Genomic DNA, 71,183 nt, shown 5'->3' with positions numbered 1-71,183 from the left:
CTGCAGGTACAGTGCCTGTGCCCTGCCTCTGGTAGGGGAGAGAACAGGGTCCTAACAATAACTCCTGCAGGGCAACGAAGTAACATTTTTATTTATATAGCTATATAAAGATGTATATAATTTTTTTTTAAATCATCACTGATGTTTTTCAGGGAATCTAAATGTACAACCGAAGGCTTAGCTGCAAAATTTAACACAGAACTTTGACAAAAATATGGGCTATTTTGGGGTATGAAGATATGCTATGGATAAAAAGAAAAGGAAACTTAAAAAATAAAGTTGGATTATTGTGCCTCTTGCCTGTCAGGATATATTGGTCCTGGCGGAAACTCTGGTCCTTCTTGTACTGCAGTTGATGAACAGGGATTTTCCAGACCAGAAAAATCTCTCCACCCATCCTCACCCAAATGTGCACGAGAACCACAGAGAAAGAATTGCAGAGCTTAAGTGCAGATGACTTCCACTGCATTGCCAGCATTGCATGGATACCTACATTCATCCATTACTGACATACCTTACCTTCATACTTCAAGATCTGCAATGTAACCATCCTCAGAAAAAAAGTAGAAATAAAAAAAAATCATTGTAATACAGAAATTACTGACACCTTTCTAGGAAAGGGAAGCTAATTGAGGCAAAAATAGGGGCTATATCCATATAAACAGTGAGGCATTTAATTCCCACTGCTTTCTCTGTGTGGAGTTACAAAGCTGATTACCTTCAAAGAAGAGAACAGCCTGTTCATGATCATGCTGTTGGATCAGGAAAAAACAAAATCACCGGACAACAGGGCAGTAAGAATTTGACAGCACCCTCAGAGTGAGTCCCACTCTTCTCCATGGGGAGACAGGCTTCTCACCAGATGGGTCATCTCTTTCACGCTTAATTGGTTTAAAAAGTAGGAAGTTTAACCATGTAAAAACTAATGGCAAGTTGTTCTTGCCTGCCCAGTTTATTATGAATCAAGAACGAGAGGGGCAGATTTTAGATACTGAAAGTATAAGGAACAATCGCACTAAGTGGCACTACTGTTCACAACAGAATAGGTAGATGCATTCAAAGATAATAGCAATGCCCATTACGTTTCAAGTTACATCTCAGGGAAATTTGGCTCACTTTTCATTGGACACACAGATGTGAATTTTAGCTACTTTCAGCAATCAGAAAACTATCCTGTATACACCTGAACTACTTAGTTTTCTATTGCCATAGAAGGTGTCTGTGCCTTGGCGTGAAAAAAGCGTGCAAATCGGAGTATGAGAGCAATCAGTAGAATTTATTTCAGTGAAAGAATCAGAAAGTAGACGCATAGATTCATTCCCAGAAATAAACCACATGCTGCTTAAGACTGAGTCCAACAGTGGGAACCAATTCTATCCCATACCCATGCAAGGCACATGGGTCTTACTAATTTGATTACCATGTACACATAAAGTTCAAAGAAAAAAAAAAGGCCAAATACTTCCTTAACCATAAAGGATGCAGTCTTTCAGACTGTGGCTTCAAGATGTGTTTTAGTGAGCATTAAAAAAATCCAAGTATGAATGAGTGCTTTTGTACAGCTTATGGGAAGGAGGTTGTAAAAGGACTAATAAAACAAAATCTTCCGCTCTTCCTATTCCCCATACCAGAGCCTGTTTGTTAGCAGTAACAACGTGTGACATGTCACACGGGGCTCCAGACATCTGACACTGAATCACTGATAAAATCGTAACATGGAAAAAGGGCTGTCCAAGTCCCTCCACAATAGCCAGGCTCTGGGAGTCAGCAATGCCCGCCTTACTCCAGTATCTCCATTAAGTGCCTCCCACCACCGTTATCAGAACCAGAAGTGAAAAGGTATCAGGAAAGGAAAGATATTTTTGCACAGTGCTCTTCCACTGGATAGGGTTCATGTCTGACTTCCATTGTCCAGCTCAGCAGCAACAGGAGTGCTTTCTGATTCTTTTTCTCACTGAAATAAATTCTACTGATTGCTCTCATACTCCGATTTGCATGCTTTTTTCACGCCAAGGCACAGACACCTTGTGTGGCAAGAGAAAACTAAGTAGTTCAGGTGTATACAGGATAGTTTTCCGATTGCTGTTAGTAGCTAAAATTCAAGTCTGTGTGTCCGATGAAGAGAGAGCCAAATTTCCCTGTTGCTGAGTGAGGAGAGCGCGCGTGTGCGAGGGCGTGCATAAGGACCTCAGCCAGCCATGAAGGCTGCTCATAACGGCATGCACTCAAGGAGCAAGTCAAAAGGCAAACATTCAAGCCTGCCTTAACATATTCATATCATTTAGTTTTCCTTAGCATCACCTCCCTTCTCTCCCTGCCCTCAACTAAGGGCAAGATGATCTAGGAGCCGGCCCGTAATCTCCCTCCACACCATTCTCTTCTTGGACTCGGGGAAGCACATGGCAGAAGGAGAGCACCAGGAGAGCTCATCGCTTGTGGCTCTGTATTTACAAAACAAAAGACAACCATATACAGACAAGAAATCATAATTAGCAGATACTGTTTCAGTCTTACTCCTCCTTTATTCATTACTGTCTTCAAAAACACCCCTTCCTCCCCCAAAATAAACCCCTCCTTGAAACAACAGGATGGACACATCAGCTTGCATGTTCTTACAACCTGACAAAACATATTAAGTGATGACATCTAATTCATCATTCTCAAGATTCCTCACTTGTTGTGTCTATCAGAATTTCTTTAGAGACCTGAAATTCCAAAAAAGGAATCCAGCACTTGCTAAGAGTACCGTCCTAGCCATAAAGCATTAGGGCCCTTAAATAAAACCTGAGAATTCTACGTGAACTGATGATAGGAACAGATCATTAGTATTAAAAATGCAAATACAGAGGATCTACCATCCTCCTGCACCAACAATATTTCTGGTGAGCCAGGCTAAGTAAACCCAGCCCAGTATTTATGTATTCAACATCAAGAAAAAGGCATATTAAGGACAGAATTAGTTAGGAATATGACAATGATGCTGCCATTACCCTGCAAACAAGCATCACTCATCCAGGAAATTAAGAGATTAGATAAAAAGAAACCCAACTAAACTGAAATAAGAAACATATAGTTAGGGAGTTCAGAAAGTCTTAATGTTGCTGTATAGTGAGGACAGACTGGGACTAAGGCATCTGAGTGTATTTTTTAAAGCTTTTTAAAGCTGATTCCACCTCTCTGAATTCATTGGATGAGCAATCACGAGCATTCATTCATTTCATCAGGCTTCTTTTTTTTTTTCTTTTCTCCCCTTCAGGAAGTTCCCATTTCAAAATGACAACATGGAAACGGAGCGAGGAGCACCAGCTGGGGCTCCTGCACAAGATTTCTGGCCTTCTGGAGGAGCAGAGTGCCAAACAGCAGAGCACTATTTTAAGGGCAGAGCTACTGGAGAAGCATAAGACAACCAGTGGTCCCCAGTCCTCTGAAAAGGCTTGCACCTATTTTGCACAACTAGAGCCTCACAAAGCATTCCCTTCCACTCACAGGTTTGGCTTTTAATTTGCAGTAGAAGAACTGGCTTGGGGCTTTTTTTTTTTTTTTTTAAAGTGAGAACACGTACAAAGAAATGATATGAAGATCCTACTTTTGAGTCCTGCCAGCACCAAGTTTCTGGTGTTCTCTGTGGTTCTCCCTCTTTCCCACCAGCAGGCAAGGTTTCAGTGGTACGTGGGACATTTCAAGCAGAAATACGCAAGCCACTCAACCATTAAGTCATTTAACCTTTAAAGACTAAAGCTAAGTGACACAGTTAATCCACCAGTGAAAGTCTATGTGCGCCCTGTCTCCCCCGTAGGAGCAGCATTTCAGCCAGTGAAGTGCTTGCCTGCAAATTATCTGCAAAAGACTGGTAATAAGTTGTATTATCTCTGATATCACGGTGGACCTATTAAGAACTTTTAGCCTGGCTGTACTCCATATGTAACATTAAATAAAGCCATTGTTAAAAACTTGGCTTAATTATTAGCTGATTTCTTCATATAGATGAAGGCAAAAGATTTCAATTATTTTTAATTATATGGAAAGTTCCAAGTGTCTGGTTTATTCCATTGAGATAATTCAGAACTCAGTAAAACCCACAAACGCTTAATTCTTTAAAAGACAGTTTTTAATTAATTTAAACTCAGGCTAATTAAGAGATTTGAAGATTGCAAAAATCTAGTCCATTTTCAAAAGACAAGCCTTTACATCTGCAGAAAATAGGCTCTATTTTCTGTTCAGATTAAAGATTCAGCCCCTACTTTAAGTGCAAAAACCTCTTTAGCCTTAACAGTGGAATTACAGCTGACAGCAGGCAATAGAAGTGCTCTGTTGGTTTGGGCTCTAAGCTACAAACTGTCTCTTGAGAATACCCAAGTCCGCTGCTCCCACTTGGATGAAAATCTAGGCACTGGAGACAGAAACAAGAGCTTTAGCCGGAGCCTTTGGTGGTAACAGCCTTGGCTTAATCCCCCTCACCTACCAAACACTTACCTGTATGTGCAGCACTGTATAAAGGGGGAAACCAATGCCCAGCTCTGACAGCCACCTTGCAACAAAATAAGGGAACTATTTGCTAGGTACCCCCCAGAAACACTAGCTTCAGTGGATAACTTCAAAAAGGAGAGATAAATATTTTACTTTAAGGTTGTAGCCAATGAAAATAAGGCTTGTGGCTGTGCTATAGATCTCTCCACGCCCACAGTTACTTTTATCCTCACCGATCAATTCCAACGACATCTGGCAAAGGGAAAGTGATCCTTCAGTGGACTCTGAAGCCAACATGGGCAGAAGTTGTTTTTCTCATATTCTGAACACCAGAGCCTGGGCCAACTAGCACCTCTCTAATTTCCAAGCCAGCATCACAATGTGCTATTTCCACCACAGTGGAACAACCTCCCCAGGGACATGGTAGGGCCCCCATCACTGGAGGGTTTCAAGATGCAATTGGACAGGGTGCTTGATAATACCATCTAGACTCTCTTTCCCACAAAAGGTTGGACCAGATGATCTTTCGAGGTCCCTTCCAAGCCTGGGCTGTTCTGTGATCACTAGGGGCACACTGGTGAGGTCACTTACATAGAGCAAAAGAAGGGCTTAAGGAGGACAAAGGACCCGATCCCACAGTGCATAAGTTTTGCTGCTTTCAGTACGCACTGCTTTAAATGCATGAAAGTCATTAAGTCCTTGACTGGCATGAACAAAGTTGGATTTTCAGCATGACACCTTCACACAGCTGCTGGCAATGAGCTTCCTTCATATACAAATATAGTTAATGTATACAGTGATTGTTGGCTTGATTTCTCCATTTAGAGTGAGTAATGCATATAGCCATAGTAACCAGCTCCTGCCACTGAATCTTCCTTCTCTTCTAAAGTCAATCTATTTATGCATGGATCTGAAGAGGAGATTACATTTCTCCTGGATGGAACAGTAGGTGAGGGAGACCTGGCTCCACAGTTCTGCCACACGCTGCAGAAGTGACATGGAGTGACCTTGGCTGTTGTTCTGTAAGTGGTTTTCCAGCATGTCACATGCATCTGTTACCCACTTATCGACCCACTTGTGTCTATATAAACCAGCCAATATGCTCTTTGCTAAACAGGGTTATTAAAAACGCAACATTAATGTGCAGTAGTATCTCCAAACAAGTTTCTCAGTCAAGGTATTAATAGTTTAAGACATTGGAAAACCATTTTCAATGAGTTCATGGAGTTTCACAGCAAACTACGTTTGTAGCTAGCATTCATATTAGCATTTTGTCTGCCTAAATGATCTTGAATCTGAGGACATTTAGCTTTTAATGTTTTAAAGATACAAGCATGCCAGCACCTTTAACACAAGATAACAAAATCCAATTTCACTTGCCTAGATCAGCCTTTGTAAGTGTTGCTACCTGAGTGCTGAAATCAGGTCCCAGATCTGATCTAAACTTTATCCTTTTCTAAATGGGTAAAAATAAATGCATCCTGTCTTGCCCTTTATGGGGACAAAAACATTGCAAAGAAGGAAGGACATGTATACTGTGAAGAACTGAGATGAGCAGCAAAGATTACCCCAAAAGGACATGCAGCAAGTACTACTTTAGTTGTTGAGCCCTTTATAATAAATAAGGGTGTTTATATATAAAATTAATGATTCAGATGGTAGCTTAGACTACAGACCTGTTCCTGGAAGAAGGAAAAATCCTGCCTCCTTCCCAGAAAGCACTAAAGAGATTACAGAGACCTTTACATCGAGGAATAATATGTAGAGACTAAGAAAAAGCTCAAAGCTATTGTGATATTTTTAATTATTACACAGTACCTTACTGAATGAAAGGGAAGCTGGCCATGTACATGAACTGTGGAAAGCAACTTATTTTAGACAGCGATAGAACAGGTTTGACCTAAATTGCTGAGCTTAACTTTACTTTGGGCTATGCACAAGTGCAGAAGTTACCAGAACCCAGCTGGCATCAGTAGCCCACTGAACCCCTTAGGTTATCCCTAAGTTGTGAGGCATCACTGTAACTATCCAACAAAAAATTACCAGTTTGTATCAGTGGTATGAATGGTCATTGTTTAGTATTTCAGCCCAGCAGAGTTCTCATCCAAGCACACGACCTTGTTAGATTTGCCTGGGACTGACGATGTTTAATGAGTCTGGGAGAAATCCAGGAAAATGTTATCACTGAACAACAGACAAAGACTAATGCCAGACTTCAGCTAGCTGATTTAAAATTTTTATCACACTTCAACATTGCAAAGAATGGAAAATACTCCCCAAAGATTAGTGCCACTCCTCCTATCTCTCCTCTAATTGCTTTCCACCTCAAGTTATGAGAAATGGAAGAATTTTGGGGAGGTGATGGTGGAAGGGACACTCCAGTTTCTGTGATGCAAGCCATGCCACACTTTTTAGCTTTTGGGGCAAGAGACACTCCTATGTCCTGCCTCTCCATGGCTGCACTGTAATATTTTAATTGCACACATCACACCTGATAGCAAAATTCTTACAGAACGTAAACTTTCCCTCTTACTGACATAAAACACCAGTTTTATCTCAGAGTATTAAGAAGAGATAGAGGAGATGCAACTGAGCGAGCATCACCTTCCTATCAAACAGTGACATCATCTCCTGGAGAGCTTCTGTACCTCAGGACTGGCACTGCCTGGGCTCAGCCAAAAGGCTTTTCACCCTCTAGCAATGGTCATTTGGTCCTTGTGCGCAGACTTTGTAAGCTAACAAAACTGTATCGGCAGTTTAGGTCTAGCTTCTATCCTTTCTTCTCACCAACTCATGAATAAACATGACAGTTTATCATTAGGCCTTGAGTAGTTAGATTTATAATAAACAAGGCTTGGGAGCAGAAGGGAAAGGGGGAAGGAAAAATGTCATTTGAGTACTCCAGGCTTCAGAAATAGAACTAAAACTGGAGGCTGTGCGACTTCACTTCAGCACCTGCATGCGTAAGCACTCTGCTTCCAGTGATGTGATTAGATGCTATTTTTCCCCTGGGGGCTCTGCCTCATTCTGCATGAGATAGGCCTGCGTGGGGAAGAAGGCAAAGTCAGGTGGTGAAGGAGACACTGCTGTCTGCACGTCCCTTTTCACTCTGTTGCAGAAGCTGCCTTCTGTATGAGTCAGGAGTGGGAAAAGAAAGATAAGTTTAAGATTCAAGTAATTGCTTGCTGCATTAGAATGCCAGGAGGCTTCACCACAAAGTACCTGTGTGATGGCAAGCAAGCCATTTACACCAACCTTTAGTCTGGCAACCACCATAACTGGTTTTATTTTCTATGCAACTGGGTTGAAATCCCCTCTTTTGCATAGAAATGCTGAGTGGAAGTGCATGAAGGTACTGCGTGCCAAGGCTGCAGCCAAAGCCACCAAGAACCATTTTTTTGAGCTATAGAAAGCCTATCTCTGCATACATGTATAGTGTTATGGACTAATAAATGGAGGCTTTCAACTTTTTACATAAGGAGCCCCAAATTAGCAGTTTACCCTAATTTGCATCTTGATTCTCTGTTGGTAACATGAAGGTAATTGTATATAGATGCCATAAGTACCATACAGAAATGAACGAGTGAGAAAGGGGCTGCACATTAGATATTTTACCTCCATCTGTTTAATAGCTATATATTGGCAAAGGTTCTTCACGCATACACAAGTGTTTGAGCACAGTCTAAGAAGCAGCATGTGTTTGAGCAGTTACAAACTGTAGCTATGTTCTGCTCACAGAGGAGAGGCAGGAGCAACCTCTATTCTGGCACTCCACAGAGTCAAGTAGCCTGTTACCTCTCCGGGGGGAAAACAGTCACCGTGGAGGGCAGCATGCATCAGCCAGCCCAAAGATTGCACTCTCTAAGCACAGGATGCCTAAAAATATACAGCATGTCAAACCACAGGCATTAAACAGGTGAGTAAGTGGCAACAGCCTCATGCAGACAGGATGCTGTTCCCCAGCGTATTAACACTCCCGGGCCCCCAATAAAAACGGACTTCTGCTCTTGCCAGTGAAAGGCATAAAGGCATTCACTTGGTCTTTGCATAACACAAGCAAGGCAACAGCACAATACCTTGAAGCATATTCTGAGGAGCTTTTCGGTGTTGAAGCAAACCGTTAAACTGATACTGAAACGAACACAATAACTCTCCAAGATTTCCTGCTGCCTTAGAAAGCCACAACAAAGAAGTTATATTCAGGATGAGGTGAATCAATACAAGAAAATTAAAGGCTTCTTTTAAAACCGAGATTCACTTCCAATTGCTAGATACATGATAAAAATAAATCAAAGATATTTTTCTAAGCTTTATCCTCAAGAGGTAAAAAGAGAAGCAATTAAGGTACTTGATATGACACATAAGCAAGCAGAAATGGCTCCTGATCATGGCCCTCACCCTCCAACCAAGATTAAACAAAATATATTGTAACTGAGCAACACTAGTTTTTTTTTTCCCCCTGGGGCTTATCATAAGCCTCTGGATTTTTAAATTACAATAGCCTTATATTTCCTTCAAAGGTTATAGGACATTCTGGCTGTACTATAAAACACAACTGAAATGCAACACTTGCGTATCAATAAGCAAATAATACACCCAGATAGATTATTCTGAAGTAAAACTGAGCCAAAACAACAGCTGCTTACTTACAAAATTAGTTTTTAATAACTTAAAATGCAAAACACTAAAACACATTGATAGCTTATTACTCTGAAGAAAAATTTAATATAGTATTTGTTCTCTTGTGTAAAGGCTTAACTACGTATGGGGAAATCAAGGGCTAGCCGTCCCTGCTATGTGGGAGATCCCAGCAGTATGAGGTGCTTGTTTTCCATGCAGAGATGTACGTTGGCCCAAAGGAACAGGATCCTACAGAATTTAATCAGCACGTATTAAGTGTCAACCCACAGGCTGCCGTTAGAACAGAGACTCTGTATCACAAGCCAACCACATTAAAAGAAAACTGCAGTCAACTATTATACTACAGTAGCTTAGCCTAGGAAATCTGGGATTTTTCCACTCCTATCAATTTCTTTAGGATCTGGTGACACAATCCTCCCCTTTCCCTGCACTCTCTTTTCCTTATCCCAGAGCACAAGCAGTGCTGGGAACTTCCCACAGAAAAACCCCAAACCAAAACCAATTGCACTGGGCGTCTCCCTAGGCTCTCCATGTTGCAATGAGGAATGTGTAAGCCACCTTCATCACATTTCTCAAACACTGAAGAGTTCATTTCTGATGCAGAGCTTTAGAAGAAGATGTTTTAAAGTCCTGCAAGCAAGCAGTGCTTTCAGAGTCCATCTAAACAACAAGAGCTACAATGCCCACTCCTGAGTAACATATGTTGTCCTTGGTTTTGTCTCCCCTTTCTTGAGGGGAGGTTTGTATCTCACACACACACATAGTATGCTGTGTTCAGGAGTGGGATTGTGTACTGATTGAAAAGATACCTCAGATCATTCCCAAATATGCTTCAAGGTCCTTTGTACCTTCTTCCTTCCTGCCCCTATACACTAAGTAAAGTTTGTCATTACGTGCTTTCCTGAAGTTTGAACAAAGGCTCAGCTATTAGCTTAATAGCTTTGAATTCAGTTTTACAAATGTAACACTATGCATGTTTGATATGACTAGGTTGAACACTTCCTATTGCCATTAAGACGTCTTGCCTAGACTGTGGCCATTTTTGTCCATGCAGTCCATTTCTCAAGCTAGGCCAAAGCCTGCACTGCAAGACTAAAGTTCTGTGCCAGGTGAACCCAGATTTCATTCCTCCCAGCCGGGTGCCTTACCCCCAACACCAATTTTTTTTTTTTGTCTGTTTCCCCAGTCAACATTGAGAATTCATAAGGCTAAAGGAGAAAGTTGCTGCCCCACTAGCTTTGTGACATCGTTTTCCCTTTTTAGTGGTTTCTCCACAAACTTTCTCTTTAGAAGGGAATATACTGGCAGAAAGAACAATGCAGCATGCAGTGATGCTCTTACACGTTCCTCCTGAAAAGATGCGGTAGTGGGGTAAACACTACAAAAGTTTTAATAGAGATACACCAGTAGACTTGTGTATCTCCATTTCTAAAGACATCCTCAGTAAAAAAAAAAGATCTATTGTTATAAGCAAAGTGGCTGCAATGTTTGCTCAAAACCCAACAGTAATAGGTTAGAAAGACAGACTGTAAACACATCAATGGTAGCAACGTATCATATAAAGGCTCCCGTAATTCCTGAGCTTCCATTTTCAGACAAAAGCTAATGGCCGTAAAAAAACCCCAGCCAACCAAAAAACCCAACCCAAAACAAGTCCCACCTTCTGGACTCAAACTTGCATTTAGAAAGCCATGCAGGCATAAGAGGAGACATTGAGAGTTTCTAATCACATACACATGACACTAATGCTGAGCATTAAACACACGCATGGATCCAGGTGGCTCTTCTCACTAATCCCCCTTTACAAGAATCATTCACAACAAGACAAGATATTCCAGCTGACCACCAGCTCTTCAGCCAAGACCATCAGTTAATCCCAGGCCAAAGGGCAACATGTCAGAAGGGACACAAGGTCATCCCTTAGGAGGAGTTTAACATATTGCAACTATGAGAACCTCAGACACAGCAGATTCAAACAGAAGCTGGATATAAAAGTGGGAATCCTACTACCTTGTTATTTCTGTTCTGAAATGAATGCCTTCTTTGATAGAGGTACCTCTAATTTTTCCAGTAGCAACCAGAACAATCCAGACTGCCGTTCAGGAGGTGGGAAAGCACCTTGACCTGGTTGTCAAGCATGGTACAGGACTACCAGAATATTTACACACCAACTATACAGTTTTCAGTGTGGCATAATTCAGCCTAACTAGTTACCCTCGTTTCTATATACTCCTAGGAAAGTAGCTAATTTAGATTGGACTGGGGTAGAGACATGAATGCGTCACTGGGGATATAAAGCTAGCAGACTGTTCCCAATTTCATCATGCCGCAGAAGGGAAATTGGTGAGAAAGGGTTGGAAAGGAAGCCTGTTTCAGACAGTGAACAAATCTGAAGATTTCAAAAGTAACCAGATGGGAATGCATGGAAGAGTTTACTTATTTCACAAAAAATGCTTTCAACCTTGCAAAGTTGGTTTATATATAAGTACTTGCCTAAAAATACTCAATCTTTGGTTGCTATCAATAAACTCTAAGAAAAAGGAACAGAGAACCTCTCCTTACATCTTCACAAGAAAACTTAAACCAAACCTGTAAAGCTGGGTGTCACAGTTTCAGTGGAGTTTGTCCCATTTTTGACCTGCGCTTATTCCAGAAAAGGGCACTGCTAGAGAATTCCTGGAGAACATACCTCTGAATCAAGAAAATTGTAAGCATAAGCAAGACATAAATCCTGACCAGCAGTTAACACTTTTAGCACTGCTGAGTCTGTAGCATAAATGGTTTTTAGACTTTTTTTACTCAGAATTTTATATTTTGTTTACATCATCTCTAAATAAATCCTACTACTTACACTCAGTACTAAATACTTACTGAAAAATCTATCAAAGATCATACCAGCTGTTCATTATATTGCTTGTTTTAAACAGGCTTACTTACCAGCACTTACATTTAGGATCACTTCCTACAGCAAGGCCATGCTTTCAGTTTGTAAGGCTCAAAAGTCCTACCATTTGTACAGGAAGCTAACTTCATCCTGAAGTTAAGAAAATTCCAGCCAAAGTTTCACAAGCCTGGGAGGAAAGGGTTTTTTGCCTACATTAAGCTGAACATGCTAGCACAAATACTACAACATAGATATTTTGACCACACCAATAAAAAAAATGCTCCATCTTGTTTATAACAGGAATAAGTATAGGGTGAGGACAATGACAGCATGGGAATAGGTTCAGGAAAAGCTTCATATTCCATCTTCCATGCAGCCAGGGACAATCAAGTGCACTTAATTCAAAAGTCAGAGTTCAATTCCACAGCCTGTTTCATCTCAGAGGTGGGAAAGACTCCACTACTAGATCTAAAGAGTACACAAGAAAAGCTTCCTAATTTGAATACAAGACAGAGACTTAACCAGCAAAGAGCAAGTGGCAGGCACTGTCACTTGGAATCAGGGGTGAAAGAGAGGTGGAGAGATGCAGATGTAGGGGAAAGTGAAAGCCTAAAATAAACCACTAGCAGGGAAGTAGAAGAAGATCAAAGAACACAGAATCGAGACCAAAGAGAAGGGAGTGGTAAGATGAAGACAACATACAACAGATGCTGAATTGAAAAGCATCACCTCCAAACTGTTTAACATCTCATTATCCCAAAAAAGGACACAAAAAATGAACTAGAGAGCACAGAAAACACACTACAGAAAAAGAAATACTGTTTTTACAGCAGGATTGAAATAATATACAAAGCTATATAGAACCACATGCTGAATGGAAAACTTTCTCCAGATTATGTCAAATAAAAAGGCAGCTACTTTCAGATAAGAAGTATTAGAGTGCCTGATTGAGACGTGAGGTTGCTCTGAACTAAGACAGCTCAAGAGTCTCTGCACTTGTAAAACAGGCAATTGGCAACCTGACATAACACACAGATAATTAAAAATTGACTCTATTGAAGAGCTATTTGTTGTGCTGGTGCCAGCTACTCTCTGCACTAAATGAAGGAGCCTGTGGGGAAAGAAAAAAAGTCCAATAGCATATTGGATACAGTATGTAACAAGAATATTAAAACTGCACAGGGAACCTTATTACAGATCTGTTTTCAACACTGATAATATCAAGGTGCCTAAAAGCAAAACACCAGAACACAGCTATTTCTCTGCATGAATTAAATGTAAAGATCTACAGGTTTTTCTACAGTGAAGAGCACTATATGTTTTGAACGAAGTTTTTAAACAGGCATCAATTTGCTAGTTCCATTAGCCACTATTCAATTACCAATTGGAAAAACTCTGCCAGGAAAGAACACAGAAATGCTGTCAAAGTAGTTTGATGTGTCCATGCATTTATTTGCTATGCAACCCAACAGAGTTCAGCAACACTTGGCATAGAACAGCATACTGAAACAGCACATTTTTCCAGGGGGAAAAAAACAATGAATATTTATACACCATGCTTATTACTGTGGCTTCAATCATGTAAACTCCAAAGATTCATTTACCGTTTTCTGGGGACATGAACCTTATAACTGCATAACCTTACTCTGGTGAGCAGCTTGACTTTTTGCCCTCCCATTCCACCATTTGAAAACAAAGGCAGACCAGCATTTATCAGTTTGATTAGTAACACGCTTGACATTTCCTTGAATTTTTTTACATGAGCAGTTTCTGGCAGAAAGGGAGCAAAAAACATTTACTTACCGCTTCCTCATGACCAAGAAATTTAAATAGAAATGAACCCATGTCTGCAAATTTACTTTGACACTCAAATTTCTTTACCCATTAGACTGAAGTAGAAATTTATGGTTAATGAAGCTTTCTGTCCCAATTGAGTTTGCAAAACACTAACAAAAGCCCTCCCCTCAGCAATTCTGGTAACACTTTTTTTTTAACCTTCCTAAGCAATAACTGCATTTTATGCAAAAAGGCAACCAAACTGCATGTATTTTGCACAAAGTTGGCAGTCATCCCTATAATTTACCTCACTTAAGAGAAAAACATAAGACAGAAAATAGAGAAGCAACTCTTTTTTTTTATTCCTCTGGTCTTCAGAGACCAGAACAATATCTATAAATCTTACCTGTGGTTAAGTTATAAAAAATATATTTTAGGAACGGGTTAAAATAGATACAATTAATCCGATGTTGTATAATTGCAACGGAAGGTACAAGTCTGTACGTAGACAAGAATTGAACACATTCAGTAAGACACATCTATCACACAACTGAAAAAACAAAGAATCTCAGTATTTTAAAAATCTAGCCGTTACAAATTAGATACAAATAAAGGCAGTAATGCTACAGAAAAAGATATATATTAGATCACCCAAAATTCTGGTAGTTCTATCAAAATAGAGATACTAATGAAATAATTCTGCCAACTGCTAAGACATGTTATTCATGTCACATGTAAACTAAGGATAGTGTTCTGCCACTGAAAAACGTGCCTCAAATTCTAGTACTAGTCTTTCATGTGAAAGTACATTTTTTTTAAAAAACAAAATTACCTAAATAGTTATACTATGAACAATATATGAAATCCTGTTGGTGTACAGCAGAAAGTGACAAAGCTGACAATAGCTAGCATGCACCAGATAGGACTATCAAAAAAGTGCAGATTTTTAAAGAATGAAAGGAAGTGTTGTTAGGATTAGGAAAGTACTATCTAGTATTTAAGACACACCTGTACATTCATGTATTACATTTTAGCATGCTTTCCCTAATTGATGCTATTGCTGAAGAGTCATTCAGATGCAGTGTTCTACTTGCACAAATTCCTGTCTCCTCATAATTAGAAACGCCTCCACATATTTACTACATGAAGCACTTGCACCAATACGATGATAAATACAGCTTTCAACGTAACATGTTCTAATTGATATAATCCATTTTATTTTTGTTTGTACCTTAGATATCAGGAAGCAACACTGCACAAATAATAATGTTATTAAGAGTCAAAATTAACAAGATTAAATTATAGAAGTGCTTAGCCTAGGAAGCACACTGCTTGCCAGACAGCCAATAGAAGAATATACAGACAAAAAGTTGACAGTGACTCCTGTTTTGCTTCATGTTTCCCTACATATATTTACGAAGGTTAGCCACCAACAAAAGTTGCATTCAGCTCTCAATACAGATGATAACAGTTCTACCAAGACCATCAGAAGACCTATTTGCTATACAGTAGCTCAGGTTTTTTAGACCAAAACTTCCACAATTACTACTTTTTCTTCTCAATTGATAGTTAAGCTACTTAATTTTAGATTTTTAAGCCAAATAGTAAGCTAGCCTCAAGTTTAAAAACCTTTACATATATTCATATATATGTATAAAATACTAGAACCTTAACAGAGCTCTATAAAGTGAGGTTCACTGTTTCTGCACTTAACTTGCCACCACTTAGACTGTGAATCATTGCAATCATATTGGAGTGTTTGTTCAGTTCTTCTTTCTGTAATTTTACAAGTGCTTCTTTTTCTTCCAAGCGTCCTTCCAACTGGGATTTTTGAACTTCCAGAGAAGATGCCTGCAAAAACAATACGTTATTATTTCATCCATTATCAACTGAAAAACATACACAATACAGTGAAAGCTGAGTGACCTGGTGGTGAATTTAAGCAAGTAATCAAAAAGCACCGTTTTAAAATTACAAGCTTGCTTCAAAAATCTCTCTCTCAGCTACATGTTTGGTGCACATTAATGATTACAGCTACTGCCACACTTCAAAATGTTACATACCACAGGAAAGCACCAACCCCCATGTTACCATTGCCCTATTTAAGCAGAAGTGTTCACAGTTAAGCCATCGACATTTCATTTCAAGCCCCACATGGGTAAATATTTACTGAGAACAAGGGAAATATTTGCTATATACTGGATAATATTGCCTGGAGACATTAGACTTTGCTTCCAGGGAATGGAAATACAGCAAATGCTTTGCCAGACAGCATGCTGACTGCTGAGCAGTTTGCATGTAAAATGAATCTCTGCCTTGTGAGTTTACAGGGAGCCTTAACTACAGGCAAGGACATATAGGCTGCACTGAAATTTTGGGGATTTTGTTTTGTTTTTTAAACATTACCTGGTTAACTTGGTACAGCCAAACTGGACTCTGTTTTGAAAAAAGACACTATTTTTCTTAGAGATAAAAATAGATATTTTATTAGAATTTCGAAGATCAAAAAGAAAATCAGATGCATTTTGGGGCCTACATACATAGCATATGTACCTTAATTCAGGATGCAGTAAAGGGGAGAAAGTAAGCCAATCTATATTTTGCAGTAGTTAAAAATACTGAAGAGGAGTGTGCTACATTCTCTTATTATATATTGCATTACAGGTGTTCAAGGTTTTTTTTTTCTTCTAAACTTTATGTACTCACACACCACGCCTCATATAGCCTCGTTAGAACCTGACCTTGACTTCTTTTCTCTTAAATTCAAGCTCAGCTACTCAAAAGGCATACAACTAAAGCTGAGACAATTTGTTCTTGTCCACTACATAGACTGTTCTAGTTTCTTTAGCCACTTTACCACTGAAATACTGATTTATCAACTCTGTCAGTTATATAGATATGTAAAATTCCAGTCTCTAGAATGCAGGTGCAAATAATTCCTTACCTTGATACTCAGTTCTTTCCTTGCTTGTTCTGTTTTACTTAATTCCTTTCTAAGATTATCTATAGTTTGTTCCATATCTGTTTTTTCTTTCTGTTGAGCCTTCAGTTTTTCTTCCAGAACTTTTATTTTCTGTTGCAAGGCTTAAGAAAACAAACACATTAAAAGATGGGTTGCCAAACTTAGAAAAAAGATACTGCATTGCCTGGGAAACAAGTTTGGTTTTTTTTTTTTTTTTTTTTTTAGACTCAACATAGCTGCTAATCACTGAGTAGTGCCACCTACTGCTAAGTTTTAGTGGTTGCTTCCAGTCATTTGCAGAAGAGTTAATTTAAGCTCTTGCAATTTACTGTTTCTACAGAAAATAGTTCTAATGAACATGCTATAAAAAGATCCTGAAGGGACATATGATGCTGTGCAGAGATTCAGTGAAGTCCATATAGCCTGGGAAATCACATTTATGTATCCTTTCAAAAAAATAATCCAAATTTGTTTCATTTAACTGTTAAACTATGTATCCCTGGCTCACTAAGTTTTACAAGTTACTTAGTAAGATATAGCTGCTTATCTAGAGCACCTAATAACATTAGTTAATCCAGTTAGTTCTCTAGGTTCAGTGACCTTTAGGTACGTGACTTACTTGCTATTTTGCCATTTCTCTCCTGTAGCTGTTGCTGTAATTCTTTTCTGTGATCTTCAGTTTCTACCAACTGTGCAGCAGTCCTAAAATTGCAGGGAAATAAATTGTAATGGTTCAAGTGAGATATGCCTCCATTTCTTTGTCCTAAGAAGCTAGAATTATTTTTGTCATTTCCAATTGCTGTCAGGTGCTTCAAATCAACAAACCTATGAATTTGCAGAGTGTGAGTACAGGCAGATTTTATTTCCTTTTTTCCCCTATGAAACTGTCATGTCCCTTCTCTGATCACGGACACATGGCAGAAATTTTTGAAAAGGTTCATGCCTGGAGCTTAAACACCAGAAACTGTTGCCTTTGATTACAGCCACAAAGCATTCAAAATACCATGACAGAACTGAAATTGTCATTCAACCTGAGTCAAAATTCACTGCCATTAGTGACTGAGTAGCTGTGGTTTTAGGTCTTAGTATGCTCCTGAATCGACAATACCATTAGTAAAACCCGTTTCAGTATTATCCATGCAAGCACATCTATGCATAAGGATTTTCCAATACCAGTCTGAACATCCTCCAGATTGTCACACAACAGTCAGCAAAAACGACCATTTCACAAGATATTACCATAGTCCATATGTAGGTCTGCTGCAGGCCTCACTAGTTAGCATAATATTTAGTTTCCACAATCATTTAATATATAGGCACTGTCATCTACCAGCATCGTAGCTGTAACCCGAACACTTTATACTCTGTGAAGCTAATCTACTTTTTCCATTACTAGCTAGCCTAATTCTAAGGCATATTCTAACTGCCACTTGCCCTGCCTAGATTGCATCTACTGTCACTCTTGTTTACTTGTTTATGCACTTACTATCTACCAGTTTCTAAGGTGCAGCCTCTAGACAGAGGGAAGAGGAGTGTATTTCCATGGTCTCCATTTTATTCGTGGCAATTCAAGAATATCTATATAACCACTCCCCCAACCTGCCTTTAAAACAGGGCAGCTTTCATCAGAATGTCTCCCCAGTTACACTGAGCTGCATATTGCACCAGTGAAATTAAGTGTCCAAATTTATTCAGTAACAAAATAATGGAAAAATTTTGATACCAATATATTTGAATCTAAACTCAAGGCAGTGATTTGGACTGCTCTGATTACTGACAAGGCAAGAGCCTGGAAGGATGAAGTGAACTTTGCAAGTAAAACCAAGCATAGAATTCTATTTCTAAACTGAATACAAGGCCTGCCTATGAGCATATTTTAAAGATATTCTCTACAAAATTAAGTGTTAAATAAAATTTCTCAAATATGAACCCTATTCCCTTAGTTACATTGGTGAAAGGTACATCAGCGCTATTTTAAGCCACCAAAAAGGAAAAAATTATAATTAGTCCTCAAAAAGACATAAGTAATGCTAGTTTTATGGTTGAGGAATGAAGTTTTATACCACAGACAGAATACCAACCATTGCTATTTCTAATATAATTGTAACTGTATAGTTTAGTAGGGTTGGTTTTTTTTTTTTTCTGATCCAATAACATTGCAGAGAAACCTTGCAGGCTAAAAGGGAACATGTGAAAATGATAACAGCATTTAAGAATTCAACAACCAAAAAGATACCTCCCCACCCCCCACAAATGCAGGCAAGAATTGGATTGTGTTCATTACTCTTTAATTGCTACTGTCACTGAAGTCTGTGGGTATTCCTCCCTGCCCCCAACCAATACAGGAGCAAACAAAATAAACCACCAAAGTCACTACTACAGATTTTCATCTAACATACATCTATAAAGCAACCCTGAAGCATCTTTTGCTTCCTCTAACTCCACTTCTCAGATGTTACTTAAAGCACAATTGAAAAATGGAGACTAAAGTGCTATTTAGTTTTACTCTTTATCTTTAATTTGCTTTAAAAAGACAGAATTGAACTTACCTGTCATTCTGCTGCTTGAGTGATTCGTTTAGTTTCTTCATTGCTTCCATTTGTTTATTTAGTGAATTGCATGTAGTCTGTAGATCTTTATATTGTCTTTCAGTTGTTTCATACCTGCAAATGAATTAGGAGATTATGGTTGAAGACTCCGAGTGCTTTTGAAGAGCTTTTACTTTAGTAGTTTGTCAAATAAAAATCATAGAAACAGAGAATGATGTGGGTTGGAAGGGACCTTAAAGATCAACTCACATGCAGGACCTTGCACGTGGCCTTGTTGAACTTTATGAGGCTTGCACAGACCCACCTCTCAAGCCTGTCAAGGTCCCTCTGGATGGCGTCCCTTCCCTCCAGCGTGTCAACTGCACCACACAGCTTGGTGTCATTGGCAAATGACAGTGTCAATACTTGACATCATCTGTGCAATCTTCCCACTCAAACTAAAAGGAAGGTGTTTAGGGGGGTGGGAGTGGTGCTTGGTTGAGGATTTTTTGGTGGTAGTTTGGGTTTGGTTTTTTTTTTTTTAAATGAACATACTTGGAGGAAGAAAAAACCCCAAAACAAACCAAGTTTCAGTGGACCCCTTACATATCCTTAATTATTAAGGATCAGGAAGCAACCTTCCTCCAGTAGAAAACTCTTAGGTACTTGCAAAACATATAGATGCCTTTAAAAAATTTGACATACACAAAAAGTTATAAATTAGCTATTTGCAGTCATCTTTTAAGGGTCCCTTTGAGTCAGTCTATGACTTCCAGTTGTCTGCTGATACTAAGAACTGAACATACTGAAAAAAATGTGATGTGCAACTAATACAAGTTTACGAGGCATATCTCATGCGCTAAGCAAATGTTTTCCTACTTTCTCACCAAAAGGAAAATTCTCTCCCCTGATGTCAGTTATCTGTTTGTTTTTAAGGAACATTATATTTAAAGTGTGCAGATTGTTTAGAAAGCAAGTTTTTGCTTTATAAACACATTGTAAGGATCAGAAAGCTATTTTATTCCCACTTTGGAGAATTTACAACTGTTAGATACTAGATTGAGGCTGTTTTATTTCACAGAAATTAGTCAAATACATGTTCACAGAGTGTATGGATGCATACAATTCAAGCAAAAAAGGCGGCACTTCCACAGTGACCATACTAGACACTTACTCAAGAAACCCCATAATAGACAAAAGTTTTATACATTTTTCCTCCCTCACCAATTCCCTTATTGGCAGCAGTATGCCTTCAAAATAGTCTAATGTAATGCCTGCTCATGTTATTAAGCAAGAAATTTGCTCTCTGTTTTACCAGCTTCTTTGCCTGGCTGACACCTAGTGACGAGACCAAGTCATGTGAATTCAAAAGCCAAAGCTCTTTTAAGCCTTTATTCTTCCAAAGCATATTCTATTTTCATAAATAGTTTCTATCCTTATGTACTTTTTGTGTCTCATGTCCTTTTTTAGCTTAAGATCCTAAAGAAGTAATGCTTATAAATAATTTGGGATACACAAGGTGCTTCCTTCCCCCCCACTTCACTTTTACCTAGTTTCAGTCAAATTTGCTACCGAAGTGATCAAAGGTGCAAGCTCCTACCTTATGCAGACATACTGTATTGGCTGCTTCTCCAGACTATCTACAGCATTTCATCAGGACAGCATACAAGACCAAAGAAAAAAGCCAAGAGCATGGTATAATACTAATAGAAACTAAGCATTGTTAATTCTGTTTCTTAGAGAACAATGCTCCCTTTTATACAAAGTTCACGCTATTTCCTGAACTGGACCTTCAACATCTACAACTTTAGTTCTCACTCCATTTAACATACTAACTTCCTGAATTACTTAATTTAACCTCATCAACAAGCATATAGAAGAAAAAAAAATAATGACTTTTTGACTTAAAAACATGAAGTAGCATGTAACGTTGCCCTTCTAATGTGCTTAGCCCAGTAAAGGGCTTCATCACTCTTTGAAAATGAAGTATTTGCTTAGAGATCTTACGCGCCTTACCTCTGAAGAAGTTCGACAGAGGATTTTTTCAGTATTTCATGTTCTTCGGCAACTGTTTGTAATTTCCTGTTGTGTTGAAAGAGCTGTTCAATATCAGTCTGTGCTCTTTCAGATTCTACCTGCTGAGCTTTCAGCAAATCATTAAGTTCTTCATTTTTTCGTTCTGCGTCCTTCAACATTGCAGCAAGAGTTCTTGCCTTTGAGTGGAAAGACAGCCCCCACCAAAAAAACCCCACAATTACAAGCAATTCTATTTCACAAGTCACTTTGTAATAAGCATATTTGAGGCCATAGATCTAACACTGAAATGCCATCAGCTACATTAGGAAATGTATTTCTCTCACCTAATATTAATTACAAATTGATTTGTTCACTCTAAACTCCTTCAGCTCCCTTTATAGACAGTGTGAGGGGGAAAGGAAGAAAAAAGTAAGATAATACATTTTAGCTACAGATTTAGTAATCTGCAGCCCAATCTTCATTATACTCCTTAAAGAATAGAAATTATTCTGAGTTTTCAATGCACACCTCAAATATATACCCCACAGAAGCAAGCCTTATTTGAAAGTTCATCTTTGACAAGTGATTAAAAGGCAAAAACAGGCAACTGTTCTTCATATACCAGCAAATTCTATATAGAATTTTAGTGAGTGTCTCTATTCATTTGAAGTATTTCTACCATTAAATTAACACTATGGTTAACAAACTATCATCAGTACAGTAGGTTAGTTTTACTGACTTCCTATAACGGAAAGGAGATTAAAGACTACTGTTCCAAAGAACAATCCAAAGGAAAACAGGATGTTTATGATGAAAATTAAAGACTGCTCTAACTTGCAAGCATAGCTTACAGCTAAGCAATATAGAGTTCCATACATGCAATCACAGCTAAAGCTAACCAGCCAATTATTACTCAGCCCCACCCCAGAGGCCCAGAAGGAAGCCCCTGCTACTTACCTCAGACTCAGCCTGGGCTCTCTGACATCGGTATTGAGCCATCAACCTATCAGCCTGAGCCAGAGCTAGTGCCTTTGCTTCCAAAAGGTCTTGCAGCCTAGTTTCTTTAGACTGTATGTAAGAGGAAGATTTGTACATTCAGAAAATGTTAAAGAAAGACAGCAATGTACCCATGCACATTAGGTTGTACTCACTGCTAATGCTGACAGCTTCTGCTCATAGACATCCATTATGTCAGATATCCTCATATCAGTGAATGGCTCCTTCATCTGTGGAAATGTTTTCCAATTACTGCTACTGTAAACTTATATTTACTTAGATAGGTAAACATGTGCCTAAAGAGCTCAGTAGTTTTGTGAACTCCATCTGTCCACTAGCTTTTTGAGTTCTTGTTTTTATATCTGAGACTGTCTGCTCAAATGCATCCACCTGACTCTTGTGGGAAGTTTGTGAATAATTGAACTATTTAGGCTGAATAGGATTCATCTGCACAAGACCATCAGTCTAGCACTATGAAAAGTTAACATCACCACTCTAAAATGGTTCCCCTTGGCTTAATCTTTGCTGGAGAATTAGCAGTCCCCTCATAGGACACCTGAAGTAATTTGCCCTAATATTAACCGCACAAAATGCACATGGCTAAAAATCCTCGTTCATACTCTGTGGCCTTCTCAACATACAGATTATCAGAAAAGGCCCAGGAAAGTTGTTCTGAAAGGATACTATCCAGAGCAGAACTTACTATGTTAACCCATTGACTTAGAGGAAGTTTACCATATATGACACAAGTCCTAAGTGTTTATTAAATATATATGCCCTAGTCAAGTGAGAATGCTACTTGGTGGTTTCAGGGTATTTTTTCTTAGGCAGTGCTACTATAACACCAGTTTTGAGCAGCTGTTCATATATGCTGACGCATGACCAAGTGCAAGCTATCCCAGCTGTTCATACAATTAACACCTACTGAAAAGCTACTATCTCTGCACCATTTTGAACCATTATGTAAGAATTTTTTTGCATATTAAGAGTAGCCCCCACATAGCTCCAGTTCCCAGCTCATTTGCCTGTCCCTAAAGTAGGAAACAAGTAGTTTCTTCTCCTGCTTGCAAACTTGTCTTCTCTATGTCCTTTTAGATATTACTACTATAGGAAAAGCTTCTGTAAGTTCCCTTCACTCTCTCTGTACAGTAATACTATTGAAAGTGTTTCTCAATTACGTTTTTACACACATTTGAGCTTCACACAACATACAGAATGCACACAGAGATGAAGTACTGGATATTCTAAGTGAATATGTATATCGAGTTTGAAAGGAAAGTTCTACTAATTGGAAGGTCTAAGAAAAGATTCACTCAACAATTTGTCAACAACTTTCTCCCCTGAAAAATCAAAAGAAGCTTTACAATCTGTCACATTACTGGAAGCCGCTACACTAGTGCGGTTAGGCACCTGTGGCTGCTTCGACTTACATCAATATACACACAGCAGTGCACCTACCGACAGTCACATGCAGTACTGAAAAGGATGATCAATGGGAGCATTCAGTGGCAAAGTACAAAGTAAGCCAATGACAACTCACTTGACCTTTTCCACTATTATTCCAGCAGCTGACTGGAACTAGTAGCTTTCATTCTTACCAGTTACAACAAAAAGAAGAGGGTTGCAAAGCTAAGGCTGGAGGCAATACCACTGGGGCAAACTTACCAGGCACTTTCTGTCCATTTTCCTAATTTGCAGACTGTTCTTTTGAGCAAAAAGAAAATAGAGGCAACAATCCACCACTCAGTCTAAAGCAGCTACAAAGCAACTAACTTGCTTTGAACAGAAAAGAGAAACAGGAAATATATTCAGTACCTGACAGTATAGCCCACAAAGAAACACAGTGTACGTGGTGCCTGTTTGATTGTCTCATTCACAATGCATGTTGCTGCAGAGGGAAGCAAAAACTTTTTTCTGAAGTAATAATAGTGCCTTTCCAAGAAGGCCACAAACGTGCAACTGCAAAAGCTAGAGTCAGCTACAGGCAAGAAAAGGAAAATGTTCACATGCATGTTTAGGAATACAGGAGATGCACCATACTTTTCTAAAGCAGCATATAATCTCTATTTTATCACAAGCTATTTCTTAGGAAGCAGGGGGGAGGAGGCTCCTTCTAAGTGTCCCAGCAAGTCTAGGCAGTTGCGACTATATCTGACACCTGCCTCCACATCTGACAGCTAGAAGAGTGTGGTCAATGCCACCGGAGAAAGGTATCTCAATAAGGAGCCCAGCTTCTGAGGTAGCACAAAGAATCATCATTGAATTCTGCTCAGGAGCTCAGTAAAAGGAGCACACTCTAAATAGGTAGGAATCTAAACTGAACTCAACTGATACATGCGTTATAGCCTGAGACTTGGATTTTCATTTCTGTCTGCCCGGTAAAAAAGTGTCAAATATTTAACAAGGGTATACAAATTCTACTAACCTCTAGTCCAGAATGAAGTTTTTGTATTAATTCCTGGATATTTGAAGTTGTGGATTCATCACTTGAAGGACAAGATGAAGAACACCTCACCGAAGTAATGTTGGTCACAGGTGACTGCATTTGTATTTTTTTTGACACATGCTCTGTTTGTTGTTGTCTGTAAGCATTATTTGCCGCAATGCTTTCACCAAGCCTGTATAAACGTAAAGGCTATTAATGAAACAACTTGCTACAAATATCATTGCAAGGATCGAAGATAAGAGCTATTTCATAACATAATTAATTTCTCTTTTGAAAACAGATTACAGAACAGTCACATTTACATTATCACACAATATTAAAATGTAGTATCAGACATGTGCCCAAACTGTCCAGAGATAAAGTACAAAACAAATGAAAGATTGTCATGGCTAACCTTTAAAAACAAATGTAGTATCTCACCAGAAAGGGCATGGTGTTCAGCTCTTCTTGAGCAGAACAGATCATGTCTCTTATTAGCCTGAGAAACAGGTTATTCCACATGTCATTATTCAACTTAACGAGGCCACTCTTTGTTAAGTAGGAAGATTGAGGAGATATTTAGTAAGAATTTTTATTAGGCATAAAAGATTGAATCATGAAAATGCAGAGCACTACCAATAAACCTTAGTTTTTCCTTGTCTGTAATGCTATTTTACAATACTGTATTGAGTATGGCACATTTAATTTTTTAAGTTTTAGCCAAAATTTAAGTATGCAGATAAAAGTGCAATCAGTTAAAATTTGTACAGGGAAGAGAAGACAAAAGGTTAGACAGAAGTAATTACAATATCTATATTCCAGTGTCTGTATGTAACTTTGGTTGGTATTTTCAAGGCAGTTACTAATGACATGTTCCAAATCAGAAATAATGATAAGTCAAAACAGCCAATTTTTGAGGCACCAGTCAAAAAACTTTTCCTCTCGATAAATTCCTTAATTACTAAGTCATCCCAATCACTTCATTGAAGTGCTGTCTCAATTGCTTCTTAAGTGAACAAAGCCTATTTTTAACTTGCATTTATAGACATGTTATTTGTCTCTTCCATTGTACAACCCCAGGCATATTGGATCGTACAGATCCTACATTCTTTCAGCCAGACTAAAAATGTTTCCTATATCCACAAAATCATGTGATCATATAATAGTTGAGGTTGAAAGGGACCTCTACAGATCATCTAGTTCAACTCTCCTGCTCTAAGCAGGTCACCCAGGACTAGGTCCAGTAGTTCTGACTATCTCAAAGGACAAAGACTCCACAACTTCTCTGGGCAACCTTTTCCAGTGTTTGACTCCCCTTAGAGTAAAAGGCTTTTTTCTTATATTTCAGTTTGTGCCTACCTCTTGTCCTGTAAACAGATACCACTGAGAAGACTCTGGCTCTATCTTCTTTGTTCCTTTCCATCAGATATTTATACACATTGACAAGATCACCCACAACTCTTCTCAAAACTAAACAATCCCAGCTCTCTCAGTCTCACCTTGTATGACACATGCTCGTCCCTCAAACATCTTAATGGCCCTTCACCAGGCTCACTTTAGTATGTTCGTATGTCTCTTGTACTGAGGACTCCAGACCTGGACACACCACTCCAGATGTGGTCTCACCAGGGCTGAGCAGAGGGGAATGAGCACCTCCCTTGACCTGCCAGCAATACTCTTCCTAATGCAGTCCAGGGTGCTATTGATCATCTTTGCCATTCTTGAAGACAGAAGTTACATTTACTTTCTTCTAGTCCTCAGGAACCTCTCCCAACCACCATGACTTTTCAAAGATAATCTGGGGTGGCCTTGCAATATCAGCCAACTCCCTAAGCACTCATGGGTGTATCCTGTCAGGCCTCATGGACTTCTGTATTTCCCGTTTGTTTATACGTTCCATAACCTGATCCTCCACCGCCCAGGGTAAGTCTTCCTTCCTCTGGACTTTCCCATTGCTTTCAGGGACCTAGGATTCCCAAAGGCAAATCATACCAGTGAAGACCAAGATGAACAAGGCATTGAGTATGTCAACCTTTTCCATGTCCTTTGTCACCAGGTCCCCTGCCCCATTCGGCAGAAAGGCACACATTTTTCATAGTCTCTTTTGCTGCTGATGTACTGGTAGAAGTCTTTCTTGTTGCCCTTCACATCTGTCACCAGGTTCAACTCCAGATAAGCTCTGGCTTTTCAAGCCCCATCCCTGTATACTTGGACACTTTCTCTATATTCCTCCCAGGTCATCTGTCTCTGCTTCACCTCTTGGGTGCTTCCTTTTTATATTTGAATTTTGTCAAGAGCTCCTTGCAGATCTCCTGCCATGTTTGTTCAATTTTCTGCTCATTGGGAGGGGATGGACCATTAAGGCCTTGAAGAAAATGATCCTTTGGGGAGGAGGGGTGAAGGGGATGGGGCGGGAAGAAAAAACCAACCAACCAGCTCTCCGTGACCCCTCTTCTCCCCAGGGCTGTATCCCATGGGATTCTTCCAAGCAAATCATGAAAGAGGCCAATATCTGCTCTCCTGAAGTCCAGGGTTGTGATCCTACTTTTTGCCCTGTTCCCTCCTCTCAGGAACTTGAGCATCATCTCACAGTCACTGCAACCAAGGACGTCACTGACCTTCACATCCCCAAACAGTTTTTCCTTGTTTGTAAGTAATTAGGTTCAGCAGGATGTCTCCTATCATCAGCTCTTCAATCCTCTGTGTTAGGAAGTTGTCAGCAATGTGCTCCAGAAACCTCCTGGATTGCTTGTGCCCTACTGCGTTAACTTTTCAGTAGATATCAAGGTGGTTAAAGTCTCCCACAGGGACCACAGCCTGTGAATGGGAGGCTTTTTCCAGCTGTCTAAAGGCTTCATCTGCTTACCACTTCTTTCCAGTCTGGCAGTCGGTAGCTGACACCCACTACAACATTGCCCATTTTGGTCTGCTTCCTAATCCTAACTCAAACTCTCAGCTGGTTTATCTGTCCCAAGGCAGAGTGCCATGCATTCCCTCTGCTCTCACATAAAAAGGGCAACTCTCCTTCCTCACCCTTCTGGCCCATCCTTCCTAAAGGTCCTGTATCCATCCATTGCAGCTCTCCAGTCTTATGAGCCATCCCCCCACAGCTCTGTGATTCCATAGCCCTGTAACTGCATGCAGAATTCCAGTTTCTCCTATTTCTTCCCAATGCTGTGTGCATTATTTTGTGGGCATTTCAGAGAGGCACTCCACCTCACTGATTTCCCAGTAAGAATATGAGGGCTTTTCCCCCACAATACTGTCCTGTAGGCAGTCTCTTATTTATGTGCATATTGAGGTGACCCAGCTTTAGCCCTGTGGTGTTGATTGTAAGGTTCCTCCTGTTCACATAAACCCAAACCCTTTGTTTTCCAACCCAGTCTACCGCTGCCTCACTTGATTTTTGGTCATCTTTTCCCCTATCTTGTCACTTCTGGTTTAAAGGTTTCCTCACCAGGCTGGCCAGTCCTTGGTCCTCAGTCTCATGGTCATGGAAACCAAACCAAAACGGTTTCCGACACTGGTTGCACAACTAATTGTTGACCTACAGAATCTGTCCACTCCACTTCCCCCCCTCCCTGGCAGAACCAAGGGGAATATCACCTGTGCCCCCATGGCTTCCAGCCACTGCCATCATTGGGAATCAACATTTTTCCAACCCGATAGGCATAGACTCTGTCTGCCCCTGCTTTGGTACATCTGGGGTCTCAGGCACTTGAAGTTTCAAGGTCTTGAAGAAGTATCTGGTCAATCTCTTCCTCATCATCTGATACTCACAGGCTGCTGACCTCCCGCAGCTCCTTTACTTGGTACCACAGATCCTCAGCAACTGCGTACCTCCTGCAGGCTAGAAGACCACCTCCTGCTGGCCCAGCCTTAGTAAGAGGTCCCAAGCACTCCCTGCAGCCTGAGACCTCTGGAGCTACATACCTCTTCTGAAACTCTATTTGGATTGGCACTTCAGCTTTCAAAATTTATTTTGTACCCGTTTTGATGGTTTTATAGACATTCCTCTACTGAAACAACATGCGCCGCTCCCCGCCCCCCCATATTTCTCTCCTGAAGTCTACAGCTAACTAGATATATTGATATAGTACTACTTGGTAATCATAAAACCAGCACTGATGTTTTCAGGATGAACACGGTTTTAAGACTCTTATTGCTGTGTTCTTATCACTGGCCTATTTTTTGGTTATGACAGAAAAGAGTATGATTCCCCAGGGTGTGGGGAGTTTTGTTTGTTTAGTTTTGTTTGTTTTTTAAAGTTCCTGTATATGTCACTATCTTCACAAGCTTTCTCAAAAACAACCAAAAAACCACAATGAGGCAAATTACCATGATTTTGTTAGGTCATCTTCCATTACTTTTCCCCCATATAAGTAGTAATTCAGTCACTGTTCCAAAATAAGCTAGTTATGTTACAAATCTTTCACTCGAGAAAAGCAGCTGAAATGCCAAAAAGGCATCCAATCTGGAAGTCCTTTCAAACAATTCCCATTTTTGTTTTTAAAAAGTTCTACTAACAAAAAGGGAAGAAGTTTCAGACTGGTTTTCTAGGTTTCAAAGACCATGATACAATTTAAGATCCATTTTTCCTATTTTATTACATCTACAAAAAAAAAAAGACTGCATCAAATAGAGTTTCTCAATATTTTTTCCCCTATTTAGACCACCTTAAATACTACCTGAACTGCCATCTGCCTGTGTCTTACCTTATTCTATTCTTTCTTGGAAGTTACTGCAAAAGGGTAAGCAAAGCTTTAGGAACTGAAGTGTGACATGTGTGCAAAGTTCAGTAGAGAGAGAAATCTGACAGTCAGAATATTAGATGCACTCTAAGTAGAAAGTTCCAAGCACAGGCTTCAGACAAATGAACCCTGAGGGACAGAATTCAGTCACTACTATGCTCTCTAGGATCTGATGTTAATTGAACACCATCAGCATTTGAACTACTACTTCTGACCTCCAAGATCACTACTGTCTCTTAATTGCAGATGAAGAAGAAACAAGACAATTTTTCTGAAGTTTCTGTCTCTGATGAACTGAAAGTAATATGCCAAAAACATGAATATCACTAAGCCCATAAAAATGTCAAATCCTACCAGACTATCACAAAAATAAACTTACATTATGGCAGGAAAATCTGGTAAGGGTGCAGCCTCAAACAGTATTCTAAGTCCCACTTGGACTTGCTCTCTATGGTCTGATGTTAAAGCAAACGTCAAAGGCGTAATCAAGCGTTGATCCTAAAAAAGAAACTACTTTGGTCAAAACAAGATACAACAGTCAACAACATCAAAAGCCCACAAACCACCCAGACATCACAATATCAAGATCCATGAGCACAGAAATGTTTTATGCAAAACTTAAGCTACCTTCTTAAAGTTTGCCCTTCTAAGTTTCTGAGCCTGAAGTCAACGGAAGATAAGCGATTTCAAAAATAGTTTATACTTTGGAGTATATAGAAAAAGCCAACGCAACAGGTGAAAAGACTACTTAATTCCTTCAAGTTTTTAAGAGCTTGATTTCCACCATGAAGGGTCACAAGCTTAAGTTTTATAAGGATTTCCTGAGGGCCGCAAAACTCTCATTGCTACCCATTAGATTACACAATTCCCATTCTTGAAAGAAAACCCTCCAAAACAGCATGAAGTGTTTGACTGTCTGGATTACTTTTCCATCTACGAAGTAAATTGTTAAGGCACCATCTGACCAATAGTTACCAGAAACTGTTTTGACTATGCAAAGTCACAAATTAGAGGTGTATATTTAATAGTAACCAAACTCACAAATAATTATATGGTTGTGATAACTTTTTTCTAGTTTGCTACCTTTAAACTGCAGTCTTAAAAGAATAATTCTTACCAGCCAGCTGAAGTATGATTTCACATGCATTACTGAAATAAATGACTGGAATAAAAGCAAACTGCTCTTATTTTAGAAGAATTAACAATGAAACAACCTTTAAGAATTGTGCCCAGGGGACTATATTTTCCTAGAAGTTTTACCACTTCAGAGATAAGCAGGCAAAACATTCAGAACTAAAACTACTGTAGTGCAGTGACACTTTCCTTCACAGATATGTTTCAGAAGACAATGTAAAATCATACCTGTAAAATTTTGTAGAAGCTGACCTCCATACCAGGTACATCCTGCTTCAGTCTGCTCATAAGATCAAGCATTTTCAAAATAATATCAGCAGCAAGTTTGCTTTTAAACATACAAATAGAAAAGGCAAAGTGGGTGAAAAAAAAAAAGGCAGAGCAAGATTTGTCAAATCAGCACTGATAAATAAATTCAGTCAAGTAAAAAAATTAATAAATACCTTTACTAAGAAATTAAATATGTCTAGCAAAGCAACAATGCCAACACCAAGAGAGATCACTGAGTTCCTTGGACATGCTGCTGAGCTTCTCCAGCATGCCAAGGATGGCAACAGTGAAGACCAACTTGAAGGTGTTTTTTTTGAAAGTGAGGAGGGTTTAATCATAGGTCCATTTATATTTCACTATTTTTTGGCCATGTAACTCTTAGTTATATTGACATTCAGGTTAATGACACAGAGCTGAAGGAATGTATATTCCTTTTTCAGTGTAATAATTCCCTCCCATACTGATGTGTGATATTTCTGAGCTCTGGTTGCATAAAATCAAAATGAAAAATTAGGTGCCATGAGCAGTTCTGGTAAGTTTCAACTTGGATAAACTTGAACTACTGCATGAGGTTTAAGGTTATTGTTCCACATAAGTGGATCTCCCGCTTATGCCAAAAACAGTATCTGAATCTTTAAGCTAGGTTTTACTTATCAAACTGACCAGCAACGTTACTTTCTATTGCCGCAAAAATACTAAGTTTGATTTAAAAACAGTATTGATTTACATGCATTTAAATGGTATCTTCAATTACAATATACTTTCCATAGGAACAATATCATAACTCTCATACAAGTCTTGCTAAATTAGATTTTAGATAAATTTTTGTGCTCACCACATTTTAAAGTCCACTACTTTTGTCCCCAAACCAGTATCAATCCCACTATAGGTAAATTGGTGTTCTATTAGAGACGTGCATTGGCTGGCAGTCAACACCTTCGAGGCATGCATTTTCAGTATGTCATCTCTACAGAGCAGTACACCGAGTTAAGAATAAACTTAATGTACCTATGCTTAGGTATTGGCACCAAAAGGCAACATTTTCCAGTAATAAAAAGACACAAGACTTAGTGTATTCAAAGCACAAAAGCTTCAAAAAATGCTTTTAAAACCCAACTACATAAAACCACGCAAGTCACGCTTTACTCACAAGCCAAGTAAGCTCCACTTTTCAATTAAAACACACACTTACTTGGAAACAGACAGCTAAGGGAAACCACAATAAGATGAGTGGCATAAAGAAAGATGATGAACCAAAGGCAGTGAACAATACGTTGCTAATAGAAGAACTAGTTATCTAGGAGTGAACTAGCAAGAGACTTTCTCACAGAACTCAGCTTAGATGCAGGACTACATTCTGCAGTCATGTCCTCCTTACTATATGACACCGTGGACACTACAGACTCCAAGAGGAGTGTAAAACTGTATCATTCTACATTATTTTGTGGTGTTTCACTGATCTAAATTTGTATCATATTTGGCTGGGAGCTGCACTTGACTTTGCTAGGCAAAAACACTATACTGATCAAGAAGGTGGCCACCCAAACTCCCCTTGCAATTTCAACAAAACACACTCATCTTCATTTTTGATCTGCAAAGTGCTTCTATACTGTTGAATAGCCACCACATTTTATCCTGTATCACTGTATTACAAAATAATTTCACAGCAATTAGAAAGCTACTTAAGGTCTTTCAAGATGACAGTCCTAAGTAAAATGAGGACAGTTACTGTCATTAAAAGCTTTTAAAGTGACCCAAGATGGACATTTCTTCTAACATCTTAGCGCAGATCATGGTGGAAGAATAATAAATTAATTGCCAATAGGCACATAAAAAGGATATGTGTCAGGACATTAATAGCCTTGATCATTCTTTCACACTTTTTCTTCACTAATAGCTCATCCACAATCTGTTCTGGCATCTGAAGATGATCAAGAAGAACAGGCAGCAGAAGATCCACAAAGTGTTCAGCTGAGGCGCTGTTCCCACTATTAATAACATCCTGTAATAAAGATATTTTATGTCAATATTTAAAACTACAGAATAAGGAAGCCAAGCCTACTCTACCCCTTCCTCCACCAGCCTGTCTTCTAGCTTTCCCAGCCTCTTGCTATTTCAGGTTTAAGACTGCTGATCAGTATCATACTGGAGGAGGAAATTTAACAAGAAGCACAGAAACAGCAAAAACTTCCTCACTTCTACAAGTCCTAGAAAGCAATTCTTTGATAGCTTTATACCTACTTCATGACTTCATGAACTGCCATATCTTCCACTCCACTTTCAACACAGACATATTTCTAAAATACAGCATGTCTTCAAAAGAAAAGTTGTTTTACAAAGTATGGAATTCTAGAACAGGAAGAATTTTATATTTCCACATGCTATTTTTCAAGTTCGTTGTTTAAAAAGAAATTAAAAATATAGCTGCTAAGAAGCTCTTTAAACTTAAATATCAGTCTTCTTACCTCAAAAATCTCTTTGAATAGTTGCAATGCTAGAACTGAACAGTCTTCCGAGCCTTCCAATGGTTGGTTTGACAAATGGACCAATGCAACAGATGGTTCAAAACTCTTTGAACGAGTCACAAATCTGGTATTTCCAGAGACTGGCAAGCCAGATGGTTCCATTATTGCCTGCCACAGGGTATGACGTAGTTCTATCACAGAACAGAAGGCAAGCAGCAGCTCTAAGATCTGTGTGAAGCGAACAAGAGTTCAAATGCTTTTAAGTCAAGTACTCATACAGAAATTGCAACTCACATAGCACAAGTCTAAAGAGATATGCAAGTTCTATGCAAGTCCTTTTGGCACTTTGAAGTTTTCTGAATAAGTTCTCTTTGCCTAAAGCCAAGTCAGCAGCAGAAACACAGTTCATTAGACTGGTGAAGGCTTGTGACAGTTAGCATTCAGTGTACTGCTTTCCCTTCTTTTTTAAAAAGCATGACTGTTGACTAGTTATCTAATAAGCAGTAAAAATTCTTCTCAGAATGAAGAAAGCTATGGAAGCTAAAATATTCTGAAACATGAACGAATGCACATATGCATACTCAGAGACAAAGCAGAAAACACCCTGGGAAGCTCCTTGTCAATATGTCTTTCTAAATAAAACCAACAAACAACAACAAAAAACCCCACATACACAGAAACATTAGCATTTTTTATTTATGATGACGTGAAACACATTCATAAAAAAGTTAAGATCTGTTTCACAGATGTATTTAGCCCAAATATTTTCACAACAATTCATATTTTAGCCTTCAGTAACAGATAGCCAATGTTTCATTTGTGTAAGGTGGTAGTGAGACAAAGCTGAATACAACAGTTAACTGCTTAACCAAATGTGGCATCAATTTGTTCAACTAGTATGAAAGAACTTACTCCTTAGTCTTTGAAATTAGCCTAATGGCTCCCTGATCATCAGTTCAAAGTCTGACTAGTATTAATTCAAGTTTTAGCCAGTGAAATGGGGTACACACCGCATTTCTGGTAGATAACAAAATTTATTAGCCAAAGCACAAAAGGTGTTTATGTTGGCTTTTTGCCTTTATGTCTGTTGCCTGAAAGCAGACACACATGATCTAGCAAAAACCCAACCACTACAAATTCAACCTGACAGCTTTCTGAACAACTAGAAAAATATAAACTTGGTGAACATCATAGGTCACTTAAGAGTCCTGAAGTTAACGTATTTCATTATCAACCTTCGTGCACGAGGAACCTACTTATGACTACAGAAGTAGAAGTAGATTAGGAGTTGTACCCTCTTCGCCTTAAACTGAAAAAGTATAAATACCTTAGATGATGAATCAGGATCACTTCCGTGAAGAAGATCTAATACTTGACCAAGGCATGAGGTAAAGTGCTCATATCTACAGCATATATAGAGGAGAAAAAAAATATTGGCATTTCACACTCCAACATTTATACCAAGTGATGAATACAAGTGCCTTATTCTCCTTCTTACCCCCAAACACTTGAAGTACAATGATAATTTCGCTAATGTAATTTCTATTTAAAACAGACTAAGCTTTAAAAATATCCTAAGAATGAAAGTAAATTCCTCAAAATAAGCCAAGATTTTCCAACTATTTTTACTGCTAGATTTACATTGAAATTCAGCAACTAAATTCTGCTAGCTGAATTTGCAGAACCACTAGTCAAGCTCTCCACACAATTACTCTGTAAGGCCCTCCAGTAAAATTATTACAACTTCAACCATACTATTCCACTTCAAGATAATATAGGCCTGTAAAAGGCAAGATAGCTACTCATCAACTTGTCTGACTACTGATACTGTCTAGACAAAGAATTACCGAACACAACCACTAAATATTCCTCAAGTGACAATGAAAAGACAGATTTTGAGTCACACTTCTGTATGAAACTAGTAACACAAGAATCCTTTAGTTTCAGGTACAGCAGTTACAATCAGCTAGCAATTTTCAAAAAGCATCTAGGGTATTTTTTCCAATGTTTAGTTCAGAATACAAATAGCATATAGCAAAGGAACTGAACAAAAGCTTAGGAAAAACATCCTGTACTTTTATGAAGTGAAGCCATACCTGGTAAGATAATCTGCAACTTTGGCGTTCTTCAGAAGATCCATGAGTAGATCAACAGAGTATTTTCTTGTTAGAGTACCATCTCCATTTACAACAATATTGAATATTAATTGAAATGTCTGATGGATATTTCGAGCATGAAAGAGCTGAAAGGAAGAAGAAAGTTACGTACAGGCACATACTTACTTTGCTGCGTCTCTTGCTTATTAAAGCTCGCTGGAATTAGAAATTTATTTTACCAGTGCGACTACTAGTACAGAACAGATTCCGAAGTATCACTTACTTTTTCTCCTACTTCTTCATTTAAAGTAAGGCTTGATAATACTGAAAGTGCAAACACAACCATAGTCAAACTACTATGGGCCAGGAAACTTATTAAGGTACGATAGAAACTCTTCACATTATTCTAAAGCAAAAAGGAAAAACATAGGTATTATAAATTTTATTCCGTTCTATAAAAACACCAAACATACAGATTGTACATATTTATAAACAAGCCATACAAATCATGAAAAATAATAAAAAAACTACTAGAATGATAACTGTTCTCTAGAAAATCTATTTTTGTGTTCTACTGTACAATACTGGTGTTGATGTCAATGTGTAAATTCTCTGTTGAGCTTGTACAAGGAAAAACGAAAAAAGGAAGAAATTACATCATTAAAGAAAGATGAGAAAGTCATTTTGCTAAAGTTTCTAATAGAAAATAACCACTGAAAATTGACCCCCATCCCTTCTCTGCTCAGTGATCAGATCTGACAATGTTTCCTCCTTTTTCACCCCCCTGCCTTTCTTACAAGGTAAACAGGACAACATTCACTGCCATGTAGATGAATTTGTATTTCCGAATTGAAAAATAAGTTTGTTTGCACTGATCTATGAAGAGACAGGAACTGAGTAGCTCAGATATGGATGTGTATTTGAGGATTCAAGGGCCCTGACATCAAGATCAGTGGTATTTTATTGATTTATCTTTTAAAAGGCAAATCTCCTTCATGGCCAAAGTTAATGCAACATACCAAAAATCCAGCTACAGTCTTTATGTTAACAACATTTAGCTTTTCTAAGGAAGAATGCTCGAATTTTAAGAATTCAACCTTCATTTGCAGAGAACAGTTGCAGAAACTGAATGTATAATGCAAGCTAGTGCAACAACACTGCAATGTAGAGAAGGAAAGAGAATACCCAACTTCCTGTTCTACTGGTTATTTTCTCCAATACAGCAGAAACAACAGCCAACTCTGCAGAACATAGAGGTCAGGGTTATTATTGCCTCAAAAAAGCACATGAGAGATACTAAGGTAATGCCCCAAAATGAACTAACTCTCTTTTGCCCTCAAGCCAGAGAATCATGCCATAAAAACAAAACTCTTACCAAAGATTTTATCTGAGTTTGAACAGATAAGTTGTGACGACAGAGATTTGCCAGGAGTCCTAAACATGGTATCGTTAACTCATCTTCAGTGGATTGACTTAAAAGAAAAGTCCAGAAATTTAAACAAAGTTTTTATTAAAGCATCCAAAATTTAATTAAAAGAATTTGGGGGTTGGGGGGAAGGGTGGTTGGGGGACTTTTTATTTTGTTTTGGGTTTTTTTTGTTTTGTTTTTTAATTAGACATCATTCTGCCAAGCAAAGCAAAATCAGATTGGAATCCCCATAATGTGGGCAGTTTTTCACTGAGCACATCTGTTAAAAAAACAGTATCAGATCAGTGCTATCAAAGGTCCTTTATTGCAGGTGCTTTTACTAGTCATTAGATCTCTTACAAGGACACTTGCACAGAATTTGTACAAATCTAATGTAAGTCTGCTCCTAATGACAGGCAGGAATTTTCTCCTGGCTTTTCCCATTGTTAGCTCCCTGCTCCCAGGGGTCTGGAGGTGGGCTAAGCAGCCAATTAATATTCAATCACCCAAAGTCCCACAATCACTGAATTTGACAATTTGTAACAACATGGTTTTCAAAGAGAAACCTGTTAACTTCAGAGCAAAAATGCCACTCTGGAGACCAGGTTAGTGCAACACGCTAATAGCCTTCAGAAAGTTTAGAAACTTAGCTAGGTATTTCCCATAAGAAAAGACAACTGAGTACACACTTACACATGATGCACTAGAAATGAAATTAATTCATCGATGTTGGCACCAGCGCAAAAGACTGGAACATTGTAGGTTAGCCTCTGCAGCAACTGAATACTCTGAGGAAATAAAAAGCTGTTCACATATGTCTTTCCTATAGCATCTCACTGAAGAATGTTACAAGTTACAAAAGCTGAAACTGAAAGAACAAATAACAAGACACTGCAACTGAATTAATTTTCAGACTCCTTAACATAATAATTACACAAGCTGCTGCAAGCACATTGAGTAATGTCCTACCACAGTGAGGTACTTATTAAAAGTCCAGACAGATGGCTAAGGTTTTATTTTGACAGAGGAGTTAGCATTTTAGCCCATCCAATTCTCCCCTTTGCCTTATCAGCAAGTTTCCCATTCTGTCAGTGAGAAAGGGGCTTTGTCCCATTGAAAGATCTGGAAGTTTCACCAAAATCCAAAAAGCACTTTTCAACATCTTGCAGAAAGCATTTTATAGGAAAACAGGTCTGCTGTAAAGACTGCCAACAGATCTAATGGCAGTAAAGTCCTTCATACAGCATTCTTTCGGCACGTAACTGAGTTAATGTGAAGTTAATATACTCAAACGTGACAAAAATCACAGCACAGGACGGCAGCTGAAACAAAATCTCACCATGTAAATAGCTGATATAAGAGCTTAAAGGCCTTATAATTGGATCTATTTGGTAACTACAAAATCTCTCCCACTGACCGGCAAATCATCGGGATCCCCAAGTCTTCTGAAACTCTTAGTGCTTTGAGAAATATGCAAACCGTGAGAAAAGTGTTCTTTACTGGATGCTTGACTCATTTTCCACAGATCAAGGGCAACAGAACTGCTAGCAAATTCATTTTCTGTGTAACCACAGGTAGCCAGTGAGTACTTACTGAAACCTCAGAGCCATGTACAAGGAAACCTGTGCATATTTAAAAAGATAAAGAAAATTTTGCCCAACTTTACTGTACAATGCACAGAAAGGACAGATTAAAATAGGTGAAGTCAGACTGTGAAGTGTCATGTATTCACAGAAAAACCCCCGCAAAAAATAATGTCTGCACTTGGTTCCTAAAAAGTAAGCTTCCAGTAGCACAGCCCCCTTGCATTCACTGGCAGATAGCACGGATCAGAGGGAAGGAGGCATACATGCCCTGCAAACCTTCCATGAGCTGGCAGCCACAGCTTTCCTTTCACTCCTTCACAATTACTTGCCAAAGTATTGACTAGATGAAACAATCTTCAGGCTTTTGTTACAAACATTAGGAGAAATAACTAAATACCTTAACTGGAAAATAACCTTCCAAGCTCTCAAGCAGTGATTTCTTGAAATAATTTCAAAAACAGGGGTTTTTTGTTTGGTTGGTTTTGGTTTTTTAATTAATTAGAGCAGGTGAGAAGCACAAGCAAGATTAGAGAGAATACAAAGAACTCCATGTAATGTTAAAATCCTCTTATACTAGCCTCATAGAGCAAATAAAATACACAGCTTAGATCAACTTATCCTCAACATACCTTTTCAAATAGAGCTTTTAAAGAGTTATTATATGTATACAGTGTAATGTATACTATATAACAGTAGCCAAATATTATTAAGCATTAGTTCCTGTTACCTGTAATAAGACTGGGTCACTAAGGTTTGTAGAACTTCGATGAACCACTCCTGCCAGCACGCTGGTCAGACTGTAGGTATCCTGAAGAGCTTCTCTAGTCTCATTGTCTAAAGCTAGAATTTAAGAGTTATTAACAAAACCTCCCATGTCATAGCAAAAGCAACTGTTGTATTAGCTACTGATAGAAGCAGAAGCCGAAGTCTTTGATCAGTTTTTCCATGTATATTTCACAAATAACAAGAAATAAATCACAGCTCCTGTGCACTTACATCCCTACCTTACTTCTGAACTTACAGTTAACTGAAACACTAATCCTCCCCGTAAGTCGCTTGGACACTGAAGGAACAGCCTACCTCCTACCTACAAAGTTTTAGTTCTATTTGAGATGTTGAATCCTGCACTTTAAAGGCTTTAAAGCTGAAAAACAACGATCTCAGTTTCTTCCTTCGTGCTATGGGAGGGCAAGTGGACTAAAACTGATACCTTGATAGGGTTACCTAGCAACAGTTAAATACAAAATGCCAATTCCGCTTAGGCAGACCTGGAAAAGATGCAGCAAACAAGGATGACAGGTAAAGCAACAGATCAGTTGAAGGAGGACTCCAATTCTTAAAATTTTCCAGAACCAAAAGGTTTGAAAAGATAGTTAAGAAACCCAGAGACGAGTATCATTTTACTGTAACCATTTCAAAAAACTAAAAGGAAGCTCAAAGAGGCTAAAAACTCCAAGAATCAGAAGAGAAACAAGGGGTCATCATAAAGGACTCAAATCTCAACTAATCACATGATGAAAACCTAAGCAGTGAAGGGATTATTTTCCTCTGTGTATGTAACCTACATAAGCAGGTTATGGTGAGCACAGAGCTCCCGAGTCAAGTCCCACTTCTGTGAAACAAAAAAAAAAATTCATCTCAAGAAACAAGTAAGAGGCAGCAGAACCTACTTCCTCATTGGGAAACTTGAAGCACACAGGCCCAGACCATTGGAGAGTCCAAACCGCCACCGAGCACTCCAGTGGGAGAACTTAATTAACAGAGGTGACAACAATTGTTGAAGTAACATGGTTTCTCCCTCTCTTGACATCCCCTAGACAGGTTTCTTCACTTCATTAAAAAGGTAGTATTTTCAAGCTCCAAAAATCAAGGACCCAACATGAGAGTAATTCTGACAAGCATCATCACTGTCATTTCACAGTGATGACTTCATATCTGTTTCTCATGGTGGTTTAACATCTTATCTGGCCTTGTCCGTACAGTCAGGTGGCTCAGCCAAGCACTCCACTACAGTGACAAATACTTCATCTTTTACATCTTCTGCTTTTTCCAAAAAGTTCATCCCCTATGCCACAGAATCAGCACCTGTCTTGGCTTCCCTTTCCCAGACCTAAGATAAAAAATTCATGCAAACCTTATGCAAACCTTACCTAGCTGTGATAGCAAAGTAACCACAGACAAGGTTAGAGATGGGTTTATATTAGCGTCCTCAAGGAGTTCTACTAGGCAACTGAGACATTCACTTGGTAGAATCTGGTTTGAAGCAAATAATCGTGTAAGCTTCAGTCCAGAGATAACCTGGAGATGAAGGGAGAAAAACAACCTCAATTACTCAACTGCAACAAAGTATTTAACACAGAACTCAAAGCACGAGTTGTATTAAATAGATTTTGTCGTATTTGACAAACCAAGAATGTAAGTGCCTCTCAATGGGACATCTGTATTCACATTTGCTGCAAAAAAGTTATAAAAAAAAAATCTGGTTTTCATTCCTGAGTATGTGTTCCCTTTATTCTTGGAAAGTACCAAGTTTATGTTGTGATCATTTGTAAACGTATTGGGGCTTCTTTTCTTTGCTTGCTGACAGCATTCTTTTTCAAGTCATAGCTGTAGCAGAACAACACTTTGTATTTCTTCACACACTGAACAGAATTAATACCAGGTTATTCCTCCTACATATGTTTTAGCATAGATAAAAGATAGGGTTAGTTTATTTTGAAAGAACAAACAAACAGACTGCTCAACACAAACATTTAGTAATCAGCCTTCAGCTCAGCCCAACAGCCTGCTTTCTAGACATGGACAGGAACCCAAAGGTGACCCTCTGCAGGAAGGATAAGCAGTAAAGGTGGCACTGTTTTAGGAGTACTCTGTGCTTGAGAGGAAAAAATGGAACCTGAGTTCAGGGAAGCCCATATAACAAAATGCTGAAAATGATACAGCTGCACATCAATACAGGCACACACAAGTTACACTTGCACAATAAAGAATGTAACGTTGGTCTTGCATGTGCCTTGTACGCCTCTCTACAATGGAAACAGAGAAAAAAGCTAAGCTGAATACTAGCTCTTAGATTAATGTTTTACCAATTAAAAAAATAAACGTATATCTGAAAAAGTACCTTGCAGATTAAGCAATTCAGTCAATGTGTCAATCTCTCACCACACCAAGTGTGCCCACTGCAAGGGCTGTACACAAGGCTCTACCCGGAGGTCAGGGAAATGGACAGGCCTTCCCCTTGGCAGCAAACGTCTTTGATTATGTGTTGCATGAACTTGGAAAGCTCCAGATACAAGACCAGTTCATCATTCAAACGCTATTTTTAAGTTGTGAAAATAAACGATCCTCGTGGGTCAGAATTTAGGGAATATGTAAAAAAGAAAAAAAGTCGCTCATAAGGCACATTACATGCTGAGCCTACGTGCATATAAACACACTGCACACGTCTGTAAATACACACAAACACCATAAAACACTGTAATAAAGAACATAGTAAGAATCCGGACTTATTGCTAAAAATTGAAAAGTTTCTTGTGTCCGACGGCCTCCCTCGACCACCAGCTCCCTCAGCAATCAGCCACCGGGAGGGTTTCCCCGCCTCCGGCCGCTGAGCCCCGGGGGAAGCCGCGGCCCCGGTCGGGCCAACACCACCGGGCACCCGCAGTCAGCGGAGAGGCTGAGCCAGCCGAGGCCCCGGCGGCTCCAGACCCCGCACGGCGGCCGCCCCGACGGCGGAAAAAAGCCAGCCGAGGCTGGGCCCCGAAAGCAGCCACCCGCGCCCCCAAGGCCAAGGGAACACCACAGCCACCGCCGCACTCCCAGACGCGCCCCCCCCCCCCCCCGCGGCCCGGCGCCCAGGACGGGGCCCGCTCTCACCTCCAGGCTCCGCTGCAAAAGCCCCGCGTTGGACGGTGTCTTAGCAGCCCGGTACTGCGTAGCTGCCAGGAGCAGAGACTTCATACAACTCAAGGCGTCCATGGCGCCTCAAACAGCCCCTCAAACGCACAACGCACTCGTATCTCCCGCGGCCGCCGCCATTTTCACTGCAGCGTCCACTGAGAAAAAGGAACCGCCCCGCCCGCGGGGCATGACGGGAAACACAGGCTCCGCCACCTCCTTTAAGGGGACGGCATGAAGGAGGAGGCGGGGCGCGGTGAGGCTCAGCGACGGGCGGAAGCGACGCGTCGGGCCGGGGGTGCTTTAACACCTCGGAGAGAGGTGGGGGCAATCCAGAATATACATAGACATCAGTGGGGTCCTCCGCATGGGCGCTACGTGCGGCCGAGACGATGAACAACGAAGATCAAAAAGATACATGGGCCGCTCGATCGGCATGCAGCAGCCAGGCGCCCCTCCCGCCTGCGGCTGCCTGCCCCCTGCCCTGGGAGGGGGAGGAAAGGGCAAGAGGGCCAAGAGCCTCCCGGCTCGGGCGCGTGAGGCGTTCAGGAGGAAAGGCAAAGGTGGCCGTGCAGTGCTAGCCCAGGGGGGCCAAAGCGAGGTGCGCGGGCTGCCGGCGGGCAAAAGGTGGTGGTGGGGATCGAACCCGGTGCCCTTGGGCCCAGCGTCCCGCGACCTGGCCTCTCCTCTAACACAGATCCCCGCCGCTGGGGGGCGCACAGCGGCGCCTACAGCCCTCACACCGCCCTGCGCCGCCCCGCGCGCCCGCCCCACGCACGCGCCGCCTCCCACGCCCACGGCAGCGCCACACCGCCCGCCGTAGGCCCCGCTCTGCTCCCCCGCCACGCGCACGCAGCCTGCCCCTGCGCGCAGCAGCCCCGAGCCCCCCCGCCTCCCTTCCTCCCGCTCTGCGCCCCACCTCGAGCCCCACACCAACCCCGCCGGCCCCCCGCCTCCAGCTACAGCCACGCAGCACCACCGCGGCCCCTCGCCTTCCTCCACGCTTCCCTGCCCGCTGCTTCCCCGACGGCAAACTTCTCCTCTGCTGCCAGAGCGGAAGACCTCCTGCTGCTGCGGCCAGCTCCCTGCCCGGCGCCTCGCAGCCTCGCCAAACTGTCCCAGCCGGCCCGTGCCCAGCCAGGAGGGAGAGAGGCTGGGACGCAAAGCATCGCACGGCACCAGTAATTCTTTCTTCGTGGGCGTGAGGCGGCCCGTTCCAACTGGGACACCCCGAATGCAGTTTTCCACTTGGTTCTTAACACCTCTCGAGCGGTCAGGTACAACGCGGTTTGGCCTCTCGCCGCTCAACCCGCACAGGGACGCGCGCGCGCACAGGGTTGCCCTTTATTCCCCAGGGTGGGGGCTGGCCTTCTCCTCCTTGCAATGAGCTGGGGTCCTTTAAGTCATGCTTACTTAACCGTGATGACGCAGTCGACAACGGAATCTCTCTCTCTCTCTCTTGCTCTGTCTATCAATCTTGATCTTAAGAAGGTTCATGCAAGTTAGAATCATAGACTCATAGAACGATTTAGGTTGGAAAAGACCCTTAAGAGCACCGAGTCCAACCGTCAAGCTAACGCTGCCAAGCCCACCGCTAAACCGTGTCCCTAAGCGCCGCGCCTACGCGCCTTCTAAATACCTCCAGGGATGGGGACTCCACCACTTCCCCAGGCAGCCTGTTCCAGCGCTTGACAAGCTTTCGGCGAGGCAGTTGTTGCCGATACCCAATCCAAAGCTCCCCTGGCACAACTTGAGGCCGTTTCCTCTCGCTTGTGACCTGGCAGAAGAGACTGACACCCACCTCGCTACAACCTCCTTTCGGGTAGCTAGTTGTGGAGAGCGACAAGGTCTCCCCTCAGCCTCCGCTTCTCCGGGCCGAACAAGCCCCGCTCCCTCAGCTGCCTCCGCATCAGACCTGTTCTCTAGAGCCTTCCCCGGCTTCCTGGCTCTGCTTTGGACGCGCTCCAGCACCTCAAGGTCTTCCCTGTTGTGAGGGGCCCAAGCATGAACACAGGCGTCGAGGTGCAGCCTCACCAGTGCCGAGCACAGGCAGACCATCGCCTCCGTAGTCCTGCTGGCCACACTCTTTCTGACACAAGCCAGGGTGCTCTTGGCCTTCTTGGCCACCTGGGCACACGGCCGGCTCACGCGCAGCCGGCTGTCGACCAACACCCCGAGGTCCGTTTCCGCCAGGCAGCTTTCCAGCCACTCTTCCCCAAGGCTGTAGCGGTGCATGGGGTTGTTGTGGCCCAAGGGCAGGACCCGGCACTTGGCCGGCTCCAATCTCCTGCAGTTGGCCTCGGCCCATCGAGCCGGCCTGTGCAGACGCCTCTGTGGAGCCTTCCTACCCTCAAGCAGATCAACGCTCCCGCCCAACTCGGTGTCGGCTGCAGCATTTCCTAGGTTAAAGACTAACGGGTACCCTCGTTAAAGACCGCTTGGTACCAGAGTTAGGGAAGGAGATTTTTTCCTAAGAGGAGGTCTATGTGGTTGGGACATGCTGAGTCTCGCGGAGGCAGCCTCGGGGCTGGAGCTGCCGCAGGGTTCCAGCGGCACCCCCGGCCCTCCTTTGCCCTGCTGCTGCCTTTGTGGTCCCCGTCAGGTCAGCCTTTCCTGTCCCTCTGGCCTGGGGGTGAGGCCGGGCAGCAGCCAGGCGCCCCTCCCGCCTGCGGCTGCCTGCCCCCTGCCCTGGGAAGGGGAGGAAAGGGCAAGAGGGCCAAGAGCCTCCCGGCTCGGGCGCGTGAGGCGTTCAGGAGGAAAGGCAAAGGTGGCCGTGCAGTGCTAGCCCAGGGGGGCCAAAGCGAGGTGCGCGGGCTGCCGGCGGGCAAAAGGTGGTGGTGGGGATCGAACCCGGTGCCCTTGGGCCCAGCGTCCCGCGACCTGGCCTCTCCTCTAACACAGATCCCCGCCGCTGGGGGGCGCACAGCGGCGCCTACAGCCCTCACACCGCCCTGCGCCGCCCCGCGCGCCCGCCCCACGCACGCGCCGCCTCCCACGCCCACGGCAGCGCCACACCGCCCGCCGTAGGCCCCGCTCTGCTCCCCCGCCACGCGCACGCAGCCTGCCCCTGCGCGCAGCAGTCCCGAGCCCCCCCGCCTCCCTTCCTCCCGCTCTGCGCCCCACCTCGAGCCCCACACCAACCCCGCCGGCCCCCCGCCTCCAGCTACAGCCACGCAGCCCCACCGCGGCCCCTCGCCTTCCTCCACGCTTCCCTGCCCGCTGCTTCCCCGACGGCAAACTTCTCCTCTGCTGCCAGAGCGGAAGACCTCCTGCTGCTGCGGCCAGCTCCCTGCCCGGCGCCTCGCAGCCTCGCCAAACTGTCCCAGCCGGCCCGTGCCCAGCCAGGAGGGAGAGAGGCTGGGACGCAAAGCATCGCACGGCACCAGTAATTCTTTCTTCGTGGGCGTGAGGCGGCCCGTTCCAACTGGGACACCCCGAATGCAGTTTTCCACTTGGTTCTTAACACCTCTCGAGCGGTCAGGTACAACGCGGTTTGGCCTCTCGCCGCTCAACCCGCACAGGGACGCGCGCGCGCACAGGGTTGCCCTTTATTCCCCAGGGTGGGGGCTGGCCTTCTCCTCCTTGCAATGAGCTGGGGTCCTTTAAGTCATGCTTACTTAACCGTGATGACGCAGTCGACAACGGAATCTCTCTCTCTCTCTCTTGCTCTATCTATCAATCTTGATCTTAAGAAGGTTCATGCAAGTTAGAATCATAGACTCATAGAACGATTTAGGTTGGAAAAGACCCTTAAGAGCACCGAGTCCAACCGTCAAGCTAACGCTGCCAAGCCCACCGCTAAACCGTGTCCCTAAGCGCCGCGCCTACGCGCCTTCTAAATACCTCCAGGGATGGGGACTCCACCACTTCCCCAGGCAGCCTGTTCCAGCGCTTGACAAGCTTTCGGCGAGGCAGTTGTTGCCGATACCCAATCCAAAGCTCCCCTGGCACAACTTGAGGCCGTTTCCTCTCGCTTGTGACCTGGCAGAAGAGACTGACACCCACCTCGCTACAACCTCCTTTCGGGTAGCTAGTTGTGGAGAGCGACAAGGTCTCCCCTCAGCCTCCGCTTCTCCGGGCCGAACAAGCCCCGCTCCCTCAGCTGCCTCCGCATCAGACCTGTTCTCTAGAGCCTTCCCCGGCTTCCTGGCTCTGCTTTGGACGCGCTCCAGCACCTCAAGGTCTTCCCTGTTGTGAGGGGCCCAAGCATGAACACAGGCGTCGAGGTGCAGCCTCACCAGTGCCGAGCACAGGCAGACCATCGCCTCCGTAGTCCTGCTGGCCACACTCTTTCTGACACAAGCCAGGGTGCTCTTGGCCTTCTTGGCCACCTGGGCACACGGCCGGCTCACGCGCAGCCGGCTGTCGACCAACACCCCGAGGTCCGTTTCCGCCTGGCAGCTTTCCAGCCACTCTTCCCCAAGGCTGTAGCGGTGCGTGGGGTTGTTGTGGCCCAAGGGCAGGACCCGGCACTTGGCCGGCTCCAATCTCCTGCAGTTGGCCTCGGCCCATCGAGCCGGCCTGTGCAGACGCCTCTGTGGAGCCTTCCTACCCTCAAGCAGATCAACGCTCCCGCCCAACTCGGTGTCGGCTGCAGCATTTCCTAGGTTAAAGACTAACGGGTACCCTCGTTAAAGACCGCTTGGTACCAGAGTTAGGGAAGGAGATTTTTTCCTAAGAGGAGGTCTATGTGGTTGGGACATGCTGAGTCTCGCGGAGGCAGCCTCGGGGCTGGAGCTGCCGCAGGGTTCCAGCGGCACCCCCGGCCCTCCTTTGCCCTGCTGCTGCCTTTGTGGTCCCCGTCAGGTCAGCCTTTCCTGTCCCTCTGGCCTGGGGGTGAGGCCGGGCAGCAGCCAGGCGCCCCTCCCGCCTGCGGCTGCCTGCCCCCTGCCCTGGGAAGGGGAGGAAAGGGCAAGAGGGCCAAGAGCCTCCCGGCTCGGGCGCGTGAGGCGTTCAGGAGGAAAGGCAAAGGTGGCCGTGCAGTGCTAGCCCAGGGGGGCCAAAGCGAGGTGCGCGGGCTGCCGGCGGGCAAAAGGTGGTGGTGGGGATCGAACCCGGTGCCCTTGGGCCCAGCGTCCCGCGACCTGGCCTCTCCTCTAACACAGATCCCCGCCGCTGGGGGGCGCACAGCGGCGCCTACAGCCCTCACACCGCCCTGCGCCGCCCCGCGCGCCCGCCCCACGCACGCGCCGCCTCCCACGCCCACGGCAGCGCCACACCGCCCGCCGTAGGCCCCGCTCTGCTCCCCCGCCACGCGCACGCAGCCTGCCCCTGCGCGCAGCAGCCCCGAGCCCCCCCGCCTCCCTTCCTCCCGCTCTGCGCCCCACCTCGAGCCCCACACCAACCCCGCCGGCCCCCCGCCTCCAGCTACAGCCACGCAGCACCACCGCGGCCCCTCGCCTTCCTCCACGCTTCCCTGCCCGCTGCTTCCCCGACGGCAAACTTCTCCTCTGCTGCCAGAGCGGAAGACCTCCTGCTGCTGCGGCCAGCTCCCTGCCCGGCGCCTCGCAGCCTCGCCAAACTGTCCCAGCCGGCCCGTGCCCAGCCAGGAGGGAGAGAGGCTGGGACGCAAAGCATCGCACGGCACCAGTAATTCTTTCTTCGTGGGCGTGAGGCGGCCCGTTCCAACTGGGACACCCCGAATGCAGTTTTCCACTTGGTTCTTAACACCTCTCGAGCGGTCAGGTACAACGCGGTTTGGCCTCTCGCCGCTCAACCCGCACAGGGACGCGCGCGCGCACAGGGTTGCCCTTTATTCCCCAGGGTGGGGGCTGGCCTTCTCCTCCTTGCAATGAGCTGGGGTCCTTTAAGTCATGCTTACTTAACCGTGATGACGCAGTCGACAACGGAATCTCTCTCTCTCTCGCTTGCTCTATCTATCAATCTTGATCTTAAGAAGGTTCATGCAAGTTAGAATCATAGACTCATAGAACGATTTAGGTTGGAAAAGACCCTTAAGAGCACCGAGTCCAACCGTCAAGCTAACGCTGCCAAGCCCACCGCTAAACCGTGTCCCTAAGCGCCGCGCCTACGCGCCTTCTAAATACCTCCAGGGATGGGGACTCCACCACTTCCCCAGGCAGCCTGTTCCAGCGCTTGACAAGCTTTCGGCGAGGCAGTTGTTGCCGATACCCAATCCAAAGCTCCCCTGGCACAACTTGAGGCCGTTTCCTCTCGCTTGTGACCTGGCAGAAGAGACTGACACCCACCTCGCTACAACCTCCTTTCGGGTAGCTAGTTGTGGAGAGCGACAAGGTCTCCCCTCAGCCTCCGCTTCTCCGGGCCGAACAAGCCCCGCTCCCTCAGCTGCCTCCGCATCAGACCTGTTCTCTAGAGCCTTCCCCGGCTTCCTGGCTCTGCTTTGGACGCGCTCCAGCACCTCAAGGTCTTCCCTGTTGTGAGGGGCCCAAGCATGAACACAGGCGTCGAGGTGCAGCCTCACCAGTGCCGAGCACAGGCAGACCATCGCCTCCGTAGTCCTGCTGGCCACACTCTTTCTGACACAAGCCAGGGTGCTCTTGGCCTTCTTGGCCACCTGGGCACACGGCCGGCTCACGCGCAGCCGGCTGTCAACCAACACCCCGAGGTCCGTTTCCGCCAGGCAGCTTTCCAGCCACTCTTCCCCAAGGCTGTAGCGGTGCGTGGGGTTGTTGTGGCCCAAGGGCAGGACCCGGCACTTGGCCGGCTCCAATCTCCTGCAGTTGGCCTCGGCCCATCGAGCCGGCCTGTGCAGACGCCTCTGTGGAGCCTTCCTACCCTCAAGCAGATCAACGCTCCCGCCCAACTCGGTGTCGGCTGCAGCATTTCCTAGGTTAAAGACTAACGGGTACCCTCGTTAAAGACCGCTTGGTACCAGAGTTAGGGAAGGAGATTTTTTCCTAAGAGGAGGTCTATGTGGTTGGGACATGCTGAGTCTCGCGGAGGCAGCCTCGGGGCTGGAGCTGCCGCAGGGTTCCAGCGGCACCCCCGGCCCTCCTTTGCCCTGCTGCTGCCTTTGTGGTCCCCGTCAGGTCAGCCTTTCCTGTCCCTCTGGCCTGGGGGTGAGGCCGGGCAGCAGCCAGGCGCCCCTCCCGCCTGCGGCTGCCTGCCCCCTGCCCTGGGAAGGGGAGGAAAGGGCAAGAGGGCCAAGAGCCTCCCGGCTCGGGCGCGTGAGGCGTTCAGGAGGAAAGGCAAAGGTGGCCGTGCAGTGCTAGCCCAGGGGGGCCAAAGCGAGGTGCGCGGGCTGCCGGCGGGCAAAAGGTGGTGGTGGGGATCGAACCCGGTGCCCTTGGGCCCAGCGTCCCGCGACCTGGCCTCTCCTCTAACACAGATCCCCGCCGCTGGGGGGCGCACAGCGGCGCCTACAGCCCTCACACCGCCCTGCGCCGCCCCGCGCGCCCGCCCCACGCACGCGCCGCCTCCCACGCCCACGGCAGCGCCACACCGCCCGTCGTAGGCCCCGCTCTGCTCCCCCGCCACGCGCACGCAGCCTGCCCCTGCGCGCAGCAGCCCCGAGCCCCCCCGCCTCCCTTCCTCCCGCTCTGCGCCCCACCTCGAGCCCCCCCCGCCTCCAGCTACAGCCACGCAGCACCACCGCGGCCCCTCGCCTTCGTCCACGCTTCCCTGCCCGCTGCTTCCCCGACGGCAAACTTCTCCTCTGCTGCCAGAGCGGAAGACCTCCTGCTGCTGCGGCCAGCTCCCTGCCCGGCGCCTCGCAGCCTCGCCAAACTGTCCCAGCCGGCCCGTGCCCAGCCAGGAGGGAGAGAGGCTGGGACGCAAAGCATCGCACGGCACCAGTAATTCTTTCTTCGTGGGCGTGAGGCGGCCCGTTCCAACTGGGACACCCCGAATGCAGTTTTCCACTTGGTTCTTAACACCTCTCGAGCGGTCAGGTACAACGCGGTTTGGCCTCTCGCCGCTCAACCCGCACAGGGACGCGCGCGCGCACAGGGTTGCCCTTTATTCCCCAGGGTGGGGGCTGGCCTTCTCCTCCTTGCAATGAGCTGGGGTCCTTTAAGTCATGCTTACTTAACCGTGATGACGCAGTCGACAACGGAATCTCTCTCTCTCTCTCTTGCTCTATCTATCAATCTTGATCTTAAGAAGGTTCATGCAAGTTAGAATCATAGACTCATAGAACGATTTAGGTTGGAAAAGACCCTTAAGAGCACCGAGTCCAACCGTCAAGCTAACGCTGCCAAGCCCACCGCTAAACCGTGTCCCTAAGCGCCGCGCCTACGCGCCTTCTAAATACCTCCAGGGATGGGGACTCCACCACTTCCCCAGGCAGCCTGTTCCAGCGCTTGACAAGCTTTCGGCGAGGCAGTTGTTGCCGATACCCAATCCAAAGCTCCCCTGGCACAACTTGAGGCCGTTTCCTCTCGCTTGTGACCTGGCAGAAGAGACTGACACCCACCTCGCTACAACCTCCTTTCGGGTAGCTAGTTGTGGAGAGCGACAAGGTCTCCCCTCAGCCTCCGCTTCTCCGGGCCGAACAAGCCCCGCTCCCTCAGCTGCCTCCGCATCAGACCTGTTCTCTAGAGCCTTCCCCGGCTTCCTGGCTCTGCTTTGGACGCGCTCCAGCACCTCAAGGTCTTCCCTGTTGTGAGGGGCCCAAGCATGAACACAGGCGTCGAGGTGCAGCCTCACCAGTGCCGAGCACAGGCAGACCATCGCCTCCGTAGTCCTGCTGGCCACACTCTTTCTGACACAAGCCAGGGTGCTCTTGGCCTTCTTGGCCACCTGGGCACACGGCCGGCTCACGCGCAGCCGGCTGTCGACCAACACCCCGAGGTCCGTTTCCGCCTGGCAGCTTTCCAGCCACTCTTCCCCAAGGCTGTAGCGGTGCATGGGGTTGTTGTGGCCCAAGGGCAGGACCCGGCACTTGGCCGGCTCCAATCTCCTGCAGTTGGCCTCGGCCCATCGAGCCGGCCTGTGCAGACGCCTCTGTGGAGCCTTCCTACCCTCAAGCAGATCAACGCTCCCGCCCAACTCGGTGTCGGCTGCAGCATTTCCTAGGTTAAAGACTAACGGGTACCCTCGTTAAAGACCGCTTGGTACCAGAGTTAGGGAAGGAGATTTTTTCCTAAGAGGAGGTCTATGTGGTTGGGACATGCTGAGTCTCGCGGAGGCAGCCTCGGGGCTGGAGCTGCCGCAGGGTTCCAGCGGCACCCCCGGCCCTCCTTTGCCCTGCTGCTGCCTTTGTGGTCCCCGTCAGGTCAGCCTTTCCTGTCCCTCTGGCCTGGGGGTGAGGCCGGGCAGCAGCCAGGCGCCCCTCCCGCCTGCGGCTGCCTGCCCCCTGCCCTGGGAAGGGGAGGAAAGGGCAAGAGGGCCAAGAGCCTCCCGGCTCGGGCGCGTGAGGCGTTCAGGAGGAAAGGCAAAGGTGGCCGTGCAGTGCTAGCCCAGGGGGGCCAAAGCGAGGTGCGCGGGCTGCCGGCGGGCAAAAGGTGGTGGTGGGGATCGAACCCGGTGCCCTTGGGCCCAGCGTCCCGCGACCTGGCCTCTCCTCTAACACAGATCCCCGCCGCTGGGGGGCGCACAGCGGCGCCTACAGCCCTCACACCGCCCTGCGCCGCCCCGCGCGCCCGCCCCACGCACGCGCCGCCTCCCACGCCCACGGCAGCGCCACACCGCCCGCCGTAGGCCCCGCTCTGCTCCCCCGCCACGCGCACGCAGCCTGCCCCTGCGCGCAGCAGCCCCGAGCCCCCCCGCCTCCCTTCCTCCCGCTCTGCGCCCCACCTCGAGCCCCACACCAACCCCGCCGGCCCCCCGCCTCCAGCTACAGCCACGCAGCACCACCGCGGCCCCTCGCCTTCCTCCACGCTTCCCTGCCCGCTGCTTCCCCGACGGCAAACTTCTCCTCTGCTGCCAGAGCGGAAGACCTCCTGCTGCTGCGGCCAGCTCCCTGCCCGGCGCCTCGCAGCCTCGCCAAACTGTCCCAGCCGGCCCGTGCCCAGCCAGGAGGGAGAGAGGCTGGGACGCAAAGCATCGCACGGCACCAGTAATTCTTTCTTCGTGGGCGTGAGGCGGCCCGTTCCAACTGGGACACCCCGAATGCAGTTTTCCACTTGGTTCTTAACACCTCTCGAGCGGTCAGGTACAACGCGGTTTGGCCTCTCGCCGCTCAACCCGCACAGGGACGCGCGCGCGCACAGGGTTGCCCTTTATTCCCCAGGGTGGGGGCTGGCCTTCTCCTCCTTGCAATGAGCTGGGGTCCTTTAAGTCATGCTTACTTAACCGTGATGACGCAGTCGACAACGGAATCTCTCTCTCTCTCGCTTGCTCTATCTATCAATCTTGATCTTAAGAAGGTTCATGCAAGTTAGAATCATAGACTCATAGAACGATTTAGGTTGGAAAAGACCCTTAAGAGCACCGAGTCCAACCGTCAAGCTAACGCTGCCAAGCCCACCGCTAAACCGTGTCCCTAAGCGCCGCGCCTACGCGCCTTCTAAATACCTCCAGGGATGGGGACTCCACCACTTCCCCAGGCAGCCTGTTCCAGCGCTTGACAAGCTTTCGGCGAGGCAGTTGTTGCCGATACCCAATCCAAAGCTCCCCTGGCACAACTTGAGGCCGTTTCCTCTCGCTTGTGACCTGGCAGAAGAGACTGACACCCACCTCGCTACAACCTCCTTTCGGGTAGCTAGTTGTGGAGAGCGACAAGGTCTCCCCTCAGCCTCCGCTTCTCCGGGCCGAACAAGCCCCGCTCCCTCAGCTGCCTCCGCATCAGACCTGTTCTCTAGAGCCTTCCCCGGCTTCCTGGCTCTGCTTTGGACGCGCTCCAGCACCTCAAGGTCTTCCCTGTTGTGAGGGGCCCAAGCATGAACACAGGCGTCGAGGTGCAGCCTCACCAGTGCCGAGCACAGGCAGACCATCGCCTCCGTAGTCCTGCTGGCCACACTCTTTCTGACACAAGCCAGGGTGCTCTTGGCCTTCTTGGCCACCTGGGCACACGGCCGGCTCACGCGCAGCCGGCTGTCGACCAACACCCCGAGGTCCGTTTCCGCCAGGCAGCTTTCCAGCCACTCTTCCCCAAGGCTGTAGCGGCGCGTGGGGTTGTTGTGGCCCAAGGGCAGGACCCGGCACTTGGCCGGCTCCAATCTCCTGCAGTTGGCCTCGGCCCATCGAGCCGGCCTGTGCAGACGCCTCTGTGGAGCCTTCCTACCCTCAAGCAGATCAACGCTCCCGCCCAACTCGGTGTCGGCTGCAGCATTTCCTAGGTTAAAGACTAACGGGTACCCTCGTTAAAGACCGCTTGGTACCAGAGTTAGGGAAGGAGATTTTTTCCTAAGAGGAGGTCTATGTGGTTGGGACATGCTGAGTCTCGCGGAGGCAGCCTCGGGGCTGGAGCTGCCGCAGGGTTCCAGCGGCACCCCCGGCCCTCCTTTGCCCTGCTGCTGCCTTTGTGGTCCCCGTCAGGTCAGCCTTTCCTGTCCCTCTGGCCTGGGGGTGAGGCCGGGCAGCAGCCAGGCGCCCCTCCCGCCTGCGGCTGCCTGCCCCCTGCCCTGGGAAGGGGAGGAAAGGGCAAGAGGGCCAAGAGCCTCCCGGCTCGGGCGCGTGAGGCGTTCAGGAGGAAAGGCAAAGGTGGCCGTGCAGTGCTAGCCCAGGGGGGCCAAAGCGAGGTGCGCGGGCTGCCGGCGGGCAAAAGGTGGTGGTGGGGATCGAACCCGGTGCCCTTGGGCCCAGCGTCCCGCGACCTGGCCTCTCCTCTAACACAGATCCCCGCCGCTGGGGGGCGCACAGCGGCGCCTACAGCCCTCACACCGCCCTGCGCCGCCCCGCGCGCCCGCCCCACGCACGCGCCGCCTCCCACGCCCACGGCAGCGCCACACCGCCCGCCGTAGGCCCCGCTCTGCTCCCCCGCCACGCGCACGCAGCCTGCCCCTGCGCGCAGCAGCCCCGAGCCCCCCCGCCTCCCTTCCTCCCGCTCTGCGCCCCACCTCGAGCCCCACACCAACCCCGCCGGCCCCCCGCCTCCAGCTACAGCCACGCAGCACCACCGCGGCCCCTCGCCTTCCTCCACGCTTCCCTGCCCGCTGCTTCCCCGACGGCAAACTTCTCCTCTGCTGCCAGAGCGGAAGACCTCCTGCTGCTGCGGCCAGCTCCCTGCCCGGCGCCTCGCAGCCTCGCCAAACTGTCCCAGCCGGCCCGTGCCCAGCCAGGAGGGAGAGAGGCTGGGACGCAAAGCATCGCACGGCACCAGTAATTCTTTCTTCGTGGGCGTGAGGCGGCCCGTTCCAACTGGGACACCCCGAATGCAGTTTTCCACTTGGTTCTTAACACCTCTCGAGCGGTCAGGTACAACGCGGTTTGGCCTCTCGCCGCTCAACCCGCACAGGGACGCGCGCGCGCACAGGGTTGCCCTTTATTCCCCAGGGTGGGGGCTGGCCTTCTCCTCCTTGCAATGAGCTGGGGTCCTTTAAGTCATGCTTACTTAACCGTGATGACGCAGTCGACAACGGAATCTCTCTCTCTCTCTCTTGCTCTATCTATCAATCTTGATCTTAAGAAGGTTCATGCAAGTTAGAATCATAGACTCATAGAACGATTTAGGTTGGAAAAGACCCTTAAGAGCACCGAGTCCAACCGTCAAGCTAACGCTGCCAAGCCCACCGCTAAACCGTGTCCCTAAGCGCCGCGCCTACGCGCCTTCTAAATACCTCCAGGGATGGGGACTCCACCACTTCCCCAGGCAGCCTGTTCCAGCGCTTGACAAGCTTTCGGCGAGGCAGTTGTTGCCGATACCCAATCCAAAGCTCCCCTGGCACAACTTGAGGCCGTTTCCTCTCGCTTGTGACCTGGCAGAAGAGACTGACACCCACCTCGCTACAACCTCCTTTCGGGTAGCTAGTTGTGGAGAGCGACAAGGTCTCCCCTCAGCCTCCGCTTCTCCGGGCCGAACAAGCCCCGCTCCCTCAGCTGCCTCCGCATCAGACCTGTTCTCTAGAGCCTTCCCCGGCTTCCTGGCTCTGCTTTGGACGCGCTCCAGCACCTCAAGGTCTTCCCTGTTGTGAGGGGCCCAAGCATGAACACAGGCGTCGAGGTGCAGCCTCACCAGTGCCGAGCACAGGCAGACCATCGCCTCCGTAGTCCTGCTGGCCACACTCTTTCTGACACAAGCCAGGGTGCTCTTGGCCTTCTTGGCCACCTGGGCACACGGCCGGCTCACGCGCAGCCGGCTGTCGACCAACACCCCGAGGTCCGTTTCCGCCTGGCAGCTTTCCAGCCACTCTTCCCCAAGGCTGTAGCGGTGCATGGGGTTGTTGTGGCCCAAGGGCAGGACCCGGCACTTGGCCGGCTCCAATCTCCTGCAGTTGGCCTCGGCCCATCGAGCCGGCCTGTGCAGACGCCTCTGTGGAGCCTTCCTACCCTCAAGCAGATCAACGCTCCCGCCCAACTCGGTGTCGGCTGCAGCATTTCCTAGGTTAAAGACTAACGGGTACCCTCGTTAAAGACCGCTTGGTACCAGAGTTAGGGAAGGAGATTTTTTCCTAAGAGGAGGTCTATGTGGTTGGGACATGCTGAGTCTCGCGGAGGCAGCCTCGGGGCTGGAGCTGCCGCAGGGTTCCAGCGGCACCCCCGGCCCTCCTTTGCCCTGCTGCTGCCTTTGTGGTCCCCGTCAGGTCAGCCTTTCCTGTCCCTCTGGCCTGGGGGTGAGGCCGGGCAGCAGCCAGGCGCCCCTCCCGCCTGCGGCTGCCTGCCCCCTGCCCTGGGAAGGGGAGGAAAGGGCAAGAGGGCCAAGAGCCTCCCGGCTCGGGCGCGTGAGGCGTTCAGGAGGAAAGGCAAAGGTGGCCGTGCAGTGCTAGCCCAGGGGGGCCAAAGCGAGGTGCGCGGGCTGCCGGCGGGCAAAAGGTGGTGGTGGGGATCGAACCCGGTGCCCTTGGGCCCAGCGTCCCGCGACCTGGCCTCTCCTCTAACACAGATCCCCGCCGCTGGGGGGCGCACAGCGGCGCCTACAGCCCTCACACCGCCCTGCGCCGCCCCGCGCGCCCGCCCCACGCACGCGCCGCCTCCCACGCCCACGGCAGCGCCACACCGCCCGCCGTAGGCCCCGCTCTGCTCCCCCGCCACGCGCACGCAGCCTGCCCCTGCGCGCAGCAGCCCCGAGCCCCCCCGCCTCCCTTCCTCCCGCTCTGCGCCCCACCTCGAGCCCCCCCGCCTCCAGCTACAGCCACGCAGCACCACCGCGGCCCCTCGCCTTCCTCCACGCTTCCCTGCCCGCTGCTTCCCCGACGGCAAACTTCTCCTCTGCTGCCAGAGCGGAAGACCTCCTGCTGCTGCGGCCAGCTCCCTGCCCGGCGCCTCGCAGCCTCGCCAAACTGTCCCAGCCGGCCCGTGCCCAGCCAGGAGGGAGAGAGGCTGGGATGCAAAGCATCGCACGGCACCAGTAATTCTTTCTTCGTGGGCGTGAGGCGGCCCGTTCCAACTGGGACACCCCGAATGCAGTTTTCCACTTGGTTCTTAACACCTCTCGAGCGGTCAGGTACAACGCGGTTTGGCCTCTCGCCGCTCAACCCGCACAGGGACGCGCGCGCGCACAGGGTTGCCCTTTATTCCCCAGGGTGGGGGCTGGCCTTCTCCTCCTTGCAATGAGCTGGGGTCCTTTAAGTCATGCTTACTTAACCGTGATGACGCAGTCGACAACGGAATCTCTCTCTCTCTCTCTTGCTCTATCTATCAATCTTGATCTTAAGAAGGTTCATGCAAGTTAGAATCATAGACTCATAGAACGATTTAGGTTGGAAAAGACCCTTAAGAGCACCGAGTCCAACCGTCAAGCTAACGCTGCCAAGCCCACCGCTAAACCGTGTCCCTAAGCGCCGCGCCTACGCGCCTTCTAAATACCTCCAGGGATGGGGACTCCACCACTTCCCCAGGCAGCCTGTTCCAGCGCTTGACAAGCTTTCGGCGAGGCAGTTGTTGCCGATACCCAATCCAAAGCTCCCCTGGCACAACTTGAGGCCGTTTCCTCTCGCTTGTGACCTGGCAGAAGAGACTGACACCCACCTCGCTACAACCTCCTTTCGGGTAGCTAGTTGTGGAGAGCGACAAGGTCTCCCCTCAGCCTCCGCTTCTCCGGGCCGAACAAGCCCCGCTCCCTCAGCTGCCTCCGCATCAGACCTGTTCTCTAGAGCCTTCCCCGGCTTCCTGGCTCTGCTTTGGACGCGCTCCAGCACCTCAAGGTCTTCCCTGTTGTGAGGGGCCCAAGCATGAACACAGGCGTCGAGGTGCAGCCTCACCAGTGCCGAGCACAGGCAGACCATCGCCTCCGTAGTCCTGCTGGCCACACTCTTTCTGACACAAGCCAGGGTGCTCTTGGCCTTCTTGGCCACCTGGGCACACGGCCGGCTCACGCGCAGCCGGCTGTCGACCAACACCCCGAGGTCCGTTTCCGCCAGGCAGCTTTCCAGCCACTCTTCCCCAAGGCTGTAGCGGTGCATGGGGTTGTTGTGGCCCAAGGGCAGGACCCGGCACTTGGCCGGCTCCAATCTCCTGCAGTTGGCCTCGGCCCATCGAGCCGGCCTGTGCAGACGCCTCTGTGGAGCCTTCCTACCCTCAAGCAGATCAACGCTCCCGCCCAACTCGGTGTCGGCTGCAGCATTTCCTAGGTTAAAGACTAACGGGTACCCTCGTTAAAGACCGCTTGGTACCAGAGTTAGGGAAGGAGATTTTTTCCTAAGAGGAGGTCTATGTGGTTGGGACATGCTGAGTCTCGCGGAGGCAGCCTCGGGGCTGGAGCTGCCGCAGGGTTCCAGCGGCACCCCCGGCCCTCCTTTGCCCTGCTGCTGCCTTTGTGGTCCCCGTCAGGTCAGCCTTTCCTGTCCCTCTGGCCTGGGGGTGAGGCCGGGCAGCAGCCAGGCGCCCCTCCCGCCTGCGGCTGCCTGCCCCCTGCCCTGGGAAGGGGAGGAAAGGGCAAGAGGGCCAAGAGCCTCCCGGCTCGGGCGCGTGAGGCGTTCAGGAGGAAAGGCAAAGGTGGCCGTGCAGTGCTAGCCCAGGGGGGCCAAAGCGAGGTGCGCGGGCTGCCGGCGGGCAAAAGGTGGTGGTGGGGATCGAACCCGGTGCCCTTGGGCCCAGCGTCCCGCGACCTGGCCTCTCCTCTAACACAGATCCCCGCCGCTGGGGGGCGCACAGCGGCGCCTACAGCCCTCACACCGCCCTGCGCCGCCCCGCGCGCCCGCCCCACGCACGCGCCGCCTCCCACGCCCACGGCAGCGCCACACCGCCCGCCGTAGGCCCCGCTCTGCTCCCCCGCCACGCGCACGCAGCCTGCCCCTGCGCGCAGCAGCCCCGAGCCCCCCCGCCTCCCTTCCTCCCGCTCTGCGCCCCACCTCGAGCCCCACACCAACCCCGCCGGCCCCCCGCCTCCAGCTACAGCCACGCAGCACCACCGCGGCCCCTCGCCTTCCTCCACGCTTCCCTGCCCGCTGCTTCCCCGACGGCAAACTTCTCCTCTGCTGCCAGAGCGGAAGACCTCCTGCTGCTGCGGCCAGCTCCCTGCCCGGCGCCTCGCAGCCTCGCCAAACTGTCCCAGCCGGCCCGTGCCCAGCCAGGAGGGAGAGAGGCTGGGACGCAAAGCATCGCACGGCACCAGTAATTCTTTCTTCGTGGGCGTGAGGCGGCCCGTTCCAACTGGGACACCCCGAATGCAGTTTTCCACTTGGTTCTTAACACCTCTCGAGCGGTCAGGTACAACGCGGTTTGGCCTCTCGCCGCTCAACCCGCACAGGGACGCGCGCGCGCACAGGGTTGCCCTTTATTCCCCAGGGTGGGGGCTGGCCTTCTCCTCCTTGCAATGAGCTGGGGTCCTTTAAGTCATGCTTACTTAACCGTGATGACGCAGTCGACAACGGAATCTCTCTCTCTCTCTCTTGCTCTATCTATCAATCTTGATCTTAAGAAGGTTCATGCAAGTTAGAATCATAGACTCATAGAACGATTTAGGTTGGAAAAGACCCTTAAGAGCACCGAGTCCAACCGTCAAGCTAACGCTGCCAAGCCCACCGCTAAACCGTGTCCCTAAGCGCCGCGCCTACGCGCCTTCTAAATACCTCCAGGGATGGGGACTCCACCACTTCCCCAGGCAGCCTGTTCCAGCGCTTGACAAGCTTTCGGCGAGGCAGTTGTTGCCGATACCCAATCCAAAGCTCCCCTGGCACAACTTGAGGCCGTTTCCTCTCGCTTGTGACCTGGCAGAAGAGACTGACACCCACCTCGCTACAACCTCCTTTCGGGTAGCTAGTTGTGGAGAGCGACAAGGTCTCCCCTCAGCCTCCGCTTCTCCGGGCCGAACAAGCCCCGCTCCCTCAGCTGCCTCCGCATCAGACCTGTTCTCTAGAGCCTTCCCCGGCTTCCTGGCTCTGCTTTGGACGCGCTCCAGCACCTCAAGGTCTTCCCTGTTGTGAGGGGCCCAAGCATGAACACAGGCGTCGAGGTGCAGCCTCACCAGTGCCGAGCACAGGCAGACCATCGCCTCCGTAGTCCTGCTGGCCACACTCTTTCTGACACAAGCCAGGGTGCTCTTGGCCTTCTTGGCCACCTGGGCACACGGCCGGCTCACGCGCAGCCGGCTGTCGACCAACACCCCGAGGTCCGTTTCCGCCAGGCAGCTTTCCAGCCACTCTTCCCCAAGGCTGTAGCGGTGCATGGGGTTGTTGTGGCCCAAGGGCAGGACCCGGCACTTGGCCGGCTCCAATCTCCTGCAGTTGGCCTCGGCCCATCGAGCCGGCCTGTGCAGACGCCTCTGTGGAGCCTTCCTACCCTCAAGCAGATCAACGCTCCCGCCCAACTCGGTGTCGGCTGCAGCATTTCCTAGGTTAAAGACTAACGGGTACCCTCGTTAAAGACCGCTTGGTACCAGAGTTAGGGAAGGAGATTTTTTCCTAAGAGGAGGTCTATGTGGTTGGGACATGCTGAGTCTCGCGGAGGCAGCCTCGGGGCTGGAGCTGCCGCAGGGTTCCAGCGGCACCCCCGGCCCTCCTTTGCCCTGCTGCTGCCTTTGTGGTCCCCGTCAGGTCAGCCTTTCCTGTCCCTCTGGCCTGGGGGTGAGGCCGGGCAGCAGCCAGGCGCCCCTCCCGCCTGCGGCTGCCTGCCCCCTGCCCTGGGAAGGGGAGGAAAGGGCAAGAGGGCCAAGAGCCTCCCGGCTCGGGCGCGTGAGGCGTTCAGGAGGAAAGGCAAAGGTGGCCGTGCAGTGCTAGCCCAGGGGGGCCAAAGCGAGGTGCGCGGGCTGCCGGCGGGCAAAAGGTGGTGGTGGGGATCGAACCCGGTGCCCTTGGGCCCAGCGTCCCGCGACCTGGCCTCTCCTCTAACACAGATCCCCGCCGCTGGGGGGCGCACAGCGGCGCCTACAGCCCTCACACCGCCCTGCGCCGCCCCGCGCGCCCGCCCCACGCACGCGCCGCCTCCCACGCCCACGGCAGCGCCACACCGCCCGCCGTAGGCCCCGCTCTGCTCCCCCGCCACGCGCACGCAGCCTGCCCCTGCGCGCAGCAGCCCCGAGCCCCCCCGCCTCCCTTCCTCCCGCTCTGCGCCCCACCTCGAGCCCCACACCAACCCCGCCGGCCCCCCGCCTCCAGCTACAGCCACGCAGCACCACCGCGGCCCCTCGCCTTCCTCCACGCTTCCCTGCCCGCTGCTTCCCCGACGGCAAACTTCTCCTCTGCTGCCAGAGCGGAAGACCTCCTGCTGCTGCGGCCAGCTCCCTGCCCGGCGCCTCGCAGCCTCGCCAAACTGTCCCAGCCGGCCCGTGCCCAGCCAGGAGGGAGAGAGGCTGGGACGCAAAGCATCGCACGGCACCAGTAATTCTTTCTTCGTGGGCGTGAGGCGGCCCGTTCCAACTGGGACACCCCGAATGCAGTTTTCCACTTGGTTCTTAACACCTCTCGAGCGGTCAGGTACAACGCGGTTTGGCCTCTCGCCGCTCAACCCGCACAGGGACGCGCGCGCGCACAGGGTTGCCCTTTATTCCCCAGGGTGGGGGCTGGCCTTCTCCTCCTTGCAATGAGCTGGGGTCCTTTAAGTCATGCTTACTTAACCGTGATGACGCAGTCGACAACGGAATCTCTCTCTCTCTCTCTTGCTCTATCTATCAATCTTGATCTTAAGAAGGTTCATGCAAGTTAGAATCATAGACTCATAGAACGATTTAGGTTGGAAAAGACCCTTAAGAGCACCGAGTCCAACCGTCAAGCTAACGCTGCCAAGCCCACCGCTAAACCGTGTCCCTAAGCGCCGCGCCTACGCGCCTTCTAAATACCTCCAGGGATGGGGACTCCACCACTTCCCCAGGCAGCCTGTTCCAGCGCTTGACAAGCTTTCGGCGAGGCAGTTGTTGCCGATACCCAATCCAAAGCTCCCCTGGCACAACTTGAGGCCGTTTCCTCTCGCTTGTGACCTGGCAGAAGAGACTGACACCCACCTCGCTACAACCTCCTTTCGGGTAGCTAGTTGTGGAGAGCGACAAGGTCTCCCCTCAGCCTCCGCTTCTCCGGGCCGAACAAGCCCCGCTCCCTCAGCTGCCTCCGCATCAGACCTGTTCTCTAGAGCCTTCCCCGGCTTCCTGGCTCTGCTTTGGACGCGCTCCAGCACCTCAAGGTCTTCCCTGTTGTGAGGGGCCCAAGCATGAACACAGGCGTCGAGGTGCAGCCTCACCAGTGCCGAGCACAGGCAGACCATCGCCTCCGTAGTCCTGCTGGCCACACTCTTTCTGACACAAGCCAGGGTGCTCTTGGCCTTCTTGGCCACCTGGGCACACGGCCGGCTCACGCGCAGCCGGCTGTCGACCAACACCCCGAGGTCCGTTTCCGCCAGGCAGCTTTCCAGCCACTCTTCCCCAAGGCTGTAGCGGTGCATGGGGTTGTTGTGGCCCAAGGGCAGGACCCGGCACTTGGCCGGCTCCAATCTCCTGCAGTTGGCCTCGGCCCATCGAGCCGGCCTGTGCAGACGCCTCTGTGGAGCCTTCCTACCCTCAAGCAGATCAACGCTCCCGCCCAACTCGGTGTCGGCTGCAGCATTTCCTAGGTTAAAGACTAACGGGTACCCTCGTTAAAGACCGCTTGGTACCAGAGTTAGGGAAGGAGATTTTTTCCTAAGAGGAGGTCTATGTGGTTGGGACATGCTGAGTCTCGCGGAGGCAGCCTCGGGGCTGGAGCTGCCGCAGGGTTCCAGCGGCACCCCCGGCCCTCCTTTGCCCTGCTGCTGCCTTTGTGGTCCCCGTCAGGTCAGCCTTTCCTGTCCCTCTGGCCTGGGGGTGAGGCCGGGCAGCAGCCAGGCGCCCCTCCCGCCTGCGGCTGCCTGCCCCCTGCCCTGGGAAGGGGAGGAAAGGGCAAGAGGGCCAAGAGCCTCCCGGCTCGGGCGCGTGAGGCGTTCAGGAGGAAAGGCAAAGGTGGCCGTGCAGTGCTAGCCCAGGGGGGCCAAAGCGAGGTGCGCGGGCTGCCGGCGGGCAAAAGGTGGTGGTGGGGATCGAACCCGGTGCCCTTGGGCCCAGCGTCCCGCGACCTGGCCTCTCCTCTAACACAGATCCCCGCCGCTGGGGGGCGCACAGCGGCGCCTACAGCCCTCACACCGCCCTGCGCCGCCCCGCGCGCCCGCCCCACGCACGCGCCGCCTCCCACGCCCACGGCAGCGCCACACCGCCCGTCGTAGGCCCCGCTCTGCTCCCCCGCCACGCGCACGCAGCCTGCCCCTGCGCGCAGCAGCCCCGAGCCCCCCCGCCTCCCTTCCTCCCGCTCTGCGCCCCACCTCGAGCCCCACACCAACCCCGCCGGCCCCCCGCCTCCAGCTACAGCCACGCAGCACCACCGCGGCCCCTCGCCTTCCTCCACGCTTCCCTGCCCGCTGCTTCCCCGACGGCAAACTTCTCCTCTGCTGCCAGAGCGGAAGACCTCCTGCTGCTGCGGCCAGCTCCCTGCCCGGCGCCTCGCAGCCTCGCCAAACTGTCCCAGCCGGCCCGTGCCCAGCCAGGAGGGAGAGAGGCTGGGACGCAAAGCATCGCACGGCACCAGTAATTCTTTCTTCGTGGGCGTGAGGCGGCCCGTTCCAACTGGGACACCCCGAATGCAGTTTTCCACTTGGTTCTTAACACCTCTCGAGCGGTCAGGTACAACGCGGTTTGGCCTCTCGCCGCTCAACCCGCACAGGGACGCGCGCGCGCACAGGGTTGCCCTTTATTCCCCAGGGTGGGGGCTGGCCTTCTCCTCCTTGCAATGAGCTGGGGTCCTTTAAGTCATGCTTACTTAACCGTGATGACGCAGTCGACAACGGAATCTCTCTCTCTCTCGCTTGCTCTATCTATCAATCTTGATCTTAAGAAGGTTCATGCAAGTTAGAATCATAGACTCATAGAACGATTTAGGTTGGAAAAGACCCTTAAGAGCACCGAGTCCAACCGTCAAGCTAACGCTGCCAAGCCCACCGCTAAACCGTGTCCCTAAGCGCCGCGCCTACGCGCCTTCTAAATACCTCCAGGGATGGGGACTCCACCACTTCCCCAGGCAGCCTGTTCCAGCGCTTGACAAGCTTTCGGCGAGGCAGTTGTTGCCGATACCCAATCCAAAGCTCCCCTGGCACAACTTGAGGCCGTTTCCTCTCGCTTGTGACCTGGCAGAAGAGACTGACACCCACCTCGCTACAACCTCCTTTCGGGTAGCTAGTTGTGGAGAGCGACAAGGTCTCCCCTCAGCCTCCGCTTCTCCGGGCCGAACAAGCCCCGCTCCCTCAGCTGCCTCCGCATCAGACCTGTTCTCTAGAGCCTTCCCCGGCTTCCTGGCTCTGCTTTGGACGCGCTCCAGCACCTCAAGGTCTTCCCTGTTGTGAGGGGCCCAAGCATGAACACAGGCGTCGAGGTGCAGCCTCACCAGTGCCGAGCACAGGCAGACCATCGCCTCCGTAGTCCTGCTGGCCACACTCTTTCTGACACAAGCCAGGGTGCTCTTGGCCTTCTTGGCCACCTGGGCACACGGCCGGCTCACGCGCAGCCGGCTGTCAACCAACACCCCGAGGTCCGTTTCCGCCAGGCAGCTTTCCAGCCACTCTTCCCCAAGGCTGTAGCGGTGCGTGGGGTTGTTGTGGCCCAAGGGCAGGACCCGGCACTTGGCCGGCTCCAATCTCCTGCAGTTGGCCTCGGCCCATCGAGCCGGCCTGTGCAGACGCCTCTGTGGAGCCTTCCTACCCTCAAGCAGATCAACGCTCCCGCCCAACTCGGTGTCGGCTGCAGCATTTCCTAGGTTAAAGACTAACGGGTACCCTCGTTAAAGACCGCTTGGTACCAGAGTTAGGGAAGGAGATTTTTTCCTAAGAGGAGGTCTATGTGGTTGGGACATGCTGAGTCTCGCGGAGGCAGCCTCGGGGCTGGAGCTGCCGCAGGGTTCCAGCGGCACCCCCGGCCCTCCTTTGCCCTGCTGCTGCCTTTGTGGTCCCCGTCAGGTCAGCCTTTCCTGTCCCTCTGGCCTGGGGGTGAGGCCGGGCAGCAGCCAGGCGCCCCTCCCGCCTGCGGCTGCCTGCCCCCTGCCCTGGGAAGGGGAGGAAAGGGCAAGAGGGCCAAGAGCCTCCCGGCTCGGGCGCGTGAGGCGTTCAGGAGGAAAGGCAAAGGTGGCCGTGCAGTGCTAGCCCAGGGGGGCCAAAGCGAGGTGCGCGGGCTGCCGGCGGGCAAAAGGTGGTGGTGGGGATCGAACCCGGTGCCCTTGGGCCCAGCGTCCCGCGACCTGGCCTCTCCTCTAACACAGATCCCCGCCGCTGGGGGGCGCACAGCGGCGCCTACAGCCCTCACACCGCCCTGCGCCGCCCCGCGCGCCCGCCCCACGCACGCGCCGCCTCCCACGCCCACGGCAGCGCCACACCGCCCGTCGTAGGCCCCGCTCTGCTCCCCCGCCACGCGCACGCAGCCTGCCCCTGCGCGCAGCAGCCCCGAGCCCCCCCGCCTCCCTTCCTCCCGCTCTGCGCCCCACCTCGAGCCCCCCCCGCCTCCAGCTACAGCCACGCAGCACCACCGCGGCCCCTCGCCTTCCTCCACGCTTCCCTGCCCGCTGCTTCCCCGACGGCAAACTTCTCCTCTGCTGCCAGAGCGGAAGACCTCCTGCTGCTGCGGCCAGCTCCCTGCCCGGCGCCTCGCAGCCTCGCCAAACTGTCCCAGCCGGCCCGTGCCCAGCCAGGAGGGAGAGAGGCTGGGACGCAAAGCATCGCACGGCACCAGTAATTCTTTCTTCGTGGGCGTGAGGCGGCCCGTTCCAACTGGGACACCCCGAATGCAGTTTTCCACTTGGTTCTTAACACCTCTCGAGCGGTCAGGTACAACGCGGTTTGGCCTCTCGCCGCTCAACCCGCACAGGGACGCGCGCGCGCACAGGGTTGCCCTTTATTCCCCAGGGTGGGGGCTGGCCTTCTCCTCCTTGCAATGAGCTGGGGTCCTTTAAGTCATGCTTACTTAACCGTGATGACGCAGTCGACAACGGAATCTCTCTCTCTCTCTCTTGCTCTATCTATCAATCTTGATCTTAAGAAGGTTCATGCAAGTTAGAATCATAGACTCATAGAACGATTTAGGTTGGAAAAGACCCTTAAGAGCACCGAGTCCAACCGTCAAGCTAACGCTGCCAAGCCCACCGCTAAACCGTGTCCCTAAGCGCCGCGCCTACGCGCCTTCTAAATACCTCCAGGGATGGGGACTCCACCACTTCCCCAGGCAGCCTGTTCCAGCGCTTGACAAGCTTTCGGCGAGGCAGTTGTTGCCGATACCCAATCCAAAGCTCCCCTGGCACAACTTGAGGCCGTTTCCTCTCGCTTGTGACCTGGCAGAAGAGACTGACACCCACCTCGCTACAACCTCCTTTCGGGTAGCTAGTTGTGGAGAGCGACAAGGTCTCCCCTCAGCCTCCGCTTCTCCGGGCCGAACAAGCCCCGCTCCCTCAGCTGCCTCCGCATCAGACCTGTTCTCTAGAGCCTTCCCCGGCTTCCTGGCTCTGCTTTGGACGCGCTCCAGCACCTCAAGGTCTTCCCTGTTGTGAGGGGCCCAAGCATGAACACAGGCGTCGAGGTGCAGCCTCACCAGTGCCGAGCACAGGCAGACCATCGCCTCCGTAGTCCTGCTGGCCACACTCTTTCTGACACAAGCCAGGGTGCTCTTGGCCTTCTTGGCCACCTGGGCACACGGCCGGCTCACGCGCAGCCGGCTGTCGACCAACACCCCGAGGTCCGTTTCCGCCTGGCAGCTTTCCAGCCACTCTTCCCCAAGGCTGTAGCGGTGCATGGGGTTGTTGTGGCCCAAGGGCAGGACCCGGCACTTGGCCGGCTCCAATCTCCTGCAGTTGGCCTCGGCCCATCGAGCCGGCCTGTGCAGACGCCTCTGTGGAGCCTTCCTACCCTCAAGCAGATCAACGCTCCCGCCCAACTCGGTGTCGGCTGCAGCATTTCCTAGGTTAAAGACTAACGGGTACCCTCGTTAAAGACCGCTTGGTACCAGAGTTAGGGAAGGAGATTTTTTCCTAAGAGGAGGTCTATGTGGTTGGGACATGCTGAGTCTCGCGGAGGCAGCCTCGGGGCTGGAGCTGCCGCAGGGTTCCAGCGGCACCCCCGGCCCTCCTTTGCCCTGCTGCTGCCTTTGTGGTCCCCGTCAGGTCAGCCTTTCCTGTCCCTCTGGCCTGGGGGTGAGGCCGGGCAGCAGCCAGGCGCCCCTCCCGCCTGCGGCTGCCTGCCCCCTGCCCTGGGAAGGGGAGGAAAGGGCAAGAGGGCCAAGAGCCTCCCGGCTCGGGCGCGTGAGGCGTTCAGGAGGAAAGGCAAAGGTGGCCGTGCAGTGCTAGCCCAGGGGGGCCAAAGCGAGGTGCGCGGGCTGCCGGCGGGCAAAAGGTGGTGGTGGGGATCGAACCCGGTGCCCTTGGGCCCAGCGTCCCGCGACCTGGCCTCTCCTCTAACACAGATCCCCGCCGCTGGGGGGCGCACAGCGGCGCCTACAGCCCTCACACCGCCCTGCGCCGCCCCGCGCGCCCGCCCCACGCACGCGCCGCCTCCCACGCCCACGGCAGCGCCACACCGCCCGTCGTAGGCCCCGCTCTGCTCCCCCGCCACGCGCACGCAGCCTGCCCCTGCGCGCAGCAGCCCCGAGCCCCCCCGCCTCCCTTCCTCCCGCTCTGCGCCCCACCTCGAGCCCCACACCAACCCCGCCGGCCCCCCGCCTCCAGCTACAGCCACGCAGCACCACCGCGGCCCCTCGCCTTCCTCCACGCTTCCCTGCCCGCTGCTTCCCCGACGGCAAACTTCTCCTCTGCTGCCAGAGCGGAAGACCTCCTGCTGCTGCGGCCAGCTCCCTGCCCGGCGCCTCGCAGCCTCGCCAAACTGTCCCAGCCGGCCCGTGCCCAGCCAGGAGGGAGAGAGGCTGGGACGCAAAGCATCGCACGGCACCAGTAATTCTTTCTTCGTGGGCGTGAGGCGGCCCGTTCCAACTGGGACACCCCGAATGCAGTTTTCCACTTGGTTCTTAACACCTCTCGAGCGGTCAGGTACAACGCGGTTTGGCCTCTCGCCGCTCAACCCGCACAGGGACGCGCGCGCGCACAGGGTTGCCCTTTATTCCCCAGGGTGGGGGCTGGCCTTCTCCTCCTTGCAATGAGCTGGGGTCCTTTAAGTCATGCTTACTTAACCGTGATGACGCAGTCGACAACGGAATCTCTCTCTCTCTCGCTTGCTCTATCTATCAATCTTGATCTTAAGAAGGTTCATGCAAGTTAGAATCATAGACTCATAGAACGATTTAGGTTGGAAAAGACCCTTAAGAGCACCGAGTCCAACCGTCAAGCTAACGCTGCCAAGCCCACCGCTAAACCGTGTCCCTAAGCGCCGCGCCTACGCGCCTTCTAAATACCTCCAGGGATGGGGACTCCACCACTTCCCCAGGCAGCCTGTTCCAGCGCTTGACAAGCTTTCGGCGAGGCAGTTGTTGCCGATACCCAATCCAAAGCTCCCCTGGCACAACTTGAGGCCGTTTCCTCTCGCTTGTGACCTGGCAGAAGAGACTGACACCCACCTCGCTACAACCTCCTTTCGGGTAGCTAGTTGTGGAGAGCGACAAGGTCTCCCCTCAGCCTCCGCTTCTCCGGGCCGAACAAGCCCCGCTCCCTCAGCTGCCTCCGCATCAGACCTGTTCTCTAGAGCCTTCCCCGGCTTCCTGGCTCTGCTTTGGACGCGCTCCAGCACCTCAAGGTCTTCCCTGTTGTGAGGGGCCCAAGCATGAACACAGGCGTCGAGGTGCAGCCTCACCAGTGCCGAGCACAGGCAGACCATCGCCTCCGTAGTCCTGCTGGCCACACTCTTTCTGACACAAGCCAGGGTGCTCTTGGCCTTCTTGGCCACCTGGGCACACGGCCGGCTCACGCGCAGCCGGCTGTCAACCAACACCCCGAGGTCCGTTTCCGCCAGGCAGCTTTCCAGCCACTCTTCCCCAAGGCTGTAGCGGTGCGTGGGGTTGTTGTGGCCCAAGGGCAGGACCCGGCACTTGGCCGGCTCCAATCTCCTGCAGTTGGCCTCGGCCCATCGAGCCGGCCTGTGCAGACGCCTCTGTGGAGCCTTCCTACCCTCAAGCAGATCAACGCTCCCGCCCAACTCGGTGTCGGCTGCAGCATTTCCTAGGTTAAAGACTAACGGGTACCCTCGTTAAAGACCGCTTGGTACCAGAGTTAGGGAAGGAGATTTTTTCCTAAGAGGAGGTCTATGTGGTTGGGACATGCTGAGTCTCGCGGAGGCAGCCTCGGGGCTGGAGCTGCCGCAGGGTTCCAGCGGCACCCCCGGCCCTCCTTTGCCCTGCTGCTGCCTTTGTGGTCCCCGTCAGGTCAGCCTTTCCTGTCCCTCTGGCCTGGGGGTGAGGCCGGGCAGCAGCCAGGCGCCCCTCCCGCCTGCGGCTGCCTGCCCCCTGCCCTGGGAAGGGGAGGAAAGGGCAAGAGGGCCAAGAGCCTCCCGGCTCGGGCGCGTGAGGCGTTCAGGAGGAAAGGCAAAGGTGGCCGTGCAGTGCTAGCCCAGGGGGGCCAAAGCGAGGTGCGCGGGCTGCCGGCGGGCAAAAGGTGGTGGTGGGGATCGAACCCGGTGCCCTTGGGCCCAGCGTCCCGCGACCTGGCCTCTCCTCTAACACAGATCCCCGCCGCTGGGGGGCGCACAGCGGCGCCTACAGCCCTCACACCGCCCTGCGCCGCCCCGCGCGCCCGCCCCACGCACGCGCCGCCTCCCACGCCCACGGCAGCGCCACACCGCCCGTCGTAGGCCCCGCTCTGCTCCCCCGCCACGCGCACGCAGCCTGCCCCTGCGCGCAGCAGCCCCGAGCCCCCCCGCCTCCCTTCCTCCCGCTCTGCGCCCCACCTCGAGCCCCCCCCGCCTCCAGCTACAGCCACGCAGCACCACCGCGGCCCCTCGCCTTCGTCCACGCTTCCCTGCCCGCTGCTTCCCCGACGGCAAACTTCTCCTCTGCTGCCAGAGCGGAAGACCTCCTGCTGCTGCGGCCAGCTCCCTGCCCGGCGCCTCGCAGCCTCGCCAAACTGTCCCAGCCGGCCCGTGCCCAGCCAGGAGGGAGAGAGGCTGGGACGCAAAGCATCGCACGGCACCAGTAATTCTTTCTTCGTGGGCGTGAGGCGGCCCGTTCCAACTGGGACACCCCGAATGCAGTTTTCCACTTGGTTCTTAACACCTCTCGAGCGGTCAGGTACAACGCGGTTTGGCCTCTCGCCGCTCAACCCGCACAGGGACGCGCGCGCGCACAGGGTTGCCCTTTATTCCCCAGGGTGGGGGCTGGCCTTCTCCTCCTTGCAATGAGCTGGGGTCCTTTAAGTCATGCTTACTTAACCGTGATGACGCAGTCGACAACGGAATCTCTCTCTCTCTCTCTTGCTCTATCTATCAATCTTGATCTTAAGAAGGTTCATGCAAGTTAGAATCATAGACTCATAGAACGATTTAGGTTGGAAAAGACCCTTAAGAGCACCGAGTCCAACCGTCAAGCTAACGCTGCCAAGCCCACCGCTAAACCGTGTCCCTAAGCGCCGCGCCTACGCGCCTTCTAAATACCTCCAGGGATGGGGACTCCACCACTTCCCCAGGCAGCCTGTTCCAGCGCTTGACAAGCTTTCGGCGAGGCAGTTGTTGCCGATACCCAATCCAAAGCTCCCCTGGCACAACTTGAGGCCGTTTCCTCTCGCTTGTGACCTGGCAGAAGAGACTGACACCCACCTCGCTACAACCTCCTTTCGGGTAGCTAGTTGTGGAGAGCGACAAGGTCTCCCCTCAGCCTCCGCTTCTCCGGGCCGAACAAGCCCCGCTCCCTCAGCTGCCTCCGCATCAGACCTGTTCTCTAGAGCCTTCCCCGGCTTCCTGGCTCTGCTTTGGACGCGCTCCAGCACCTCAAGGTCTTCCCTGTTGTGAGGGGCCCAAGCATGAACACAGGCGTCGAGGTGCAGCCTCACCAGTGCCGAGCACAGGCAGACCATCGCCTCCGTAGTCCTGCTGGCCACACTCTTTCTGACACAAGCCAGGGTGCTCTTGGCCTTCTTGGCCACCTGGGCACACGGCCGGCTCACGCGCAGCCGGCTGTCGACCAACACCCCGAGGTCCGTTTCCGCCAGGCAGCTTTCCAGCCACTCTTCCCCAAGGCTGTAGCGGCGCGTGGGGTTGTTGTGGCCCAAGGGCAGGACCCGGCACTTGGCCGGCTCCAATCTCCTGCAGTTGGCCTCGGCCCATCGAGCCGGCCTGTGCAGACGCCTCTGTGGAGCCTTCCTACCCTCAAGCAGATCAACGCTCCCGCCCAACTCGGTGTCGGCTGCAGCATTTCCTAGGTTAAAGACTAACGGGTACCCTCGTTAAAGACCGCTTGGTACCAGAGTTAGGGAAGGAGATTTTTTCCTAAGAGGAGGTCTATGTGGTTGGGACATGCTGAGT

At 49.5% G+C, this 71,183-nt stretch overlaps 1 protein-coding gene across 1 annotated transcript; it reads right to left on the bottom strand.

The window, feature by feature from the left end:
- Positions 1-13,419: 13,419 nt before the first annotated feature.
- Positions 13,420-42,383, bottom strand: CIP2A (cellular inhibitor of PP2A). Its single transcript, XM_059828731.1, has 21 exons — positions 42,282-42,383; positions 40,556-40,703; positions 39,133-39,245; positions 37,513-37,607; positions 36,787-36,883; positions 35,695-35,817; positions 35,412-35,557; positions 34,643-34,718; positions 33,316-33,543; positions 32,693-32,852; positions 31,686-31,827; positions 30,809-30,908; positions 29,826-29,944; positions 24,696-24,888; positions 22,426-22,500; positions 22,232-22,342; positions 21,275-21,471; positions 19,280-19,393; positions 17,350-17,432; positions 16,713-16,852; positions 13,420-15,619 (listed from the first exon to the last, which is right to left on the bottom strand). The coding sequence occupies exons 1-21, from the start codon at positions 42,381-42,383 to the stop codon at positions 15,449-15,451; spliced, it is 2,733 nt and encodes a 910-aa protein (XP_059684714.1). The 3' UTR covers positions 13,420-15,448.
- Positions 42,384-71,183: the final 28,800 nt, after the last annotated feature.

The sequence above is a fragment of the Gavia stellata genome, chromosome 1 (assembly GCF_030936135.1).
Source record: "Gavia stellata isolate bGavSte3 chromosome 1, bGavSte3.hap2, whole genome shotgun sequence".
Lineage (NCBI taxonomy): Eukaryota > Metazoa > Chordata > Aves > Gaviiformes > Gaviidae > Gavia > Gavia stellata.
This window is presented reverse-complemented; position numbering and strand designations above follow the sequence as displayed.

Bases quoted from the DNA above. Each gene is read 5' to 3' on its own strand.
- CIP2A (XM_059828731.1), bottom strand. From the start codon at position 42,383: ATGGACGCCTTGAGTTGTATGAAGTCTCTGCTCCTGGCAGCTACGCAG. The intron at 36,884-37,512 runs GTAAGTGTGTAC...TTTTCTTTTAAG, and splicing joins TCATTTCTAGTGCATCATGT to TCAATCCACTGAAGATGAGT. The intron at 17,433-19,279 runs GTAAGTTCAATT...CTGCAATTTTAG, and splicing joins CTCAAGCAGCAGAATGACAG to GACTGCTGCACAGTTGGTAG.